Source organism: Artibeus jamaicensis, unplaced genomic scaffold (genome assembly GCF_021234435.1).
Source record: "Artibeus jamaicensis isolate MK-2021 breed Jamaican fruit bat unplaced genomic scaffold, CSHL_Jam_final contig_354, whole genome shotgun sequence".
Taxonomy (NCBI): domain Eukaryota; kingdom Metazoa; phylum Chordata; class Mammalia; order Chiroptera; family Phyllostomidae; genus Artibeus; species Artibeus jamaicensis.
Genome location: NW_026521803.1, coordinates 30,775,546 through 30,847,634, shown reverse-complemented (window position 1 = coordinate 30,847,634; position 72,089 = coordinate 30,775,546). Strand labels below are relative to the sequence as shown.

General features: G+C 41.5%; 1 protein-coding gene across 1 annotated transcript; it reads left to right on the top strand.

Annotated features, from left to right (window-relative positions):
* The first annotated feature begins 44,390 nt into the window (after positions 1–44,390).
* MEX3C (mex-3 RNA binding family member C) lies at positions 44,391–66,779 on the top strand. Its single transcript, XM_037165069.2, has 2 exons — positions 44,391–45,481; positions 63,782–66,779. The coding sequence occupies exons 1-2, from the start codon at positions 44,761–44,763 to the stop codon at positions 65,002–65,004; spliced, it is 1,944 nt and encodes a 647-aa protein (XP_037020964.2). The 5' UTR covers positions 44,391–44,760; the 3' UTR covers positions 65,005–66,779.
* Positions 66,780–72,089: the final 5,310 nt, after the last annotated feature.

The window sequence follows — 72,089 nt, the reverse complement described above, 5'->3', positions numbered from 1 at the left end:
GAACTAGTGCACACAGGCTCTCCTGGAAACCAACCCGCCGGGAGGACAGGCTCGGCGGTGCACTCCCCTGGGCGCATTCCCATGAGTTAGCATCATGGTTACAAATTGCCGTCTCTCAAATTCCTAAGAAAGGGGATGAAAGGAAAAAACAGATGAGGTGCTGCCAGACCCCACTGAGGTCGGCCCAGTCACCCCCTGCCTGCAAACAGAATTGATGCTATTGACAGAGGATGGAGCTGCAGGATAAAGGGCAGTAAGAAAATAGCTTTCCAAGGAGACGGTGAGAAGGGTGGGGCAAGTATCAGAGCCTCTAGTTAGACTGCCAGCAGATGGGCCCCTGGGATTCAGGCTCTGGCCAACAGGGCACAGTGATACGGGGTGACAGTGGGGGAGGGTGTGCCATGGGCTAGAAGCAGGGCTTCCACATTCTAGCAACAGCTTCCAAGCTAGAGAGGGAACAAGCCCGGGTAGCCAAGGTAGATTTGTTGGACTTCTGGACATTGCTGCCAATGGCCTTGATCAGATGTTTAGAGAACCAGACACTGAGGAAATATGACTGCTCATGGTTTCCTACACAATGAGCATTCTTGGCCCTTCTTCCTGACTGAATAGCCCATCGCCCACCACACAGGGTCATTTCCTCAGTTTCCCAGCTTCCCTTGCAGCTGGTGAATGAGCATATGACCTGACCCTGGCCTATGCATCATCCTAAGGTGAAGTCCGGTGAGGAGCTTCCGGGTAAGATTTGCCTCATCAATAATACCCATTCTTTACTTGACATAGGTTATGATTGAGACAGTGGATAAAGTCAGTCTTGAATCGGGCTATATGTGGGTTAGCAAGTGAATACAGTTCTGCTCTCTGGACTTTGTCCACCCGCCAGTCATCAGCAATCATTTTTTTCCAAGTCACCATTTTGTAAGACAATAGGCTCTGAGCTTCTCTGCAGAACAACATCCTAAAAATCCTCACAGGAGTTCCCAGGAGTTTCTGGAGGTCAGGAGAGCAGCCAAGTGACTCGCCTGTAGAACAGGCAGGACCCACTTTACCTCCAGAGAATGGAACAAAGGAGAAGTGCAACTCCCAGGTTCTCTGGAGTGAATGAACGCTCCTGCTGACAGTATGTTCACGGGGCCTATCTGTGAGGGAACAGGGTCAGGGACCACCGACTCCTCCCTGGGACCCCAAACTCACAGCTCCACATGTGCTTTCCACATTCAGTCATTCCCTTCAAGGACCTGGGCCCCATCCCCTAGCGATAAGCCAACACACAGACCGAGATTTTGACAAGACCCCATGTAGGACAGCCAGCCTTCTTTGTTGCCAGCATGGTGGTTAGAAGGACATTTATAAGCATGTGAGTAATTTAACTACAAAGGGTCCGTCAGTGAAAATGGTTTGTTGTGCTGTGTGGATCTTAGTGGTGGGTTAGATGGCATTCTCGCAGGCTGGCAGCCTCCCTGGCAAGAATGATGTCAGAGTACAAGTGAGCTTGAGTTTTTCTATTACGTAACTATTCCTGAGGAGTAAAAAGGCAGTCATTTGTAAACCCAATTTAACTATTATGAGTACCCCTCCCGCCTCTACTAAGAACATCCTTAGAGAAACTCTCTCTGTAAACCGTCTTCATTACACCCCAAGAACAGGAGGGAGGAAGCCATTCCCTGCAGCTGCATTAAGTCCTGTCAATTCACTGGGCATCTCCCCTCTGCTCAGCTCTAGTAAATCTGCTGAGGGAATTTCACGAGAAGTGTCTGCCTCCCATGAACTTGAAGTTTCTTTCATGACAAGACTTTCAACCTTGAAAGGTACAAGAGTACTTATAGGCAGTATACAAGGTCTGGACGGGAGACAATAAGTATGAGCATCTACCAAACCCCACTGGCCCTCAAAGCATCTCCAAGCACCAGCACCCACATCCTCAGAGGCCTAAGGTAGACCAGCCCCCACAATGAAGCTGTGCACTTTTCATTGCTCATTCTGCACCCTCAGCACAGCTTGGTCCTCCTCTGCTTCTCTTTCTAGAAGATCTACCTCCTCAATGGCCACCTCTTTCTCTCAGGTGCCCCAGTCAGAATGAATGGCTTCTCCTGCCAGCCTCTTTCACCTTAAGTCAGGAGTTCCTTACTACAGGTTCGTTGGCAGGAGAAGAGGAATCAGAGGTGAATCTCTCCAGAGCTCATTATTCTTTTTAAAATTTTATTACATAAGTAATATATATATATGTGCGTGTGTGTATATATGTGTGTGTATATTTGCAGGAAAGAGAAGGAAACAAACAAACAAAAGGAGGGAAGGAGACTAGGAAGGAAGAGATGAAAGAAAAGAAAGAAGGCAAAACTCTTAAATACTAATTAAACACAAATTTAAAATGCCGCATTTTTACTACCCAGAAAGGACAGGTGTAAACATTTTGATAAGCCTCCTTTCTAGATGTTTTTATACACACGTATAGGTAAAGATAGTAGGTATATATGCAGAAATAAATAACTCTTCCATGGGAAAAAACAAAATAATATTTACTGCACTCTGCTGTTTTACGAGCTGCTTGTTTCATTTGGCAAAGTATACTGAGCATCTTTCCATACTGAGAAATACTCTTCTGATGTCAGGCAGGTCAGTGACTCAGGCTAAGGTCCTTGCCATTTCCTCCATCCATTAGATACAGGAAAAGAAGCCACCAAAGATGAGACCAGACTCCCTTCTGAGCTGTACCCTCCTGGGAGTGGCTGATCATGCATCACCCCAAACAAGCAGCCTTGCAACCGGTGTCACAAGTGAGGGCAATCTCGGGAACTGTCCCTCTAGGCCCACAACCCCTGATTCGGTAGATGCCTCCCCCTCAGTGGGAAGGGAGGGCTACAGAGCCACAAAGATTACCAGCAGTGACAATCATACCAGCTAGCACTTCAAAACGTCATCCTATCACACACATCTGAAACTAAGAGTGCATAGCAATATGCGGTAAATGCTAATGGTGAGGTGCACTCTCTGAGTTTACTGAACTCAGAAGAGAGAACAGGGACTGTGGGCAGGAGCGGGCAGGGAAGACTTCCTGGAAAAGGTGGGATTTGCGCTGGGATTCTGAGAATGTAGAAAAACTAAACAGGCAGAGTGAGAAGAGCATCCCAGGTAGGAGGGAATGGTTCACGTCAGCTTGCTAAATGGGCATATCACTGAGAAGTGTAGGAAAGAAAGGCTACAACAGAAAATGGAGGCAGTATTTGCCTTGAAAGCTTCCTGATGTTATTCATCTCCCTGAACTCCCTCATTAGCTGATCACTGTATAAACCTTTTCAAAATAGCAAGAATCACCTTGCTAATTTGGAAGACGGATACAAGTGTCCTCACCTTGATTCTTCTTTAATCTTGTCCACATCCCCCGCTAAACATATATATCCAAGAGTAAATTGGCCATGAGAAAAAAAGATGTTGGTGAAGATTCTGGTGGCCTTCATCCACACAAGAAAGCCTTGATAATTCATTAACAAGGCTGCTGTGCCGCCCACCTCCAGGAGCTGCCATCCACACAGAATGAAAGTGAACAGCGCCCCCTAGAGTTGTGAAATGCAGCTGCTGCCCTCACAGGTGGGAAAAGTTTTAAGGCTACAGATCTGCCAGGAATTTGCTGACCCTGAGAAGAGGAATTACAAAATATGGACACTCATGCTGAAGGCCAGACCACAGTTCCGGCTAAGAGACTACACACACACACACACACACACACACACACACACACACACTTGACAATTAGGGCCATTACCCAATGCAACTTTCTTGGAGGAAGACACACATGATGTTACGGGAAATGAAGCGACCAGACACCGAGGGATTCTGGAGTACGAGGTTTATTCCTTTTTATGTGCACGGGCCCAGAGGAGTCAGTCTCCAAATTCTGAGCCCCGAACAAAAGATTCTTGGGGAATATATAGATTAGGGGTCTTCCTATCTACGTGGCAAAGCAGGATACAGAAGCAGAATGTGGTAATTAGTTCTATCTTCGGGGCAGAAGCAGAGTTCAAAGGCTAAATGTGAAAATTGGTTCTATCTGCGGGGGTGCTAGCCCTAGTCCTAGTGACTATCCGGCTATCTGCTTTATCTGCTCTTCCTAGACGGCCTTATTGTTCTCCTATGGCGCCTGGGGTCTTGGGTGAGCAAAGGTCTCCTGGGACCTCTCCCTTCATTTCCAGTCCTCACTATCCGGCTACCCACCCTCCCAGACGGCCCCATCATTCTCTCTAGGGCGCCTGGGGTCTGGGCAAATAAAGGTTAAACAGAGGTTTTTCAAAGTTTCTCATATCAGTGATATCAGAGACTTGTTTAGAGGAAGTCATTGGCATAAAAGGATCAAAACACTGGAAGCAAGGAGGACACAGTGGCTCTACTCAATTCAGCCTGCTGCTGGAAGCCACCATCAGCCAGGATCCTCAGCTCTGGGTGACTCAAGAATTTAGAGGCAATAAATCTGAGCTTTCAAATATTTCCCTGTATCTTAGTTCAGGATGCTACAGTCTGCTGCTGGTTATTGTTTATAAACAACAGAATTTTATTTCTCAACGTTTTAGAGGCTGGGAAGTCCAAGGTCAAGTGCCAGCAGATTTAGTGTCTGGTGAGGGCCCACTTCTTGGCTCGTAGATGGAAAGACATCTCCTCATTATGTCCTCACAGGGCAGAAGGGACAGGAGAGCTCTCTAGAGTGTCTTTAATAAGGACACTAACTAACCCCATTCATAAACTCTGCCCTCATGACCTAACAACCCCCAAAGGCCCCACCTCCTAACACCACTGCAACGAGGATTACGAGTCCAACGTCTGAATTTGGGGGTAACATAAACCTTCGGTGCATTGTTCCCCATCCCCCCTGGATATATGGATGTTTTGCCATCTGTTTCCTCCAAGACACTTAGAAAAAAGCATTTCCCCCTCTAACATGGCTCATGACATTTTTAGGGAGACCATGATCCACCCTGAGAATTTAAACGTAACAGAAACAGCTCCAGGCATCCCCAAAACCCTACTTGGACACAGTGACCCTGCTACTCGATGAGAAGTCTTCCTTCCTTATTAACACCTGGCACTTCACCCGTCAGGAGCTTTTGCATATTAACTATGCCTTAGTGTTCGCCCAGTAATTTACTGTAAACAGGCTTTGGTTTGAACTATGCAATGTGCAAATGGTGATTAGTTAGCATAAGAAAAACTGTAAGTGAGAATCTACAATACAGAGGTAGCTACTAAGCCCCTTAAATGTTGGTACTTAAATCCACTCCATGGGTTTGGTAAAGAGCATAAAGGATGGTAAAAATAAATTACTTCTGATATAGTTGCTATAAAAAATTATGCAGGCTCTTTGAAGACATTAATGTTAACTGAAACACACCAGAAAAAAACGGACAAACACTGTGTGATTCCACTCATATAAGGTTCCTAAAGCAGGAAATTCTTAGAGGCAGAAAGTAGAATGGGGATTGCCAGAGGCTGCGGGACTGGGGAGAATATTTCATGGGACAGAGTTTCAGTTCAGATGATGAATAAGTTCTGGAGCCGGATGGTAGTGTGATTGCACAATGTGGATGTGCTTAATGCCACTGAAGCGTTGCATTTACAAATGGTGGAGATAGCCCTGGCTGGTGTAGCTCGGTAGATTGAGTGCGGGCTGCAAATCAAAGAGTTGCTGGTTTGATTCCTGGTCAGGGCACATGCCCAGGTTGTGGGCCAGGTCCCCAGTTGGGGCCACATGAGAGGCAACCACACATTGATGTTTCTCTCCCTCTCTTTCTCCCTCCCTTCCCCCCTCTCTATAAACAAAATCTTTTTTAAAATGGTGGAAATATTATGTTATATATATTTTACCAAAATTTTATACAAGTTATCCAGGCCCTTCCATCTAACATGAACGAAGTATAAGGATCAGATAAGCTCAGGACCTACTACTACCTTTGGAGAAACCTTCAGAGAAGCCCTGTCCCCACGCTTCAGGGACACAATAAGCACCTTGTATGGATCCAATCATCTATGATGACAAGGGTGGCCAGTCTGGACTGCAGTCATCAGGAATCCTGGCATTCACCTGGGAGTAACACTGTCCTAACGTCAGTGAGAGGAGCCTCCCCTGAGCTTCCAGGGTCAGGTGACATGACGGGGTTTATGCTGGTGCACCTGGCAGAGTATTGTCCAAGATTTGCTTTCGCTGCAACATCTCACCACTAGCCAGGTTGTGGAGGGCTGCGTCCCCCCCGTGATCGCCAGACGCTGCTAGTCTCTTACCCAAGGAATCTGACAGTTGCTGAAATGGCCACATTTGCCAAAGCCACTCCCCAAGTCAGAAGAAGTTCGGGGCTTAATCACCAGCCAACAGCAAAACACAGAGTAGCTCAGGCCCCGACCTTGGCCCCAGTGAGGCAGACAGCTACACTGAGACGGGGATGGTCTGACTTTAAGAAAAGACACAGGGTGCATAAATTCCTGTCTTATCTCCATCCAGATTCAGTAAGAGAAATTGCAGCCACGCAAAAATGTTATAGGTATGTTGTAATATTATACCAACTACTGGAGAATGGGAGGAGAAAAACAAAAAGTAAAATTTATTTAATTAAGGAGTTGACCCAATATCCATCATGAAACAAATGCATGCCACAATTTAAATAAGTACATACCTCTCATTTATGTAAAGTGTTTGACTATCTCATAACTAAGCTGAAAGCTCATAAAAATTGGAGAATTGTTAATTCTCAAAATTCAGAAGTATTGTGTCAAAATACAGTACTGTACTGAACCATAAGTCCTCACTTATCATCATCAATAGGTTTTTGAAACTGCAACTGTGAGCAAAATGACAAATAACAAAACCAGTTACTTGACCGTAGACTCACTGACGCCAAAAAGAGTTACATTTCTATGGCACGAAACCATCACCAAACTTCTAAATAGAGACCATAAACTCTCCTCATATTAAATACTGAAATACACGTAAGCTACCTATACATTGAAGAAAGATTAATACAAACAAATCAGGTAACTATTTTCCAACCTGCTTATTCCAGTTCAGGGTCACAGGTGGCCAGATCCTCTCCTGGCAGCTCCCGACACAAGGCAGGACCCACCCCGGACAGGGCGCCCTTCCATCACAGGGCCAGCCCCTCCCACACTCACTCAGATGGGACAATGGAGACACGCCTTTCACCTCACACACGCACCTTTGGGATCGGAGAGGAAACCCGAGGGCCCAGAGAAAACCTACACAGACGTGGGGAGAACGTGCAAACTCCACACAGATGGTGGCACCAGCTGGAAGCAATCTTTCTCCCTCCTCAGTGTTATACGGAAGCCACGTTCAAGCGCTATGCAAGGACCAGCTGTACCCACCCTTTCACTTGAAGGAAGCCCTTCACAGCTTCTCCGTGGCATATGCAAATTGCCAGCCTCGCTACTCTTGCACTTTGGGGTCGTTGTTAAATAAAGTAAGGGTTACTTGAACACAAGCACTATGATGGCCAGGGAGCGTCTACAGCGTGGGGATGCCAGACAAAGGGATGATTCACGTGGCAGGCGGGACAAAGCCAGACGGTATGAGATTTCGTCCCACTCCTCAGGACGGTGTGCAACTTAAAACTTATGAACTGTTTATTTCTGGAATGTTCTATTTAATAGTTTCAGGCTGCAGTTGACCCCCGGTAACATAAACCATGGATAAGGGGGCCTATTGTATACAGACTCAAGTCCCAATTGTCAGGGTCTGCTTCCAGGAGAATCCAACCTAAAACAAAAGGGTAGAAGGTGAAGTGGAGAGAACATTCCAGACTGGAGAAAAAAAAAACAACGCATGCAAAGGCCCTGAAGGCACATGGAGAGTTCAAGGAATTGAAAAATGACCCCTGTTACTGATGTAAAAAAATAAGTAGCATAGACAGTAGATAGAAAATAGATAGGGGGAGGGTAAGAATAGTAGGGGAAATACAGAATCTAAAGAATTTGAGTCACGTGTTCATGAACTAAAGGGGGAAATGGTGGGGGAGGGGTATGCAGGGTGGAGGGGGGAAATAGAGCAAATGTAATGGCATAATCAATAAAAAAGTTAAAAAAAAAATGAGTAAAATGTGGTGGGGGGGGGAGGCAGTTGGGGTGGGGTGCAGATGTACCAGGAGGAGGAGGAGGGGTGGAGAATAGAGGCCTGTAAAGGAGTTTTGCCTTTGTCCTCAGCAAGGTACAAAGCCATTGCAGGGTTTCACCATGGGGACTGCTGTAATCCAACTGGTGTTTTGAAATGGTGGCTCTTGTTTTGTTGTAAACAAGACTGGAGGGGACCCTGGGGTGGGGCAAGATGTGCTTAGAGAGTTTAGATTGTCCAGGATGTGGTCCAGAATGTGGTCCAGGAGGCAGTGATGGGAATCGGGACTGAAGTTATTGACAGGGCTGGGCTTAAGCAGTGGATCTGGAGGATATTTAGGAGGCAAAGTGGACATGCCTTGGAGATGAATTAAGTCTGAAACTGAGAGAAGGGGAAGCATCAAAGACAACACCTAGGTTCTGGCTTTTATGTTTGAATAGTTAATATATTTCTAGCATAGAAGACATGCTGGAAATAGATTATTAAAGATTTTATCTTAAAGGCAAAGTAGATATAAGGGATGTTATTTCCTTGTTTCTCGGGACTAAACCTACACAGGCAGGTACGCCCGTTATTATTTTTTCACACATTAGGGTTCTGCACAAGACGACAACTGTCAGGATGGAAAAGCATAAGGCGCAAAACCCAACAGCAGCTATAATTAAAACTAGAAGCTAAAGATCATCTTATTTTAATACCAAACTGTACTGCCCCCTCCCCCAGCTTACATAACTGGAGGGTGGGGGTGTCACACGTGAACTTGGAACATGAGAGGGAACCGATTTGACAACAGAGGCCCCCGCTGATCCTGTCTTGCTTCCTCAAGCCAACCCTCTGCCACCCAGAGTTTAAACCCTGCCCAAAAGCATCTGCCTCTTAGGCCTTCCCCAGATCACGAGGAAACAGTGAAGGAAGCGGAAAGAGAATGGAAGCTTAGGAAGGGCAGACTACAAAAGTGAAAGGAAGAAATTAGATAAACTCTCCTGCTTCACACTTTAAGGCCCAAGCCAAAGAGAGAGAGAGTGAAGGGGAAAACGAAGTGATGGAAGGAGTCATGGCATTTTATGGATGCTGGGGACTTAGGCATTTGCTAGTCCAGGATTCTACAACCTCAGTGCTGTTGACCCTTTGGGGCTGCATAATTCTTCCTGGGGGAGAAGGGAAGGTGCCTGTCCTGTGCATTGCAGGATATTTAGCAAAACCCCTGGCCTCTCTAGTGACAGGCCAGGTATGTCAACCAAAAACATCTTTGGACACTACCAAATGTCTGCTGAAGGGCAAAATTGCCTTCATTAGGGGCCACAGAACTAATTTAACCACTCCATTCTACAGATGAGGAAACTGAGACCCATAGTGGGAGGAACTTTCCCTGGGGCTGCTCAGAATCAGAATGAGAATCTAGATGTCCCCCAAAAGTCCGATCATTTTATCAAAAAGGCCGTGTTGGCAGACAGAGACTTCTCTTTGCATAAACCTCACTCTGATGAAAAACAGCAAAAGGATCTTTATGCGATATTGGTAATACATCCAAAGGTAAAGAGAACCATCCCTGGATGTGAGTGGGGACTAGGCCGATGTGCCCCAAGACTCTTTGCATTGGTGAAGGCTCCATGAACTACCAGCAGTAGCAAAGGAAAAGGCATTGGACAATTATGTGAATGTTAATTTTATTTGTATGAAACTCAGAAAAAATTCTAGAATAGTACGCAAGCCAAGGAATATTACACAGCCCTTAAAAAGAAGGAAAGTCTGTCACATGCTGCAACGTGCATGAAGCTTGAAGACATTATGCTAAGTGAAGTAAGTCCCTCACCGGACAAATTCTACATGGTTTCACTTATGTGAAGTTTCTAAGCAGTCAAACTCATAAAATTAAAGAGTAGGGTGGTAGATGCCAGGGGCCGGAGGCCAAGCGGGAAACGGAGTTGCGGCGCAATGAGAGTAAGTTGCCATCGTGCATGAGGAAAATGTTCTAGAGACCCTCCGTACAATAGGGAACAATACTGCAGTAAACTTAAAAATTTGTGAGAACAGTAGAGTTTATGCTGTGTGTCTTTACCACAGTTTTTTTTTAAGAAAAGAAAACTAGTCAAAGACAGTTTGACTATTCCGTCTCCTTATTTCCTTCAGAGTGAGCTCCTATCTGCAAAGTTCCCGATGTTTGGTTGCCGAGACCTGGGAAAGGCTGGTCCCAAATCCCAGGAGTCACTTATGGCGCTCAAGTCACCACAAAGTGGCAGAATAAAAAAAGACTCTTGAATCCAGTGTCAGTTATCACCAAAGAAGCATGTTTTCAAAAACAAGTTCAAATGTCACTTTTTAAATTCTTTTTTTTTAAGTTAAAAAAAATCACAGCATGTTAATGCCCAAAGACCATGTTTGTCAAAACCTTCTCCTCAGAGATAAGGACCCTAAGATTCTAAGAAATTGCTATTTTTCCCAAGGTCATGCAGCTAGTTAATGATAAAGTCCTGCCTGAAAAGGCAGGTTTCCAGAAGCCTTGGCCAAGTCCCCCTTCACTTGACCAGACTGCATTCCTGCTACTCCGAGGACCCCAAGTCCCCTGCTTCCATTAATATGAGTTATTGAAACATCACTGTTGTCCCAGAGAGGAATGAAAGGAGACCTCGATAAGGAAACTCTGAGGAGGTGTCAAATTTAAAAAAAAAGACATGTGATGAAAAATAAATGAAAACTGCAAAATTTTTAAAAAGAAGAAAGATAATTCAAAGGACTGGAGGAGAAAAATACCAGAGAATGAGAATCAGGCCCAAAGGAGACATTCACAAAGATAAGCTTCTAGTTATTCTTGGTGCCCAGGAGTGTTTGGCTTGCTGCCAAAATTGCTTTTGACCTAAATGGAGAATAAAAACTATTTCCTTTATCTATGGAGAGTAAAAGCAAATTTCTTGTTCAGAAGCATTAGTTTGAATGAGGTGAGATAAAATTTTAGGGAACAGAGGTATTAGTAGCCATCCCTCCCATACCTGGAACATTCAAGAAATGTGTGTTATTGAAAAGACTATCTAAATTTTTAATTCGTATTGGGATAACACTGTACATGGAGTTCATTATTTCACACTTCTAAATGAATGACCTCCGTTCTCCATGACCCCTCACCCCATTCTCCTACCTGTACACACGCACTTCCTGTTTCCTTGAGCTCGTGCTTTTACACACATGCACACGGATCCTCGGCTTTGCCTCTCTCTCAGTCATTCCCCTTTGCACACACTCTGTGTTGAAATAAACCATAGAAAACCCCTGTTCTGACTCCCATGTCTATTTACTCAGTTATGTGCATTACTGAAGGTGCTCTTGGCTACAAGAAAGCACAAACCCAAATAAAAGTGGCTTTGAAGAACAAATACATTTATTTTTTCCCAGGGACAAGCAGTCCTGAGATAGCACCACAAAGCACAATAAATGCATGTTGACTTGAATTGCCCTGCAGCACCCACTCCGCAGAGGATTAAAAACATACATAAACCGCGGTCCCCAGGGTGCTTCCAGTGCAGCAGGGGACTCAAGTTCACAACCCCAGCACAAGGCAGCGTGACGCGTACCAACAGGTGGGTGCAGACCATGTGTGCACACAACTGCAAATGCTGAGAGTTCTCATGACTGCAATGAGCAAGGATGACCTCCCAAGGGACATACATGAGTGTGGGTGAGGGTTTCAAGGGTGAGAAGGATTTCAGGAGGTGGAGATGTTGACGTGAAGGAGCATTTGAGGTAGAAGAAACTGGTGAGGTGGCAGAGAGAGGGGATCTTTGAAGCATGCAAGGAAACAGGCTTGGTCGTCCAGGCTCAGAGAGTGGGGGACGTGATCATGGTCACCTCAGACCATGAATACCAGTGTCAACACAATAGGGTGAAATCTGGGAGACCATCCCCTCACATGGGCAAGGAGACCATTGAAGAGGCAGAGTATCTCAGAGAGGAAGCTGAAGTCCTGCCTGGGAAGACGGGCCCCATCAAATCTGAATTGCTAGGTTAGAAAGGAAATGGGAAAAGAAGGGGTGAAGTCATTGGCTAGAGGAGTCTAGACCCGGACAGAATGAGCTGTGGGTGTAGGTCCCATGAACAAGTCAAGGACACTGAGCTTCTCCTTTATTGGAAGCAGGAATGACTAGGAAGGGAGCTTTCAAACGTCAGGCCTGGGGAGCAAGTCCGAAGCAAGGGAGGGAAAACTTGAGTTTCTCTGTAGTTTTAACTCCTGCCTCCTTTTCCTAAGGAGTCAGCCAAAGGAGGGAGCTGTTGCTTCCCCCATGCCTGGTTTGATTAAAGAGCAGCTATTTTCTTAGTCCGGATGCAAATACTGGTAAGCCTAGAATGCTGAGCTTTCTAAACAGAGATTTATTCGCAGATTTATTATTACACAATACCTTTATATCTTCTATTACAGCAAACCCAAATGTAGGAATTCCAGAGCTGGTTGGTTGAGTGTGCTCAGTAATGTTGGGGGCTGAGGGTCAGCTTCTTTGTGACTCTTTTGGACTGCTCCCTTGGACTGCAAAGTGGTAGCAACAGCTTCAGTTACCAGGGGCTCACACTACGTCCTCCAAAACAGGAAAGATGATGGAAGGGCTGCTTTGTGTCTATCTCTCTGTTTAGAAGGAGAAAACTTTACCGAATGTGACCCTTTCCCTCCCCTGAAGACTTCCACAGGCTTCACCCCTTTGTCCAGCCCTCGCTCACAGCCTAGGCCCCAGGTGCCAGGGTGCAGAGAAAGGGCCCCTGGGACTCCCACCCTCTCTGGCTGGAGGTGGGCTCTGCCTGGCGGAAAAGGAGTATCTGGAATGAGCATGGGCCGGCAAGCAGCGGTGCCCGGCCCAGCCCTGGCAGAAGAGGGGTGTGAGGGAAGGGCAGGGACAGGCTCGGTTGAACGATGGGGCCTGCAGTGCCTTGCTAAGGAGTTCAAGTTTGCTTCACCATAGGACAAACCAGCACAAATCTCTGTGGTGACCTGGGCTGAGTCCTGGAGACAGAACTGGAGGCAAAGGTGCGAGAAGGTCAGAATGGCGGGTGAAGTGGGCTGATTAGGACATGTGGGCGACTCCTGAATGAAGCAAGAAGCTATCCCTCAACTTGGGGACATTTAACTAGATTACAATAACCAGTGTGCACATACTTGGCAAAGAGCTGAGAAACTAGATTGTGGGCCCAGCTTTCCCATTAACTGACCACTGCACCCGGGAAGGTCACTCCCTCAGTTTCCCTGAGCCTCAGTTTCCCCACCTCTAAAATGGACTAAACGCTCTCTTCATTCCTCCCTCCGCCAAAAGTCCAAGAACGGCTCTTTGTACGGAAGTTTGCTTAAGCAGATGCTGTCCATGCGCCTCACAGGGAAGGGAGCAGGGCTGATCAGCACTGCCACCAGTGGAGTGGCGCTGTGTCTTTCCTCCCAAACATCTGCACCATCATTAGTGATGTCTACGCTTCCAAATACAATGGGGCTTATTATCAGTAATGATCCTCACTGTTATTGAAGAACCCGAGAACTTTGTTTCATGTTTCATATCCAACCTTTTTTCCCCAACACATCTTTGTTCTCTTTAGAATGTAAAAGAAAAGACACTGTTGAGGGATATTTGGGGACGTAGTTCAATTGTGTGAGATTCAGTCAATCACTGCCCCTCAGTGAACATCAGCATGGATGGAGAAATAGACTGAGTTCTCTTAGTGGTCCCTAACCATGGGTGAGCCTCAAAACTCAAACAGGGCTTTTTCAAAAGGCAGATCCATGAACTCTAGTCCAGACCAAGAGAAATCTGTATGTCTGGGTGTGGATCTGGCAGTGTGTGTTTTGAAACTTCTACCCAAGAGATTCTGATGGACCTGCTAAATTTTCTGATTGATTTGGTCAACAGATCGTTATTCAGGAGCTGCTGTGGGTCAAGATTAAGACTTGTAGTACATAGAGACAAACATGTTATCTCTGTGTAGAAAGAGAAGCATGAGAACAGACACGGACTAAAGGCGGTAATCCGTCAAAGCCAGCAGCACTGACGCATCGGAGCGTACCTGAGGGGCCCACTCAGCCTGAGGTGGCAGGGAGTCTTCCACTTTGTTATGTATATGATTGTCTAACCACTATGCCATATACCCGAAACTAATATAAAATAGTATTGAATGTAAACTGCAATTGAAAAATAAAATTTAAAAAATATCCCTAGCTGGAACTGTACATTTACTTTTCTGACTTCCTAAATAGGTCATGAACAACTAAAGAACTAATTTACCCCTGTGCCATAAAGCCAGATATGGAACCCTACTGAACAGTCATAATAAAAATGGAGAACATGTACCGAGTGCTTCCTACATGCCAGGAACTGCTCAAAGTGCTTAGCATATTTTTATTAACACAATCATTCTCCAAAACAACCATAAAAGGTAGATACCACTATTATCTGCATTTTACAGATGAGAAAACTGAGGGTCCTACTAACAAACAAACAAAAATAACCTAGGTTTGAAGCCTACACTCATAATCCACCATACTAATAATGAGCTAATAAAAGTTTTTCTTGAATGAAGAAAGAAATAAATGGCATTGCATCTCAATGGAGACATTGTGTACCGGGTCTTCCTACCTTAGGGACCATGTTGAAAAAGGGTAAGTATCTTTGGGTTTTGTGTTAGAGTCTCCAGAGAAATAAACTGAGTAGGATGCATGCACAGGGAGAGATGGGTTCATTTTCAGGAATTGACTCATACGTTTGTGGAGGCTGGCAAGTCCAAACTCTGCAGACCAAGCCAGCAGGATGGAGACTCAGGGAAGAGTTAATGTTGCAGTCTGGAGTCTGAAGAAGGCTCTCTGCGGATAGGATTTCTTCCTGCTCAGAAAACTCAGTCTTTTCTCTCAAGGCCTTCAGCTGATTAGATGAGACTCATCCACATTATGGAGGGTAATCTGCTTTACCCAAAATCTCCTAATTTTAATATTAACCAGGTCTAAAAATACCTTCACAGCAATATCTAGACTGGTGTTTGACCAAACAATTGGGTATCATAACCTTGCCAATTTTACACATCAAGTTAATTATCACAGGCCTGAAGACAGACAAACCAGGGGCAAATAAAAACTGGTATATCCTACGAGATTCACTCCCTCTCCTGCACACAATAGAAATAATGGCCTATACCATTATGGTCTATACCAAATGTACAATGGTCTATAGTACATTTGAAATGTACTATACAGTGACTTGCTCTATTATTTATCCTTGATTCTATTTGTCTCATCTTTCCAACTAGACTAAAAATTCCTTTCAATAGTCAGGAATAAAACAATACAAGGAGCGTGTGTTCTAACTCTTTGTACCCCCACAGTGCTTTATCCAGAGATAAGCACATAGCATGTACCCACAATGCATCAAATAAAAGAACTAGTCTAGGAAGGATGATAGAAATAAATAAATTGAGAAATTCCTGGGGATAAATGAATCAAGAGTGTTAAGGGAGCACCATCTGACCACTGCCCCAGGACTCTTGTGTTAAATGTAAAATTAACCATCTTTATCTTCTGCCCTTCCAACAGTAAATTCCTACCTTGCTAGAACTGCTTAAGTCTTTGAGCTTTGCCAAAGGGATGGTTCTATCCAAAGCATCGGAGAGTAGATGCCCTATTGGATAGAGCAGAGAACTTGAAACTGGTTTGGGGCCCAACATTTATCAACAGAAAGAGTTACAGAGACTGTAGTACAGAGAATGTAGGGCCTCTAACCACAGGGCTTTCTAGGCCAAAGCAGCTTCCCTGGAATGGAAGGCTCTTGATAGAACATTGGAGCTCAAGGAATGGTGAACGGGAGTAGAATCCGTCTTCTCAGGCCAAGTCCAAGACTCTGTCAAGTTTCTTCTAACTCTCGGTCACATTTAGGGGCCACCCTCACTGTGCTTTCTGTCCATTTGCATTTTATATGTACCACCTTCATGCTGTAACTGTGTTTACTTGTCTGAGTCTCTCACTAAACTGTAAATGTCTGGACTACGAAGACTGCCTGGCTCCTCTTCATAGCTCCCAACACCTTCAACGTGACTGACACATTTTTTGTATTTAACATTTCATTGTGGAAGGGAGAAGACTTGGGAGGAAGAACAAAGCAGGGAACACACACACACACACAGGTGCACACGCACACAGGTGTGAGCGAAGTGGTGGTGCGACACAAAGGGCCCTGGAGACCTGGGGCCTCATTCGGACTGTCCAGTGAGATGGAAAGTGGGCAGGACATTTGAACTTCCTGGGCATCTGTCCTATCATCTGTGAAACAAGGTATTTGTAGCTTTGGGACTGTATAAGCACTCAAGAAAGAAAATGCATACTTTAGGAGTTGTGTGTGTTTTTTAATGTGCCAATGCAAAAAATACAGCTGAAACTGGAGCAAAAATTTGATTATTTCAAAGGAAAGAAGGGGGGGAGAGAAGGGAGTTACAGCGTTGTTATCTGAATGTTCAAGTTAATGGACACTTGGCTTAAAAGAACATATGATGTGAAATGATTTATTCTTGATAAGTCCCAAAACCATTGACTCTAGCTTAATTTTGGATGCATAAGTGAAAGACAATACACCTATATTTCTAAAATACTTAGCACAACAAAATAAGGAATTTGAGAACACAGAGACTACACTCTTGAGAATGCGTAAGTAGCTGTACTTCAAAGAAAGAATAAAGTCAGTACTACTTGGACTGTCCCAGAGCTTTTTTTAAAAAATGGGTGAGGGAATTCGGAATTATTTCTTGAAACAAGCACAATGTGTAAACAAAGCCAAGCAAAGATGTCATGGCAAAATTTCACACCAACCTCCCCTTTAGGACCAATTCTAAAAACCAACTATAACAAATATAATAGCAAACAAAATCAGGCAACTCAGAGAAGAAGAATATACCATGAATAAGTAAGTGGGTTTTGTTTCAGGAATGCAAGGGTATTTCACTATTAGGAAATTTAATGTATCATTTACCATTTCTGGTAATGAAAAGAGAAAATGCTCATATGATTACTTCCATGATTGCTGAAAATACATTTGCTAAAACTGTAATGCCTACTCTTAATAAATCTCTTACTAGATAAATACTTCCTTTAACTCAGTTAAACAACTATTTATTGAACATCCACAGTATGTGAGGCACGGTTCTAGGCACTTGGGATACAGCAGTGAATAAAACAGACAAAAATCTCTGCCCTCCTGAGGCTTATGTTTTAGTGGTGGAGACAGACGATAAATAATGAGCATAATGATTAAGTAAATGACTGGTATGTGACAAGGCGGCGAGTGGTATGGAAAACAAAGTAGAACAGGAGAAAGAAGGTTAGGAGCTGGGAGTTGAGGCAACAGCAACTTTAAATAGAGTGGTCAGTGCAGATCAATAAGATGGTGACCTTTGCATCAGTTTTTAAAGGAGGTGAGGGGGCAAACTATGCAGATATGGGGGGTGGGGCCAGGAGGGGGCGGGGCCGGTGTTCTGAGCAGAGAGAACCTTTCAGTGGAGTCAAAAAACAGCAAGGAAGCCAGTGTGGCTGGAGTACATTTTAGTAGAAGATGTAAGGTAGGGCATGGGCTTGAAGGGGCAACAACCACACACTCACAGAACCATGTCCAAAGCGGGGAAGGATTGTGTCTCCTGTCGTTTTTGTTTATCACGGAGGAAATTATGTCCTGACACACTATAGCAGACCTCATAACACTGTCAAATCTCCCTAAATTAATGTATCAATTTAACACAATTTCATTTTTAAAAGCCAGCATAGCTTTCTTAATGTACAAACTGACTCTCAAGTTCATGTAGGAAGAAAAAAGCAAGAATAAACATGAAAATTCCAAAGAGACGCACAAATAAGGGAAAACTTATCAGCCAGTAAAATAACTGGCCAGCCATATGAAAGAAAATAAAGTTGATCCCTACCTCTTACCTCATGCCAAAATAAAGTTTGATCAAAGAGGATTGATCAAAGAGGAAGATACTAAATGATTAGAGAGAGTAATATATAGGAAACAAAATTTTCACTGTAAAATTTGTCTTTACATCTTGTAGTGTATACATTGCATATTTAAAATTCATTAAATGCATTTAAAATGTACTCAGGTTCTTGCATAAGTAGTATAGTATACTACAGTAGAAACACCACAGACCTGAGAATCTGGTGGTGTTTTGAGTCCTGATTTGGCACTAATTAACTAGTAACCGTTGGCAGTCATTTCTTCTTCACTTCATCTCTAAAGTGTTAATGACAGACCAGACGGATTTCAGATGGTATCTTCGAACTCTAAAACTCTGTAACACTGTAAGTTTAAGCTGCTAAACTGACCCAAGTGTACTTTTGTCTGCTATACCTAATTTTGACAGTTCCCCCAATAAACAGCAGATGGTTTATCGTGGAATTTTAGCATGGAACATTACTCAGTGCGCACTGTATTCGCGCCATTGCAATTGAATAAAGACAGTATACAAAGTGCACATTAGGGCTCAGCCAGGAGTTTCTGGGCTGTTAGTCATGGAGGTGGTTGGTCCGCCCACATACCAGGCAAATAGCTAAGGAAAAGATCGCCCCGTGGGGTTGGATGCCTGGGATGGTGAGTCCTGTGACTCGTGGGGGAGGGGGGGGGGAAGGGGGTGCCAAAAGGACTCTACAGTCCACAGCCAATCAGTGGACCATGATTCAAAGGCTGAATATCTTTTGGGGGGCTTATTTAGATCTTTAATCTTTTCTGTAACTCACCTCTTGGACATTCTACAAAGTACTTCCATCAAAAAAAAGAGAGAGAAAAGAATAAAACATAAATCAGTCTACTTGTTAACTGCTTGACTAAATAATAGTGATTATTAGCTATCTTAGCCAATAAGTAAATCATTTTATGTGTTTCAAGGAATGTAATAGCTGAAAAGCATCTTAGCCATTGTCAAGTCTAAACCATGCATCTTACAAATGAGAAAAATGAGGCATGTTGATGGGTCAACATGACTTGCTTAATATATACAGAGAGTTCTGGACAAATTCAAGATAAAAATCCAAGTGTCTCAGCTCTTGGTTTGAAGCTGTTTCTGTCACTGTTGTCCTTAAATTATCTTCCAAACTATGCTGCAATGCGCTGCCAGCCACAAGTGCGTTTGGGTCGAACAATGGATTGGCTTTCTCCACTCCGTCCAGACCCTGAGAGTCTTAGACCAGGGACCTTCGGAGTAGAGACTCTGAACAGCACACTGTGTGGGGAGACTAAACAGAACATGGACATTCCAGCTGAGGTCTGTCCCCATGTCTTACCCAACCCTCCCTTCATCATCAGTCTCCAATCCCTTCCCCTGGAACACGTCATCTGGCACTTTTTAAAAAATCTTCTGTCCCTTCACTTCCACTTCCACCCCCAGCCAAAATGATTCTTAGAGCTTATAAGCTTCACTCAGACACATGCCCAATTTAATTCTACCAAGGAAACAGCTGTCAGCCAATTTCCTCGGGGGTTTGTATTTCCCTTTCTCTTAAGTAGGTCATTGCTCTAAAGAAAGTGTTAAGATGGAATGAATGAAAGTAAGCGGCTGGATTTGGCTTGTGTGAGATCTATGAAAAGTGCAGGGAGATGGGCAAGTGACAGGCAGGACCAGCCAAGGAAGTGCCCCTGTGAGCTTCACCGTGACTCAGGCCTTACAGCATTACTAGTCAGAGGCACGGTGAACATTCGAGGGCCCTTAATCACAGAGACGTGAAGTCACTGTCTTGCCTGTGTCTATGTGTGTTTCTCCTCATAGAGAAGAAGGTTCAACAGAGGACAAAAGATAAGCTCCCTGGGAAGATGCCATTTTTCAAGTTGAAAAGAGGTGCTTGGGGCTAAAAAGATGGAGGTATGTGAGCTGGGATGCAGAAGACAGTTGGATTTCTTCCAATAAAAATCAAATGATTTGTCACCCCAACCAAGCTGTCCCATCTCCTCTGAGGAGTCCATGCTGAATCCTACTGTCCACAAAATAGGCATCTCCAGTTGGAGGCAGGGTCTTGGGTAGGGGGACCTTCTGTGGAATTAGGCAGAGGGAAAGGACCAGGATGACCTTGTTGGAGAAAAGGAAGGGGAGAGTCATGAAAAAGACTGACAGGGAGTGGCCCTGGCTTATCCTTTTGCATGAGATGCCAGGAGACTTTCTGGCACAGCTAACACTCACCTTCTTCTCTTTAAACTGCCTGAAAGCCTGCCTCCTACCGAGTGCAGCCCAGCCTGCTCCATCACCACCAACACACCACCCTGCCCCATCACCGGAAAAGGTTTCGTTTGCTGTTGCTAAGACACGGCTACTCCACCTACCAGGCTGTAGGCATCTTAACTTCCAGGAGACAGAAACATACTGGAACATCATTAAATGTATAGGTTGTACCACTGTGGCCCCTAAGAATTTGACTCTTAAGATAAAAAATGAGGTAGAGTAGAAACCTGTTGATACTCAAGGTGAAGAGCTTCCTGTGGCTACTCTGCACTGTGGTTAGAGTACACGCTGTTCCATTGATTTGCTCATGAATTAAACATTTGTGGGGCACCTACTAAGAAGCAACAGACAAGAATGAGAAAAATGCCCTCTTGAATGGAGAACTTACCAAGAGAAATAACAATGTGAACCACATATATAATTCTAAATTTTATAGTAGCCATATTTACAACAGGTAAAAAGAAATAGGCAAAATTGATTCCAATAATATATTTCATCTAACTCAGTAGATCCAAAATATTATGTCAACATACAATCAATATGCTAAAATTATTAATGACATACTTCACATTCTTTTTGTACTAAGTCTTTGAAATCTGTGCATATTTTACGCTTACAGCCATTTCCTATTCAGACACTAAATTTTGAGGAGAAAGATTTTATCTGTATTTTAGATTTCATAAATTGTACAGTTGATAGATTCACATGCCCACATTGTTCCAAACATGCCTAAAAGCTTACTGCTAACTTTATTAATTAGAATGAAGTAAAATTTTAAATTTCATCACTCAGGTAAGCTATAGCCACATTTCAAGTGCTCAGTAGCCACATGTGGCTGGTGGCTCCTATGTAGGACAATGCAGCTCTAGAAGGCAAGATAAAGAATAGTCTAATGATCTCATAAACACTACGAGGCTAGAATTGTCATAAGGGATGGAGAGAATAGGTATATAGTGTTATAAGGCTGTATAATACTTGACTTTGCCTAGGGGAAGAAAAGACTTACTTGAGGAAGGGCTTTTTTAAGAATCTGAGCATTAATACAAAAAGAGAACACAGATCAGAAAAGGGGCTTTCCTGGCAAAGGCAGCAGCATGTACCAAGGTCCAGAGGCAGGAGGGTAAACAATGAGGTGTGTATTAGTCAGCATCCTGTGGGGAAGCAGATGGCCCTTTCCATCTGGGTAATTTTAGGAACGTTTACTAAAGAGACTATTTAACAAGATGTTGCCAGGGTATGGAGAAAAAAGTGCAGAACAGTGCCATGCCCTAGGCTAGCAACAGCGGGGAGACATTAACCAACACCGCCACCTCTACTACCAGCACCCCAGCTGAATGAGGCAGAGAAATAGAGCCGTTATTAGAGCCTGCAACAGGCAACTGTATGGAAAGACCCTCTGACAAGAGCTGTAATCTTCCGTTGAAGGGGTACAACCAGCCAACAGAGTGCAGCAGGGCAGCAGTAGAGGAAATAAACCGCCCAGCTTCACTTTCCTTCTGCCCTATCATTGTTTTGTATTGTACAAAGTCCCTGCGGCCATGCAAGGTACCATTCAGTGGTTTTGGTGACTAGGACATGGACATCTTTGGGGGCAGGCGTTATTCTTTCCACTATGGTGTGCCCAGAAAGTGAAAGGAGGCCACTGTGGTGGGTGTAAAGGGCAAGAGGGAGATGGGGAAAATTAGTGCAAGGAGCTACGTCTGCAAAGTTTTGTAGACTATGGTAGGGATTCTTGTCTGTATTTTGGCGAGGATTTCTAGGAAAGATAGTATCAATCTTTCTTACTGCCTTGAGACCTGAGGAGATATAGGGTCTGAAACTCTTGCTACCATCTTGCTGCTAAATAAAGTCTAGGACTAAAGGCAATGGTTGGCAAAAAAGAAAGATGGTGAGAAAAAATATATTTATGAGATCTTTTAACCCCCAACTCCAGTTGTGCCTGAAGGTTGGTCTTGCCATCCATACACATTTAACCTAGATAAGCCAATAAATTCCCTATTTGAATAAGCCAAGTAAGTGCAAATGTCATTTACAATGGAAATGATACTAAATTCTATGGGAGAGTAAACAAAATGTAACCCATGTCTAATATCTTTAGAAGAAAAATAACTTATATATCAGGATAATCAGGGTGTTGACTAAAATTCTCATTGTAATCATAGAATTTATGAACACGGGTAAGAGAATCTTGAGAGCAAAAAAATAAAATAGAAATATCAGAAGAGTTTCTATGTTCATGAACTTCAATTTAAGGTGAAATACTAAGAAATAAATAGGAATAGATGTAAAGAGAATTAAACATTATAGTCCTAGACTGTTTTAAAGTGACTTCCTATTGTGACCAGAAATCTGGTTCCAAGGTTATCTTGTTCTCCTTTGTCTTGAGTTTGTATCTTTCATGAGCCTTGAAATGGCAATTTTACAGATGCATGAATTATAATATTCATGATTTCCACAGCATTGTAAATGTACTCAGTAATTATAATTTTCATAGACACAAAAGTTACAGGCTCCTGGGATTTGCTCAGTAGAATCATTGCTATGCACCTTACAAAAGTGATTATCCCCTTTGTGGGAACTGAGGAATCTGACCTTAAATTACTTATATTCAGAAGTCAAAATTTACTGGCTTTGTCTTCTCCAAAACCATTTATTACAAACTCACCAAAATGTGGGTTTTGACTCAAGAGAGAAGAATGGACCCAGTAGAAGAAAACCCAGAAATGTGCGAAGAGTAGCCATGTACAAGACAACACACTAGGCACACTTGGAGGCTTGAGGCATAGCTCTTGTCCTCACAGACCTGGAACTTGGGGCAGAGAAGGACAAACCCACGAAGAGTTAAATATCAGTAAGAAGCAATATGTAATAAGTGATTTAAAAAGTTGCAAATTATAAGAATTTAGGTTCTAGAAGAGCAAGAATTCAGTGTGGGGTGGAATGCCTTCAGGGTAGGTACAATGAATGGGCAGAAGTGAAGGGATTTGTGGGCAGAGAGATCTGTGTAAACAAAAAATCAGAGAGGGTACCCTGGCTGGTGTAGCTCAGTGGATTGAGCACGGGCCTGTGAACCAGACAATAACGGTTCGATTCCCAGTCTGGGCATATACTGGGGTTGCAGGCTGGTTCCCTGCAGGCCAGTTCCCAGCAGGGGATGCACGAAAGGCAACCATACATTAATGTTTCTCTACCTCTGTCCTTCCCTTCCCCTCTAAAGATAAATAAATAAAATCTTAAAAAATATATATATAGTGTTGTTCCTTGTTAAAAAAATTTTTTTTAATCAGAGGGGGAAGACATCTGTAGGTAACTATTATAGGATAGTCTGGCTGAAGCAATGATTCTTTATATTTTGGGGGATAGTGAAAAGGCAGGGAGGACATGAAATGGTGACCTACAAAATGTAGGCTTTATCTTGCAGGAAATGAAATACTGAAGACCGTTGAAGATCAAGGTAATGGAAATAGACCACCCTTCTTCCTAATATCAAAGCTATCATAGCTACTGATACAAGAAACTAGACCTGATTTATATGTGAAATAATAAGCCTTTTTTTTAATGAATGCAGTGTCAAATGAAAGGTGTAGTGTGTAGACACTGGAGAGGGTGGGACTGGGTCATGGGAAACCAAGGCCTTGTCATTTATTAAGCTAGGTTTGCATTTTAGATATCTTACTATAGCTGCTATGTGGAGGATGGATTTAACAAAGATGAAACTGGGAGGAACCCAGAGGGAAGGCCATTGCAAAACCCCGGGCGAAAGCTCAAGAGGGCCTTTTACTAATAATGATGATAGAAAGGGGGAGAAGGGAATAGGTTCAAGAAATATTTAGGGCAAGGTCATGAGGACTTGGTGCTTACCACTGACTGTCAGGGGTAATGGGAAAGGAGGATTCTAGAATGACTCCCAGGTTTCTAGGTGAGCAGAACCATTAACCAGGATGCAGGAAGTACAACTTTGAGAGGGGAAGATGATGGGTTCAGTGTTGAACACTGTAAATTGAGATCCTTTGGGTGTAAGTCATGGAAACTCTCGTCAAACTACTGTGGATGACTTCATGGGTTCATAAAATCAGACGATGGAAAGATAAGTGTGGGTAGCAAAGACTTTGTGACTACGCTCTAAAATCATCAGGCTTTTCCTTTGCTGTCTGGTTTTGCCTCTTTCCCTCTCATGCTCTTCCTTTCCACTTGGCTTCTGCCTATGATTAGGGCTCATTTTCTCAAGGCACTCCAAGAGGAAAGGGACATGACCACCTACAGTTCTGAATCTAAGAAGAGCTACAAATCCCACTTTGAAAAATTCCAAGAAAAAGGCCCCAGGGGATAAAAAAATGGAATGAGATAGTCTAAGCCCCTGCTGTTATAAAGGCAGAGAAACTCGAGGTCATCTGCAGTGTCTCCACAGGGCTGACCACAATCCAGGTGCTCAATAGAAATTCAATAAATGTTTATTAAATCAAAGGACAATTAATGGGCACTTTACATGAGCAAGAGCATTTGGGTGCATGCATTTTTGCTTATTATATAGACTACAGCAAGGCAGTCGTCCATCACCCCCTCTCCAACTCATGTGCCAAAACATCACACACAGGCTGAATTTTTGAGAGAGAGAGAAGGGCCAATTCTGCAGCCATACTCCACTCCCAATGCCTGGGAGAACTCCTTCTGGCTATAGAAGCCAATGGCTAGACTACACACTTTGCCTCTCACCAAGAATTCCTCCCTACCCACCACCACCACCACCACTACTGCCATTGTCACCATTGAGATTTTGCCAGCACTCACCCTCCCCATCATTACCCACCACACCCTCAGTTAGAAGAGAAGGCCCTGATCCCTAGCAGACCACTTCTAAAGACCACAAAACAAACATTAAACTGTCACAGTAAAGGCTGGTTTTTCTTCATAATTCTATTAAGTTCCTCTGAACGCAAAGACCGAATGGGCACCTGCAACAGTTATAACATAAATAACAAAGGCTAAGCTCAGCTTCCAAACCGCACACAGTGTGTCTTCAGTAATGCAGCGCATGATATTTGTTTGCCTTTTGTGTAAACCTCAATGGTTTTATTCTGTTTTATTTAACTTCGTTTGCTTAGACTGTCAGTAACATTTATTCAGAGCTACTTCATTATGCATGGAGCCATTGTAAACACCAAGCGATGTATAAAAACAGCCAAGTTTACCCAGAGCACAATAAGCAGAGTGACAAGAGCAATCGTTACTTAACAAATCTGGATCAGACCCCTGCATCGCAATCTCCGCATCCCAGTGCCCCAGAACCTCTGTCGGATCTCAGAGGGCCCCCGCACAGATTCGTCAATGGCTATGCTCATTCTCTGTCCGACTTTATGGCAGTTTTCACTTGCTCAGCATTTCATGAAGGATCTTGCTCTCCCCGCTGCTACTGTCGCACCTCCTGTTATCTATCACCGGATTGATGTGGCCTTGGCCATAGCTGCACATTTATTTTGTTCTAACAGAACAGTGGAGTCATTCACACACACACACACACACACACACACACACACACACACACACACACGATGCACTCTATTTCTAGGCCACAGAATAACTCTACCCCTGGCCTCCATTTCATAGAGAACTCTAAATATACAGTTCTTTATTCCACTTGCTTTCTATTACCACCCTCCTGTCAATGACTCTGGCACAAGTCTATAGAAACTACCTTAGTATAATACTGTTAAAATCTCTAGGGGCTGGGCCAAAAGACCTTCTGGAAACCTTCAACCCTACCATCTCTGAGCCCCTCTTTCTACCCTGGCTATGGTCCTTGCACCAAGTTCATGTGCACCCTCTCCCCACTCATGTCTGTTATTTCCCTCTTGGGTGCTCACTCTAAGGGGTCCTGGTTTCTCTAACAGCTCAGAAGTCTTGGGCCTGGAGTTGGGGTAGAGTTGTCTGGGCCTTTAAAAGGGGCCCACACCTGCCTGGATTCTCAGCAGACGAAGAATTTAGGCCTATGACCCTGGGGCTCCCTCTACACAAGAAAATTTATGGTCAATTGATTGCACCTCAGAGTTATATTCCCAAGGAAACAACTTAAAATGAGTAGGCAGGTGCCCAAAAGAACTCATAGAAATCAGTTTGACTCTCTCGCTTTGTCTGAAGTTCTAAATAAAATCTAGAACCTACCTAACAATACACCCTGGCTTCCATGGTGTCTATGGGAAAATGAGCTCTAAGTTCCAACTGAGAACATAGCCCTGCCTCTGCCATCAGCAGGAACAGCCCACTTTCACTTTCTGCAGCCTGCCAACCCAACGGTAGGGAACCACCCAGGCCTAGAGTTATATTTTTAAGAACGGGGTGTGGGAGGGGGAAGGGTGTGATTCTAGGAGAGGAAACTAGGCTGAAGAGTTCAGAGGGGTTGGGGCTGGAGGAGCCCAGCTGCCTTCTGGGTTTTAGGGTCTTCCAGAGATGCAGGCTTCTTCCCTGAGCTTCAGCCCAGCAGACAGGCCTGGTACACACTACACCTTTGCTGCTGCAGGGAACAACAGAGTTGGGGGTTCCAGTGGAAGACAGGGTGGGGACTAAGGAAACCGTGTTGGTGGCTTTCTATGTGACGTGAAGTAAGGAGTTAAAAAAAAAACTTTAAAAACGAAACCTAGATCAGTAGTGTGATCAAGTACTGCTTTTGTTAATGAGGTCAAATCAAATTTAATGCACCATATCACAGCCTTCTGAAAAACAGCTCACAGAAACAGTGTTAGTCCCACTGGGCGTGGTCCTTTTGTAGACTTGAGAGCACGCTTGACCTTTGTCTACGTCCAATCTCCCTTATTTGCATTTTAATTAGTGGCTAGTGAGGAGTCAGGGTAAATTTACTTACAAATCAAAAAATTTCAGTGTGGCAAAAACGAGTATGAGCCTCTTTTATTTCCTGGAATCTGTTCAGAAAGGTCAAGAAAAAAAATGTTTTCCTAGGTGGTGGGGTAGGGAGAAGGGTGACAAGTTCTGTTTATTTTGATTAACCCTTGTTCAGAGGCTCAAAAGTAATTTTTAAATGACAGTAGTAATGTGAAAGTGTTTTTTTGCATTGCATGTGCGATTGGATTTAAATAAGGGTCGTTTTCTTTCATCTAAATCCACTCTCATAATCTACGTTTCAGATATTGTGGTGTCAATTACTTCCATATGTCCATATACCACACGTGAAAAGAGAGAAAAGATGATTTAGAAAGCTTACTGGACTCAGGAGAGGAACAAATGTACTCTTTTAAGTGCCAGAATCCTAGCAGTTTAGGTAATAAATTAACAGATTAAATAGTTTCATGATAACTACTTAGATTCAACAAAGCTTCCTAAAACTATTATGTGCTACACCAATGCAGCAGGGGGTGTACACACAACAGTACCCTGTGTGGTCACATCACTTGTGTAGTTTTATGTCTTTATCCAGTTTACACAAATGAAAAAGTAGAGAACTCAGACACGCAGCCAACTCCCAAACCAAGTGCCTCTTGCTATCTGAAATGAGTGAAGGCATAGGAACCAAGGTAAGCTCCAGGAAATGCTTATGATTTGAATAGACTGAAAGGTCACTTTGGATGTTGGAAATTAGGAAGAGCCCGAGTAATGTTAAACCTGGCCCTTTCAGAAAGGAAGTAACTGGCCCAATTGAAGCTGGGAGCTTGACTGAGACAACCGGAAAGTGATGAAAGGGTCCAGAGAGGACAGATTTGGGGAAGATAACCCTGTCGGTGGTGTGGTGGTTCATAGGAGAAAAATGTACCGACTATGAGTTCACTGCAGCCTTCTAAGAGTGAGGCGGCAGGGTCGGCGGTAGCACAGTGCCACGACAATGAACAGAGACAGACACAGGCATTGCAACAGAAATGCAGAGGCAACACGCGGCTCAGGAGACTAAGTAGGGGATGATTCATTTCCCTCTTAAATTTTGAACTTCATTCTTCTCTTTTCTCTAGAGTCATTTCCTCTCCATCTTTTTTTTCTGTCTTATTTTACATTTTATTTTGGAAAATTGGAAAGATAACAGAAAAACATCAAGAAGGCACTATACTCTCACCCCTCAGAGATGGTTTCAGATAACAAATGACATGTTTTTTCCCAACCTCGATGGATGCATTTAGGTGTGCTTATTAAACAGGATGGATTAGGCGACGTGCAAAAATGAGGCAGTCTGATTTTCCCCACTACTGCCTTCAAGTCTGCTGCTTCAGCCCTCCCTTCTCCGCCCTCAGCCACGATCCAGGCAGAGCCCACAGCTTTCCTGTCACTTTCAGAGAGTGGAGCCATTTCCTGAGCAGGAATCGAAAAGTCCAGTTCAATGGAGAGCAAAGCAATGCTTCTCTCTTTCCTGAACCCAGGCCTCTCTATAACTTAGGGGACTCAGAAAGAAGGAGGTGACAGTAGTCTGGGTTCTCATTCTCCTTGCCTCACCCCAATCACTCCATGGAAAAAGCCACATACTGTCAGCCAAAGGTGAAAGCAGCCCATGTCCCACTGTTGCCTTCTCTCTGCCAAATGGTTGTGGGCAGATCCAGCACCAGGCACCGGGGCTGCACCCAAACACACCTGCACCTTAAATAATCCTTTCTGAGGAATGTCTGGTGGTAATAGTGATTAGTAGGCTTCTTTTCTATTTTCCTTCCTCCCCCACCAATTTGTAGTAGATGTTGTGGGACAATGTCTTCAACTCTTTCTTGAAAATGAACGTAAAGATACTTGTTATCAATTATTCTCAGCTTTGGGCTTTGGTAAAACTTCACGACAATAGAAAAAGTCCCATTTCACATTCTAATAGATACACACACAAATAATAATTGGGACCGTATCATCGAGCCAGATAAAAGACACGTCACCAGAGAGAGGAGTGCAGTTAAGCCAAAGGAAATAGTGGGTTAGGGCACTGGGCAGACAGCAAAACAATACAGAAACAAAAACCAAATTCCACTAGAGGGTTTTTTCTTAGTACTCTCTCCTACTAGTTTGATGCTTCTTTCTCCACCCTGAAATCCATACATTTTTCTTCCAGATTTTATTATCTGCACTTGGCTCCGTCCTCACTAAATCCCTTCATCTCTCCCTCCTGAATTCACTTGGTCACTTCTACTGGCTTGGCCATAACCCAGATGGTTAATTCAGGGATCCATGTCTTTGTGTGTGATCAAATGTGCTCATTTTACCAGTTTTTCTCACCGCCAATACACACATGCTTCCCTTTATGGATTCATCCTGTGCATTATCACAAAATTAATATTCCCAAAACACCACATCCATCCTTTAACCATGTCCTCTTCCTCTTCACAAGCCCTTACAGTAGCCTCCGGGCCCCACCCATTAACTTGAAAGGAGATGACAGCTAATATGCCAACGAAAATGTTATTTCAAGCAGCTCTTACAACTCTGCTTAGTAGGTATAATCTCCATTGGATAGAAGGGAAACTGAGGTTGTATGAAATTAAATCATTTGTGTATAACATACTGTTCGTAGGTGTTGGAGCTGGGATTTAATCCCTATTCAGCCTGAATCCTTATACAAGAAACCAGCCTCCAAATAGAGTCTAAATGCCTTATCCTTTGTCAAACTTCCAAGCTTTGCTTCCTCTCCTTGCCGTAGGTCTATCTCTCACTTTCATGAAATTTATCTGCTCTCCTCCCAGTCCTACCAGCGCTACTTCCAGCCTGAAAGCCTCTCTTTTGCCTTCATTTCTCGGGGTATTTCTTACCAATACACTGACTTCCCCCTTCTTTTCCCTATTTAGAGTTCACCTCCCCTGCATTTGCCTGATTTCACTTCCTCCACAAAGACTTTCCTGATTACCTCACAAAAATATTTCCTTTCAAAATACAGAAAAGATGCTTCTCTGATATCCATTTGATTATTAGATTATTATTTTCCAGGCCTATGGGTGTTTTAACTTTTGACCATCTCGCCAACTTCTTGAAGTCAAGTCCATGATTTATATTTCCTAGTATTCTCACATGCCTAGTCCAAGGCTTTATAAGAAGAAATCAGTCAATATTTGTTGATTCATGTGCATTTTCTCCAATCTGTGGTACTAGGAGACACAATACTTAAAGAGATGTCCCCACCTCTTGGTAAAATATTAGTTCAATTTTAAGTCCCCCCTCAAATCTTTGGACTTTCCTATTAGAATCAGGGATTTTCATGAGTGAAGATAATATAATTGCAAAATTCAGAGATACATTGGGAAATTTTCACTAACATATACGTAGCTCACCTTCTACTCATCATGCAGAGGGAACTTCGTACAATATTCCAGACTTGGGAGATGTCACTGATATGCTTTAATAATAGTTCATAGCATCTGAAGAAACAACAAATCAATTTTAGATGACATTACATTAACCTTTTTAGCATTATTGTTCACTTTCTAGTAGATTTTATAATATTATTTGACATAATAAATAGAAGTTACTAAGAGGCAAATTGTTTTTAGAGAATGTGGAAGAATCATCTGAAGATTGTTTTATTTGGAGAGTTTAGAGCATCTGTTTCAACTGGCATTGCTTTGAAAATTGCCCGGAACTTTGAAGATGATAAATGTTTACGATTTGCATCCACATTGTTACTAACACAATAGCCTGCTAAATCCCTTGCTATGAATATTAACAGACTGCAGGCCATTCACATTATTTATCAAGAGGGAAACAGGCATTATTCACAAATTTTAATCGCCCCTGTGGCACCAACAGTCTGTAAAGGAAACATAAAAAAAATGTAGCCTTGGGGAAGTTTTGCGGTGCAATGACTTTAGCGCAAACCTGACGGTGGAGACCAACCAGTTCCTCTACCACAGTTACACAGGGCCCTAAATAAAATAATGGCTTCAACCCAGGTCCTCATGGACAGTTGGCATATTTTAAAACTCATTGTATCCACTGTAAATTCAATGATTCCTACACATGACCCAAAATAAAGAAGTCAGACATTAGACTGATGTGGAAAGTATGTTTCATGCTTACCCCTAAGGGGAGTTTTCCCAAACAACGTTCAAATGCTCTGCAAAAAACTAGAGGAAATGCTATCATATTCTATATACCTAGAGCAATTAACCCTCTAATATTGCAAAAGGAGCATCAAATTCGCTTCTGAAAGTTAAATTATTGTAAAATGTAATTTTAAGAAAAATTTTAATACAAACATAATCTGATAAAAAAATTAGAAAGAATGAAGAATGAAAATATTAGGGTTTTTTTCTCAACTAGGAGTCCTTCCTGTTTTCTCAAGGACCAGTACCCTGAAGGGGAATATTTAGCAGGGAGATTCACAAATGACAGTCTGAGTAGAGAAACCAGCCAATAGGATGCCTGGGAAATTAAGCTAAGACCAAGCAGGTTGCAAAACTGAAGAAGAGGACTGGCAGTACGACTCGTGAAAAAGACTAAACAAGAAAAGAGGGCTTTGGATTCAAGCCGCAACAGAGGCCATCAAAGATTATGAAACCTCAGAGTTATTTATGCAGACCTGCTCTGCCTGCAGCTCTCCCCGTTGATGGCATTACCTGGTTGCTCAGGTCAAAACTTTGCAGTCAGCTGGCACTGTCTTCAAAAATACGAGGTCTGTCTAGAAAGTATCCAGTCATGTAATCTGAAAAATGGAGACAGTTATTGAAGAAGATACAAGAAACATGGTACAGAGGACAATGACGCCTCAGTCCCCTTCAAAGTAGACACCTTGAGACCTCACACAGTTTTCCCAGTCATCGTCAACTGCCCTGTCGTAGTTTCTTGAATCCCATCAAAGTTCAGAAGTTTCTTCCCCTTCTAAGGTGATTTTAGTTTTGGGAAAAGCCAGAAGTCACAGGGTGCCAAGTCTGAGCTGTAGGGGGGCTGAGTCACCTGGGTGATTTGATGTTTCACCAAAAAACTGCATGAGATGGATGCATGAGCAGGCACGTTGTCCTGATGAAGCTAAGCTGCCAATCACCAGTTGCCCATAGCTTTGGCTTCCTGAATCATCTGAATGGTTTCCACAGAGGGATGTTCAATCTTAATGCAAAATGTGATGCAGATTCGCTGCTCTACTTGCTCAGTCATTTTGAATGTTACAGCCACACAGTACTAATGCTCACTCAATGGCATCTACCACCCCCACTGACTAGTACAGTGAAGTTGTCATTGTTCACACATGTGCATACTAGTCCACTCTCCTTAGCTTCCAGGTTACACTGATGTTGCACAAACCATTCTCATTATATTAACAATGGCTGGACTTTTTCCAGAAAGACCTCGTATGTCCTGAATCCTACAGCTCTTTATGACCCAGCTCCTATTCATGCTTCCTACAGTAAAAAATCTCAACACCTTTGAAAATATCACTTCTTTGCTTAAAACCCAGCAATGGCTTCTCATTTCACACAGGGTAAAACTAAAGACCTCAAAATGGCCTACAAAGTTCTGCAATGATCACCTCCCAACTTAGGCCTTTGCTCCAGATATAACACTCTTTCTGGACCATTCTTCCCCCAAGTTTTCACTTGACTTACTCCTTAATCTCCAACCTTTGCTCAGACCCTACATCAAGCCTCCCTGACCACCCTATTTAAAACTGTACATGCCCCAGGCTTCTGCAGTCCATACCGCCCATACCCTTCTTGTTCCTTTTTTTAAAGCACTGTCACCTTCTAACATACCATATAATTTATTTATACTTATTGGCTTTGTGTGTCCCCTTGACAGAATGTGTAAGTTCCACAGAAACAGAAACCTTTCTTTTGTTTACTAATATATTCCACATACTTAAGACAGTGCCTAGGACAGAGTAAAAGTAAAATACTTACCTGCTGAATACATGAATCCACATTTATCTGTGAAGAAACCGAGGCACAACAGGGTAAGTAATTAGTCGAGCTGAGAAGTAGCAAAGTCCCCTTTGTTTCCCATTGTCTCCAGAAGACATATTCTGTGGGTAGAACTTAGTTGAGTTCTGAGTACTCGTTAGTTGAGATGCTGAGTTCTGGACTGATGAACCTCCAAATTAGAAAAACCAACATTTCACAGTGATTCAGTTTTAAAGACAAGTAGACATTAGAAATGGAGTAAAACCCAGTAAAGAACCCCACATCACATCACCCCAAATAAGGAAAGTTGGACCTTGGCTGGGTGGCTCAGTTGGTGAGAGCATTGCCCAAAATTCTGAGCTTGTTAGTTCAAGCTCCTGTCAGGGCACATACAAGGAGCAACCAAGGAATGCATAAGTAAGTGGAGCAGCAAATCAGTGTTTCTCTCTCCCCTGTCTTTTTCTCAAATCAATAAATAAAAAAGTTTAAAGTAAATAAGGGCAGAAATTAATTAATGTAATTACTTATGTTTATTAATCACATTTCTTACATCCTTTATTATTAAACACAAGCTTAAAATGTATTCAATCATGTTGTTTGTTTGCAATGTATTATCAGATTTCCTATTTAATCTTATAAAGAGATTTTCTTTAGACTCTCTACCAACTAACATTTATTTACTTATTCCGGATTCATTTTATTATTTTTCTTTTTCCCTGTTTTCTATAATTTGTACTTCTTCACTTTTTCTAGTATCTTTTTAATCATTTTTTTCTGTTTTATATATTTTGTATAGCATGTGCTATATAGCTTATCCTTCTGTGTCAATGGGCTTAACTCTCTATTTAGCCAATTAAATTCTTTCTATCTTTCTCAACTTCTTGGTGCCTACATATCACTTTTCTTGACTGTACGTTTTTGTGATAAGTTACATTAAACATTTTAAATCTGTTGCATATAAATTTGGGGGGCAATTCTGTTCATTTTTCTCCTTTTATGTTGAATTTTTAATTTTTTTAAATTGAGATTGCCTTCCCCTTGCTGTTTATGTTTGATTACTCCATGTTTAGCAGAGATATTTACAATTAAGGTCTAAGTAAGAGGAACAAACCATCTGTGTATCTTTTATTTCTTTTCCTTGCTTTATTTCTTTGGTTAAAACTCTCAGTATTATGATGATTTAGAGTGATAAGAATGGACATCTTTGCCTTGTTCCCAGTCTTAGGGGGAAAGCATTCAGTCTTTTACCATTAAGTGTAATGTCAGCTATAGTCTTTTTTCTAAATATGCTTTATCAGGTTGTGGAAGTTCCCTTCATTTCTAATTTTCTGGGAGCTTTTACCATGAATGGATATTGGATGCTGTGATGTGCTTTTTATGCATCAATTGACAGGAAATTATAATTTGTCTTCTTTAGACTGCTGATATGGTAGATTACACAGATTGAAATACTGAAATATAATTAACACAATAAAAGTCACACTTTTTAAAGGTGTGGAATTTCACGGTTAATGTAATCGTTAGGTTTTGAACCATCACCAATGACTCAGCATACTTTCATCACCCCCAAAATAAAATCCTTCCCATTAGCAGTTACCTCCTTCCTCCACACTCCCTAGTTCCTGGCAACCATTAATCTACTTTCTGATTTTTATATATTTGCCTATTTTGGATATTTATATAAATAAAACCAAATAGTATAGGGCCTTTTACTTAGCATAATGCTTTCATCTCTGTGGTAACATATACCAGTATGTCACCCTTTCCATTGTAGTAATATATCACATTTTGTTTATTCATTCATCAGTTGATAATTTTTAGGTTGTTTCCACTTTTTGGCCATTATGAATAATGCTGGAATGAACATGAGTTTTCTATTGATGGACATTTAAATATTGTACCAACTCTAAATATAAGAAGGATATCCTACTTGATGATTTAAGATTCTTTTTACATATTGGTAGATTTGGGGGGGTTGTTTGTTTATTTTTGTATCTTGGTGAGATTTTTCTGTTGATGTTCATTAGAGATTTGGGTCTGTAGTTTTTTGTTTTCTTTCTGTTGTCATTGGTTTTGGTATCTATACTAGCCTCATAATATGATTGTGAAGTATGCCCTCTTCTATTTTTTCTGGAAAACATTGTAGAAAATTTATCTTACCATTTAACTATTTAATGTAATTCTCCAGTGAAATCATAAAATTCCGGAGATTTCTTTCATGAGTTCAATGTCTTTCATTATTTTAGAAATATTCAAATTGTCTATTTCGTCCTTGTTGAACTTTGGTATTTTCATAGTTTTTAACAAATTGATTCTTTTCTTCCAAGTTTTTGAATTTATGAACATAAAATTGTAGCATTCTCCTTTTAATGGCTGAAGGATCTGTGCTAGCTTGTTTCATTGTTGATACTGGTGATTTCTGTGTTCCCTGTTAGTCTTGCTAACGTTTTATCATTTGTGCTGGCTGGTGTGGCTCCGTGGATTGAGTGCTGGCCTGTGAACCAAAAGGTCACCAGTTCAATTCCCAGTTAGGGTACATGTCTGGGTTGTGGGCCAGGTCCCCAGTTGGGGACGTACAAGAGGCAACTGATCAATGTATCTCTTGCACATCCACGTTTCTCTCCCTCTCTTTCCCCCTCCCTACCCCTCGCTCTATAAAGATTTCCTTTAAAGGTTTATCAATTTTGTTAATTCTCTTTGAAAAAAGAATTTCTTGGATTTATTTTCTTCTCAAATGCTTTCCTATTTTTGATGTCATTTATTTCTGTTATATATTAGTTCCTGTTTTCTGCTTCTTACCGTTTATTTTGCTCTTCTTTTTCTTTTCTTTTTGAGATAGGAAATTACATCATTGATTCAAGACTTCTGGTTGACATTGGTTAATAAAATTATATAAGCTACAGGTAAAGAACTGTATAATACATCATTTGTATATTGTATTGTGTGTAAAGAACACTTTTTTCTTTTCTAATATGAGCATTTAGTGCCATGAATTACTCTCTCTACTCTGCTTTAGCTGTGTCTCACAAATTTTGATGTTGCATTTTCATTTTTATTCAGCTTAATGTATTTTATTTTCCCTTGAGACTTACTCACTTACCTATAAATTAATTGCTTGGAATTGTGTTGCTTAATTTCCAGGCATTTAGAGATTTTCTGTTCTTTTTCTGTTATTGATTTCCAGTTTGATTCTATTATGGTCAGAAAGCATACTGCATATGATTTCAATTATTCTAAATTTGTTTTACAGCTCAGGATATGGTCTATGTATGTGAATATTCCATGGGCATTTGAAAAGAATAGCACTTCTGCTCTTCCACGGAGCAGTCTATGAGTACCTGTTAGATTCTGTTGGCTGATGGTGTTATTAAGGTCTATATTTTTGCTGATTTTGTCTAGTGGTTCCATCAATTACTGAGAAAGGGATGTTGGAGGCCCCACCTATAATTGTGCATTTTTTATTTCTTCTATCAGCTTTGTCTTTTTTGTTGTTTTTTTATTTGTTTTCCACATATTTTGAAGCTCTGCTGTTTGGTACATACACATTTAGGATTTGCCGTGGCATTTTTGCAGATTGATCCTCATGTAAATAAACATTATCAGGCTCTGTGCTACGAAGTGTGATAGTTTCAGGCAGTCTGTGCTCAGAGGATACATGTGATTCTAACTAAATATTATAAATTTGTAAAAGAGGTTTTTCTGAGTTTTTTTAATAGACTATTTTTAAAAATCAGTTTTAGGCTTACGGCAAAACAGCAGAAAGTACAGGGAGCGCCTTTCTGTGCCTTGACTCCACCATGCACAGCCTCCCCCACTAGCAACATGTTACAAGTGCAAGGTACAATTGTTACAATCTATGAGGCTAAGTTAACACACCACTATCATCCAAAGCCTATAGTTTGTAGCAGGGTTCAGTCTTTGTACTGTACATTTTATGAGCAGACACATATACACGACATGTATCTATCATTACAGTTATATACGGAATAGTTTCACTGCCCTAAAATCCTCTTTGATCCACCTGTTTATCCTTCCCTCCCCCTTAATCCCTGGCAACTGCTGACCATTTTATTGTTTCCTTACAAACCAGAGACTTTTAAAAATATATTTTTATCGATTATGTCATTAATGGTGTCCCAGTATTCCCCCTTTGCCCCCTTCTACCCGGTACCCCCATTCCCTCCGGGGGGATCCCCTTAGTTCATGTCCATGAGTCATGCATGTAAGTTCTTTGGCTTCTCCATTTCCTATACTGTTTTTAACATCCCCATCCATTTTGTACCTACCAATTTATATTTTTTTATTAAGATTTTATTTATTTGTAGAATGGAAGGGAGGGAGAAAGAGAGAGAAACATCAATGTGTGGTCTCTCATGTGCCTCCCTAGTGGGGACCTGGCCTGCAACCCAGACGTGTGCCCTGACTTGAAATTAAACCAATGACCCTTTGGTTCACAGGCTGGCACTCAATCCACTAAGCCACACCAGTCAGGGCCCCATTTTTACTTCTTAATCACTGCACCTTTTTCCCCATTCTCCTCCATCCCCCTCCCAACTGATAACCCTCCAAATGATCTCTATATCTATGATTCTGTTTCTGTTCTGCTTGTTTGCTTAGTTTGTTTTTTTAGATACAGTTGTTGACAGTTGTGAATGTTGCCCTTTTAATGTTCATAGTTTTGATCTTCTTTTTCTTATGTAATTCCCTTTAACGTTTCATATAATAATGGCTTGGTGATGATGAACTGCTTTAGTTTTATGTTGTCTAGGAAGCTCTTTATCGGCCCTCCCATTCTAAATGATAGCTTTGATGAATAATCTAGGCTATAGGTCCTTGCTTTTCATCACTTTCAATATTTCTTGTCAGTCCCTTCTGGCCTGCAAAATTTATTTTGAAAAATCAGCTAACACTCCTTTGCAGGTAACTACCCGCTTTTCTCTTGCTGCTTTTATAATTCTCTCTTTATCTTTAAACTTTGGCATTTTGATGATGAAGTGTCTTGGTGTGGTCCTCTTTGCATACATCTTGTTTGGGACTCTCTGGGCTTTCTAGACTTGTATGTCTATTTCCTTTGCCAAATTATGGACGTTTTCTTTCATTATTTTTTCAAATAAATTTTCAACTTCTTGTTCTTCCTCCTCTTTCTACCACCCCTATGATATGAATGTTAGTATGTTTGGAGGCGTCCCAAAGGCTTCTTATACTATACTCATTTTTTTAATTCTTTTTTTCTTCTTGCTGTTCTGATTGAATACTTTTTTCTTCTTTATGTTCCAAATCATCAATTTAATTCTCGGCTTCATCCCCTCCACTGTTGGTTCTTTGTAGATTTTTATTTCACTTAATGTACCCTTCATTTCTGCCTGGGTCTTTTTTTGCTATTGAAGTATCCAATGAGTTTCTGGAATGTACTGATAACCAGTGTTTTGAAGTCTGCATCTGATAGGTTACTTCTCTCCATTTTTGTTTAGTTCTTTCTCTGAGTTTTGTTCTGTTCTTTCACTTGGGCCATATTTCTTTGTCTCCTCATTTTGGCAGCCTCCATGTGTTTGTTTCTGTGTATTAGGTAGAGCTGCTTTGACTCCCTGTCTTAGTATCATGTCCTATTGTAGAAAAGCACACCTGTAAGTTGTATGGGGTGAAGCCTTAGGTAATTGCCAGGGTGGGACAACCCATGTCACTGCTCTGTGTCTCTGTGTAGGAGAGGTTTTAGAAAGGGGGCAATGCCACTGCCTGGCCTCTGCAGCTTTGCCCAGGAGGAAGCTATCTCTTCCACACTGATGCCAGTCACTTCACTTTCTCCCCATATGCCACTGATGCCTTTTCAGCTGTTGCCCTGGTGCTGAATCCCAGAGGAAGTGAGTCTGTGTAAGTGTTTAAGTTCATTGTAGGCCCTTTAATAAGAGTCTTCTGAGTCCTGCAGTTTCTTCCACCACCCCAAACTCCACTGGTTTTTATAGCCATTTAACTTCCTGGCACTGGAACACTGGGCTGGGTGGTCTGGCCTAGGGCTGAGACCGCTCACTCCTGAGGTATCCCTCCTGATTTTTATCCACCACACGTGATGTGGGAGCACCCATTCTGCATTTCCATGCCTCTATATGCCTCTACATCTTTCTGCGCCTCTCGGCAGGTCTCCACCCTTCCCCACACATCTCTGCCCCTCCACCCATCTGCACGAATGTGGCTTCTTTAAATCCTTGGTTGCCAGACTTCCACACCGCTCGATTTTCTGACATTTCTGGGTGATGTTTGTTTTGTAGTCTAGTTGTAATTTTCCTGTAGTTGTGCAGAGACAAGGTGTGTTTACCTATGCCTCCATCTTGACCAGAAGATAACCAGCTACTTTTAACCAAACACATTATATTAGTTAAGATAGGTTAAGTGCTGTAATAAATGTGCTCAAAAATATATAATACTTTAACTTGATAAAAATATTTCTGTCTTACAAAAAGTCTAGAATAGGTATGTCCACGTGGGCATTCAGGCTTCTTTCGTCTTGTGGCTCTGCCATCTTTAACATGGGGCTCCTGTGGTCATCATATTCATCCACATCACAGATGGGGAGGGAATGTAGAAGAAAATGTGTAAAGAACTTTTAAGGTTTGGGAATTGGTGTACAATTGGTAAAGCACAGTCTTCTGGCTACTCCCAGTTGCAGTGTAGGCCAGGAAATGTAGTCTAGCTGTGTGCTCAGGAAGTAGATGAAAGGGGTTAGTGTAGCCACTCTGTGTCACAGGTCTCTGGAGCCAAAGGGATCGATGGACAGACTTTAGTGGGCTGATTAGGCATTCAGAAGATACATGCAAAATGTTGCCTTCATGTGCGTTCTCCTGGGGAGAGGGAAAGAAGGACTAGCCCTGATTGCTGTATTGATTAGGAAAGCAGTATAGTGTCTGAAGTCACATTTAAACTGAGGCTTTAAAATTGGTAGAGATGGTCAGGGTATGGATAGAGGAATGAAGAGTGGGACATGTAGAATGCAATGGGCTCGGCAGAGGAGAGCCATATTCCAGGCCTTGAGGCATAACCAGTGTGTGCAGAATATGAATGGCTGCCAGAAGGCCTCTGGGGCCAAGGCCAGGAGTGCAAGAGGAAGAATGGCATAAAATGAGAGGCTAAAGTGGTAGATAGGGCCCAGATACAGAAGACCTTTTATAAGTTATGTTAAGGAATCGAGATGTCATCTAAGGACAATAAAAAGGGTTTTAAGAAGGGAAGTAGAAGGAGTAAACTTAAATCAAAATTATTCCAGATGCAGAATGGAAAATAAGTTGGAAGAGAGCAAGAGTAGATGTAAGAATATTGTTTGGTGGGCTACTGTAATAGTTTATGGTCTGACTGACGAGGCCTAGACTATGGTCATGGTGGTAAAGGAGCAGAGAGGTAGACAGATTTGACAGGTAGGATCCACAGCATTTAGTCTTTATACAATACAGAGGTTAAAGGAGTCCAGAATGTCTAGCAGGTTTTGGTTAAAGGAATTTAATAGATAGTAGTGCTAATACTGAGCTAAAAAGCAAATTTTAACTGACATTTCAGTTTGGGACGTTGAGCTTATATTGAGGTTTTATTTGAACTGCCAAGTGGAGTCATTCATAAAACACCTGGATTTATAGGTCTAGATGTCAATAGAGAGATCTGGAATGACAATGAAGATCTGGGAATTGTTAACAAACTAACAGAAATCTTGAGAATAGATGAGATTTTTAGGTCAGATAACTGAAATCTTGAAAATAGATAGACTTCGAGGCCCAGAGTATAGAGTAAACAGAGAGCAGAACCAACACAGATCCTTTGATAAATACCCAAAGAGAGAGAGACACTAAGTTTGACAAGGAGACTGAGGCACACACTTGGCTGTAGAAGTGGGAAGAAGAGCAGAGGGAAGGCAAAGGAAGAGAGCGCTTTGAGGAGCAGCCAGTTAAGCTGGATAAGGATAAAAAGAGCTCGTTGGGTTCAGTACAACAGGAAGATAACTCCAGTGAAGCAGCAAGAGCCCAGTGCACTGACAAGTGCAGTAAGGACAGCAGATGGCTATTGGAACAGATGATTTGGAGCACAGAAGAAACAGTGGTGGTGGGGGGGTGGATATGTGCCATTAAAGAAGAGTTCCTGTTTGTTAATAAAGGAGAGATTTAAGTTTATGTAACAATTTTGAGCACTTGGAAAAATGATACCAGAGTGTGGAAAGTCTAGAATTCTAGGTAGGAGACTTTTTTCTTATGCAATTGGGAGCCATTTCAAATAGAATGACAAGTTTATTGTCATGCTGTAGGAAGACTTATCTTGGAGCTGGGTAGTGCTGATCCCAGGGGACATCCTACCCTAAAGAAACTTAATCCTGCCTGAAAATGAAGCAGATGGTTAGCTTTGGGTTCTAGGTGAGGCTGTCAGCGGAAGCTTTCACCACGCTTTTGTGGCAGTCTTTCTGGCTCTGCTTCAAGCTTGTTCTCTAATTATCTCAGTTTTCTTACTAGGACAAACATTTGTTCAGCTTCGTTTAGTTTGCAATTGTTCCAACCTTAATATCATTACAATCAGTTTTAAAAGGCTAGTTCTGCAGTTAGCCCAGAAGCTGATAAAAATGTAGCTAATTCTGTAGTTTTCTGTTTTAACATACCTAAAGCAACCCTCCTGCCTCAGTTATCAACCTAAGCCATAAACGACAAAATAGGAATGAAAGAGAAATCCCACTCAGGTGCAAATTATGTGTTTGTTGTGTGGCTGGAGGAGGGCAGAAGGGATGGTGTTGTTCAATGGATTTCAATGGAAGAATGCCAGTCATATATTTAAAGCAAAAACAAATCTTAAATTAGCTTCATAAACAAGATTTAATACAAGACAGTAGATACAGACCCAAAGGGAAAGGTGTGTGAGCTTCAATATCTCCTGGCTTGTTCATAAATCACAATATTGATCAAATATATGTTAATGCATGAATGTATACATTTGTATATGGAAACTTATGAAACATCCTTATGCAAGAATAAAGCATGCAGTAATTTTTACGTTATGAACACCTAAATCAAACCATTTAGCATTTTTTAAAAATCTTAGCTGAATGAATCTTATCTACATGAATCTATTCATTTCCCCTCTCAAAAGAAAAATGTGTGATGAACTATCACTACACTAAAGCTTTTGCTTTGGGTCCTCACAAAGAGAGCTTAAGACCAAGGAGAAAACATTAATTGACAGGTCTCATGAAAAGAGATGAAGAAAGGACCATCTGAGATTTCATTTGTCATTCTATTACCCATTTCCTCCTGATAACCAATGTATTCTAGAAGTTGTCACTGCACCTTTTTTTTTTTACTTTCTCCCTGATTTGCTTTGCTAGATCTACCAGACAAATAATGGTTATTCTTTAAACTGAAATATCAGACAGCAAGAGTATTTGTTTATTCAATAAGTAAATGTCTAATTATATAAGTTAGTTGCTAGCACATCAAAAAAGATTCAGTTTCTTTATAAGACACCACAAATATTATGTCCTTGGAGCAGAAATATTGTACTAAAATTAGTAAAAAAAATTACACCTAATTGGGAGGGGGTGGGGAGAACACTTTTCAGTAGAATTAGTAGCAAGATTGCTTTGTAAACCCATAATTCAAACTCTGGATCAGTGTTTTCAACCCTGAGTTTTCAGAACCTATGTAGCTTTTTAAAGACATGTATAGATCCTCACTCCACATCTACTAAATCCAGAGAATCCAGTTTCCTTCTCCTGGCTCTGCATTTATCTTTTTTAACAACCCTTCTTCACCCTGATGTACAGTCAGGGTTGAAATCAACGTTCCAGAGTCTACTGCTACAAATGAGTTGTTAGGGAAGTAACATACAGAATTTTATGAGGATCAGGACACTTAATAACAGGAATGATTTTAGTGTCAGCTAAATTTCTCTAGGCCTCTAGCTGGAGGAGTAGCATAAGTTGTAGGTAGGGTTGGGAACACGGTCATGAAGGCGCGCACGCACACACACACACAAGACACAGTTAAGTCTTCTCTTGGGCATCCTAGACAGTTGAGAAAATTGATGCTCGTCCCAAGTTCACTCTTAAGAAACAACTTCGAAGCAGCAAGACACAATAAATCCAAGGTAGAAAAAGTCCCAAATTACAACTCAAAAACCAAGAGGCTTGGAGCTGCTATAAGTTATTCAGTACTTGATACTATGGCTAGGGTGAACCGAACTGAATTGAGGTGTGTTGTGAGTGCATGTAAGTGTAAAGTACAGTTTTCAAAGACTTAGCTTGAAAAAAAACTATACGATGTCACTAATAATTTTATATTGATTGAACATTAAAATAATACTTTGAATTAGTGCATTATTATTAAAACTGCTTCTTTTTTCAATGAGGCCACTGGAAACCTTAACATTCCACCATTTGGTCGTATTATAGTACAGGATAACGCTCGTAGTTAACACTAACCTGGGGAGACTACCTCCCTGGGCAGTACCGTGGGAAGGGCATCTTGAAGGAACAAAGGATTTAATTTTTTTTAAAAGCCCCTAGAACTTAAGTTAAGCTTTTTAACGATCCCGATGTAACCAGCCGGCTTCACATGGAAAGCCCAGCCAGCTGGAGGTAAGAGCGGGCCCTGCCCCAAGGGAGGAGCGTTCACGGGTCGCGCAGGGAAGGCCCAGGAGCCACGCGGCTCAGGAAACCACCCCCGCGATTCGATAGGACACCCCACTGGCCCTCCCTTCGACTCTCATTAGGCCCTAAGATGAAAAAGGAAATCTCTTCCTAAAACTGGGAAAACAACGCCCTCAGGTCCTGTCTACGCTCCATTCCTAGGCGGCTCCCTCAGTACGATTAAAAAAAAAAAAAAACACCTACTCAGGTGGGTCACAGGCTGTTGGGGAGGGAAAGGAACCAAAAGGAAAAACCTTGGTCTCCACTTCTACTGTACGCGCCTGCGCAAAAAGCCCCTACTTACTCCCTAGTTTCATCCTTTGCTATTGCGCTCCTTCGTCCCTCCTCCTTTTCCCCGCCCCCACCTGGGGGAGCGTCACAAAGAGTGACGTGTAAATCGAACAATCAGTCCCTCTCGTGAGCCAGTAAAGAAAGGGGAGGGAGGAGAGGGGGGAGGGGAGAGGACTTAAGGAGAAGCCTTAGGGGCTAGCTCGTCCCAGTCACCCAATAGGAAGCTCCGGGGAGGGGAGGGGCGGGGCCCGTGAAGAGGGTTGGGGGGTGGGGGCTAGGGAAAGGACTTAGAAGGCTGCGGGGAAGAGAGGGCGGACTCCCAGAGATTAAAAGCGCCCAATCAGACGCGCGGGCTTCATTCTGAGAGCGGCGTGGGGCGTCGCCGCCGCCGCCGCGCGCGCCGGGGGCTGGTTAAGGCCATGAAACAAAAGAAACCCTGAGAGGGGAGCCGCTGCCACCTCCAGCAGCCCGCCCCGCTGCCGTCCCCACCCACCCACCCTAGTTACCTACCTCTACCTCCTACCCCAGCCCCTCCACCCCGCCCTCTCCGGTCTCCCGGCGGACCTGGCGCTCCGCAGCCCGGGTCGCCAGCCCTGCCACCTCCCCAGAGGAAAGGTGTTTGCGCGCTGAGCAGGGCCCGGGCCCTGTCCGCCATGGGGCTCGCCGCCCGCCTCGCCTGACCCGGCCGCCGCCGCCGCCGCCGCCATTGACAGTGCGCCGCCGCGATGCCGAGCGGCAGCTCCGCGGCCCTGGCCCTGGCGGCGGCCCCGGCCCCCCTGCCGCAGCCGCCCCCGCCGCCGCCGCTGCCGCCGCCCGCGGGAGGCCCGGAACTCGAGGGGGACGGGCTTCTGCTAAGGGAGCACCTGGCCGCGCTAGGCCTCGACGACCCCAGCCCGGCGGAGCCCGGCGCTCCAGCGCTGAGGGCCGCGGCGGCGCAGGGCCAGGCCCGGCGGGCGGCGGGGCTGTCTCCGGAGGAGCGGACTCCGCCCGGCCGCTCGGGAGCCCCAGAGCCGGCCGAGCTGGAGATAGAGGAGGACGAGGAGGGGGAGGAAGCGGAGCTGGACGGAGACCTGCTGGAGGAGGAGGAGCTGGAGGAGGCAGAGGAGGAGGATCGACCGTCGCTGCTCTTGCTGTCGCCGCCCGCGGCCGCCACCTCCCAAACACAGTCCATCCCGGCCGGGTCCCTGGGGTCGGTTCTCCTGCCCACTACCGGCTTCGAGGCCCGAGAGGCGGCCGCGGCGGCGGGGGTGCTCTACGGAGGGGACGATGCCCAGGGCATGATGGCGGCGATGCTGTCCCACGCCTACGGCCCCGGCGGCTGCGGGGCGGCGGCGGCCGGCCTGAACGGGGAGCAGACGGCCCTGCTGCGGAGGAAGAGTGTCAACACCACCGAGTGCGTCCCGGTGCCCAGCTCCGAGCATGTCGCTGAGATTGTCGGTCGCCAGGGTGAGTGCGGGGAGAGGGCTTTATCTGGGCATGGCCTCGGGCGTGGGTGGAGAGGCAAAAGAAGAACTTGGAACAAAAAAGGCGAACCTGGAGAGTTCCCGAAGTCCGCCGCGAAGAGGTCGGGGAGGAACCAAGGGTCCACGAGAGGAGATGGGTCACCTTTCGAAAACCCTCTGTGTTCCGCTCGTTTTGCATGATAAACGGTGTTAAGTTTCTCCAGCCACCCAATCCGACGGTGTTCACTTTACTCGAGCTGTATTCGTGGAACACCAGACTGGCGTGGCACCAAAAACCTCAGTGAGGTGGTAAAAGGTCGGGTCGATTGTGCATTCGGTGCTGTGCATGGAAAGGGCCGAGATTGCAAGTTTGCCCCCACAGTGCCTGTAAAAGCGCTCAGTTCCTTTTACAATAGCTTGTTCAGATGAAGAAATTGACAGAAATGGAGGCTTGTGGAAGAAAGAGTTCATTCGAGAGGATAAGGGATGTTCTAGTGGTGGGTTTCACCACCACCACCCCCGCCCCTCCGCTATTCAGAAACTTAGCTTTTGAAGTGCAGCCTAACTCTCGGTTGATCTTACTGTATTTCTTTGGTGCATTTTAACTCTCGAAAAGACGCGTTAGCTACCTTTTAGTACACTTTAGTATACACGATGAAGAAAAATTGACCAGTAAGGTAACTGAGTTAAGGAACTTTATGCATTTATACCGTTTTTGTAAATTCCTTTCCACACTTGCCAGCACACCAGTACTGCAGACAGACTCCTCCCACATTGTTCAGACAAAGGACCTATGTCTCAGATTCCAGTAGATTTGTGAAGGTGGGGGAAGGGGATGCCCAGAGTACCTCTGTATCCGACATTTTTGGGGAAGGTCCGGTGCTCTAGTGCAGCTTTCTCCCCTTTATTGAATACTACTTGCAGCTGCCTTATTTCAGTATGGGTCGGACTGGTTGATGCATGTCTTTGCTGTGAGGTTGAGAACAGTGTTGGGGTCAAATAAAGAGAAATGATGGCGCTGCTTCCTAAATGATCTCATCTTTCCCAAGTGGTCTAAAGTACACATAAATAAGAGGTCTGTTGACATGGTGGTTTCAGATATCAGAGCTGGCTCATTTCTTACCTCCTGGATTTTAACAAGAAAAGCCTATCTGAAATCTGGATAGAGGAGATAGCTTATTTCAGACCTCCTGATTGGTACTTAAAGGCACTATAGTTTGGTAAATAACTTTTGCCTGCCTTGTTTGAGTTTTTGCAGTACTTGAGATACTAATCCAGGAGAGAATTGTTTCACCTTACATAGAGTAAAATGATAACATCTCAATTTATGGGTCCAGAATGAGTTGGCCACTCATTTAAGCACATCATTTAAGGAATTCCTCATTTAAGGAATTGCTATGTATCAGGCTTGAATTTTGCCAGACATTGAGTTTATGGCAGATGAGGATCTAAGATTGGTTCAGAGTTGCTGCTTTTGAAAGCTAGTAGTCTAATAAACAGTGGAATGGCACTAAACTGATGTGCAGTTCATGGCACTAACTGTAATGTGGGACAAACAAAAGTCATGCATCTGAGAACACCAACCCTGAGCAGTCTTAGAGCATGGACAGGACTTTGTCAAACGGGGGTGGAAGGAAGCCTGAGGAACAATGAGGAAAGCTGTGGAGGAATAGTCTCCAGGTATGATTGCAAAGTTTCATTGTTTTGGGGGGTGGGAGGGTTGTTTTTGATGCTTAAGATCTATAAAGGGGAATGGAGAAGAGGGGCCGGGAAGGTGTATGTAAGGTAGAAAAAAAAGCCCTTATCACCTTACTCTAGGATGTCACTTCCTTAGCACAAGCTATAAGTGTCCTTATGGCGACGGTTTAGGGTAACAAAGGAGAATATTTACATGCCAGTTTGACTGAGGACAAGGGAATGACATCTTTTGTATATTTGGTTTAATACAAATTTTTCCTTCTCTTTACTAGACCCTTTAAAGCACTATAAAATGGTCTTTAATTGCACAAACTGTTATCTTTATACAACTCTATTACTTGAAAGTAAACTAAATTTATTCTAAGTTTTTATAGTGCACTATCTATTAAATTGCTGATAAAGTCTGTAGTTTTTATTGGTTATTAATTAATAAGGAAATGTGAATTTGTGTCTTAGAACACGGAGACAGATTGCTGACTATTCCTTTGTGCTTACTACTTTCCCAGAATTCACAGCACTCTTAGAAGTATGTCATCATCCTACCTTAAATCTTAAGAGCGGAAAGTCTTGCCCTTTGCTGTTCTGAACTATTTAACTAGTGGATCGTGGACCCCTCTGCCACCCCCATTCCTCAGCAGCACCATAATAAAGCTTGCAAAGTACTTTCACACTCCTGCAGGAGAACTGAGCAACTTCTAATATTTGCATCCTTCTATAGTGTGGTCATTTCTCTTTTCCCCCAAGTGAATAAACAGGGCCGATCATTTAATTTGTTTGCCTTAGACGAACTAAATTTTCATTCTTAAGAATTATCTATTCCTGCCACTTTATTCATTACCTGAAGTCATGTTTTCTGTTTGACATCTCTTAATTGGTTTTGGAAATAATTATGCCACAGATGGAGATATTTATGACTTCAGCTCTAAAGAAAAGAGTAGGACAAATGGAATTCTGTGTCGGTATAGACTAGCACCTCATTTTGATGGCCTCTGGCTCCAGTGTCTTTCAAGAAGACAGACCACTGCGTTTGCTAGCGGTGAAAGTTGGCAGTGTTGACCTCATATTTATACTCCCCACCCATAGTGTATGATTGTTCACAAATGTTAAATGGTCCAATATTTTTAAACTTTACATTTCCTTTTTAAACCAATACTATAAAAGAAAGCCAGAAACTAAAGAGGCTTATTGATAATCAAAGAAGGTTTAGAATATAGGAATCAAAAGTAAACCTAACAGATTTAAGACTTTTAAAAATATATAGTATTTGCAAGACACTTTCACAGTTGTAAATAGATTTAAGTCAAGGGACTTGGTTCCAGTTTGTAGTCAGTGATATCCAACCAGTTAAACTAAAAAGTGAATTAAAGTAGAACAACACCACAAGGCCTGTCCAGAAAGTATCCAGTCATGTAATCTGAAAAATGGAGACATTTATTGAAGAAGATAACAAGAAACATGGTACAGAGGACAATGACGCCTCAGCCCCCTTCAAAGTAGACACCTTGAGACCTCACACAGTTTTCCCAGTCATCATCAGCTGCCCTGTCGTAGTTTCCTGAATCCCATCAAAGTTCAGAAGTTTCTTCCCCTTCTAAGGTGATTTTAGTTTTGGGAAAAGCCAGAAGTCACAAGGTGCCAAGTCTGAGCTGTAGGGGCCTGAGTCACCTGGGTGATTTGATGTTTCACCAAAAAACTGCATGAGATGGGATGCATGAGCAGGCACGTTGTCCTGATGAAGCTGCCAATCACCAGGTGCCCATAGCTTCGGATTCCTGAAACATCTGAATGGTTTCTGCAGAGGTATGTTCAAGCTTAACACAAAACTTGATGCAGATTTGCTGCTCTACTTGATCAGTCATTTTGAATTCGACGGCCACACAGTACTCATGCTCACTCAGTCGTGTCTACCTCCCTCCCCCACTGACTAGTACAGTGAAGTCATCATTGTGCACGCATGCACATTCCAGTCCACTCCTTGGCCGCCAGTTACATCAATGTCACAAAAACTGTTATTGCTATATGTTAACAATGGCTGGACTTTTTCCTGACTGGCCTCATATATCCATTTTTAACCACATTATAAATAAATATCAGCATCATGAATTCAATTGTTTTAAGACTTATAACCCAAGGTTTACTATCACTGTTTAAGAAAATAGTGTCTTCAACTACTTTCATTAGTGGTTTTGTTATATGTGTGTTTTCTAGCTTCATAGTCTAGAAAAGTCACCTCCAGCTTTTTTATTGCACACCTTGTCAAAAGAATTTAAACTTTTACTCCCATTGTCTGATACTTATCTATGACTATTATGCATGCTGATATATCATACATTATAAAACAAAACAATTTTGAATGAGTTTCCATTGTTACAGTGGAAATTGGCGTTCTATATCTTTTTCTGCATTCCAGTGGGTTTCCTTATACCCTACTCTGGTTGTCTCTGAGCTAGACCCTTTTGGAAATGATTTTCTTAATTAAGCCACTGTCTCCAGTTTCACGGGGTGGAACCAAGTCCTAGCACAACTGAAATAAAGCATGTGCGTATTTGTCCAGGAGAAAATGAAAAAGGTTAGTTTGCTATACGCATACTCCCTATTCAAGAAAAAATACACGTTTCATGAGGAGAAAGTTTCAGAATAACGCTGAAGTCCCCTGGCCATGGCTGGGCCTCATTCCGCCAGGGAGAGGTCCCGATTCAGTCTGTTGTCAGGGTGCCTGCCTGGGCTGCGGGTCCAGTCCCAGTCAGGTGTGTGCAGGAGGCGGCCGGTCAGTGTTTCTTTCCCTCTCTTTTCCCCTTTCCTCCCCTCTTTCTGGAATCAATAAAAGAAAAAAATATTTTTTTTATAAAAGAATAATGCGAGAGCACAGTGTCTCTTGTGGGGGGGGAGGATGGGGGCATCCCGTGTGCCAGGAATGTTAGATGCTTTACTGGTGCCATTTAACCCTGCTTGGCCATTATCCCCCACCTTACAGATGGGGAGACTAAAGTTCTGAAAGGTAACCTGCTCTTTGAACTGGCATGGGTGACCTCAGAGATGAAGGTTTCACTCTGGATTGTTGCCTCAGTACTGAAGCATCCTGCTCCGGAAGGTCACTGATAGGTTGGGTCGGTTTCTGATGTAATCGTGAGTAGGGATACCATGTTTTTAGTATGCATAACGTAAAATATCACTATCCAAATTAACGTAATAAAATTTTGTTACCTCTACTACTCAAAAGTCAGTTATTCTAATATTCAGGGTCTGGGTCTAAGTAAAAATGCACTGTCATTTTTAGTTCCGAAAGTTAATTTGTGTGTGTGTACAGACTAGATTTAGAAAATTAAATGTTGCAGCTTTCCTAGGCTTTAAATTTTAAATTTAGTTGCATGATTGTATTAGCTCTGGGACCATTTGTAATGGTTCAGTTATAATTGTTTTGCAAACTGGTAGGGGGAGTCTGCTGCCTTCTCTTCCTGCCTTACTCTGCTAATGAACTATTTTGATTCACTAGGAAGGAAATGGAAAATAAAATGGTAAATCAAGGGTGTATTTCTTACCTCCAGTTACCAACAACCTAAAAATGATCCAGAGAGTCAAGTGTTTGGGACATCTTACAGTTAGAGATTTTTATTTAGAAAAATTTTCAACAATGTTTATGGGTTGGAATTCTAGGTAGCTCTTTTTACATCTTAAGTTTTCAAAGAAAGGTGGCATCAGTTATAGGCATGGTACTTAATGTTTTGTGGGTTTGCTTTTGAATCAATTTGATATTTCTACAAATTAAAGAAAATAAAAACTTTGCCTTAAATGGAATATAAAAATGTTTTAGAATGTATGTTTTAATGTAAAAATTCATATTGTATAAACTACTCCAAATTGCCCTTAACAGTCTGCTCATCTGTGGAATTTTGGAAGGAGCCAGAAATGAGAAATTAAAATTCCTAAGTTCTGATTACTCTTTGCCAATAACTCACTTTGTGATCTGGGAAAAGTCACTTAAACTCCACAGGCTTGAGATTTTTTTCCTTTAGCTAGGTATAATCAAGAGATTCTGAGTGATACACAAATCTATTGATACATATAAGTGATAAGCACAGACAACTTTTGTTAAATTAAATCTGAAATTAATTTGACCCTCTCTATCTAATGCTTGCTGTTCACCCTTTCATGGCTCCCTTAGCAGTTTCACCCATTTTATTCTTCTCGGGAGACAGAACTAGAACCATCTGATGTCTGAATCTCTTTTGTTACAGAGATTGCGCACTTGTCCAGATAGGCTGAAATTATGCTGTGATAACAGAGAACCCAAACATCTCAGTGTTAAAACAACAAAAGTTTGTTTCTTAAAAAAAAAAAGATTTTATTATTTTTATAGAGAGGGAGAGAAACATCCATCACTTGCCTCTCCCTTGACTCGGGCTGGGGGCGGGCCAGCAACCCAAGGCCAGTGCCTTGACCTGGAAGTGAGCCAGTGACATTTCCGGTTTGCAAAATGATGCCCAACCCACTGAGCCACACCTGTCAGGGCAACAAAGGTTCATTTCTTATTATTCACAAGGGCTCTGCTCATTTTAATCATTCAGGGACACAGGCCAATGGAGCAACCACCATTTCAAGTGTTGGCTGGTCTTCCCCTGTGCCAGAGGGATAAGAGACAGTAACATAGCACATGCTAGTCTTTAAATGTTAGCCTTGGCAGTAATAATTACCAAATCTGTTCATATTTCATTAATCAGAGCAAGTCATCTGGCCACACCCAACTTCAAGTGGTCTAGAAAGTGCATTACAACCCGGGCCCACAAGAGAGAGCCAGAATATTAGTGAACAGCTATGATAACTATCACAGTATTTTTAATTTTTTTTAAATTTATTTCTTTTTAGAAAGAGGGGAAGGGAGAGAGAAAGAGGGAGAGAAACATCAATGTGCGGCTGCCTCTCGTGTGCCTCCTAGAGGGGACCTGGCCCACAACCCAGGCAGTGCCCTGACTGGGAATCGAACTGGCAGCCCTTTGCTTTGTAGGCCCATACTCAATCCACTGAGCTATACCAGCCAGGGCCACAGTATTATTTTTTTAAGCTATGGGAGTGTTACAGGATATTTTGAAATGTAATTTATGCCATGTAGAATTTGTAGTTTAAAATTAAACTCAAAGTGGCCCTGGCCAGGTACTTCAGTTGGTTAAAGCGTCGTCCTCATACACCAAGGTTACAGGTTCAGTGTCTGCTCAGGGCACACACAAGAATCAACCAGTGATGCATAAGTGGGTGGAGCAACAAATGTCTGTCTGTCTGTCTCTCTCTCTTTCCACCCTCCCTTTCCCCCAATCACTGAATAAGATTATTTGAAAAAATAAGCTCAATAGGAAAAACAGATAATGTTCATCAGATAATAAATAGGAAAGCTTAAAAGCGCTGCAGTTTAAAAACTCCTTTAGGAAACTCTAGATAGATTATGGATAATCAACTTTAGAACTCCATTGATGTTTTTATTAAACTGCATCTTAATGCTTCCCAAATGATTTATATGGCTTAATTTGTGGGTTTACTTTGAACTTTTTCCCATGTTACCATTAGGTACCATATAGATATTTGTAAAGATTAAATCTTAATAGTTAAGCCTTCATAATAACTTTCTAATGCTGTATCACCAAACCCAACTGTAAAATTGATTTATGCACAGACTGATGCTGTTTGAATAGAATTCATGTTCAAGTCTTTAGTTCATGACTCATTTTGAGAATTTTAAGTTACACACCATAAAACTATAGCACCTTTCATACTAGTGTTTGGGACTTAAGAACAATTCACATGGGTATGGTTTGGTTGCCTTTGTCCGGTAAGCAAAAGCTACCATTTATTGTGTGCAGGGAAGCCTGATTTGACCATAGGTAAAGTTGTATCATGAAATAGTAAGACTGGGCCTTAAAATGATAAAATTCTTTAATGAAAACTGCTGCTGTAGTTGAAGATAAGCAGAAAGTGTTAGTATGGTTAGTTAGAGTGTGGAGGGAATTGTGCCAACAATTAGAAAATGTCCCCATAAGATTACCAGTATAAATGTTTGTACTTTGGACTGACCTTATTTCTGTTCCCCTTTCTGTACCATTCTCCTTCCCCTTCAGCTTGTTTCTGGCTCTCCACCTATACCTTGTAGTATACTGCAGGAAAGGACACTGAACTTGCAGTTAGAAAACTAGGAGATGTGCTTTCACCATTTGTTGCTTATGACCTTGAACAAATCACTTAACCTCCTGAGTGTGTTCTTCCTCCTGTGAGGGAAAAAAACCTGTTCCATCTGCTTGCTTTCCCTGGTCCCTCCTGGTCCCTCCTTTGCCCCCCCATGTGTTGTGAGGATCAAGTTTAAGAAGTTGTTATCACTATACCATTGAAAGTATATGAGGCGTAAGGTAAGGTTTATAATTTGTTTTGCTACTAGATTTATACTCTGAGCACATAACTAGTTGAAACCAAAAATTGTCAGTCAATAAGTTTTTTCACTGGTATACCACTAACTAAATTACCTACATTATATTAATGTTTACAGTGCCTTCAAATTTATTTAAAATCAACTTTTGACATGAAAGTGGTAAAGAGCTAAGGTAGTCTGGAAGAGAGTTACTTTACAGATGAATTTGATTCATTATATAGTACTCAAACAGGTATTTCTAAGGTTTCTACTAGCAGCCTCTAAAGGGCATAAACGTAATTTAAAAATCTCCGGGTAGGAAAATTGTTCTGCCTTTCATCCCTCTTCTGGTTGTTGCACCTTTAGTGAATGAAAGGCAAAATATGAACCCTTTTAAAAATTATTCAGTGCTCTTGTTACACTAAAAAGGTAAAATAAAGAGGGGATTTTAGATTTAGTTTAACCTCTATTTTTAAAAATATCTCGTACATGCAGGGAATTCTGTATTTTCACAATCAACTAGGCAAATAAGGCATGTTGAGAGTGGCATATTTAGGAATCATTAGTTAATAACTTTAGTCAATTCTGAGTTTCGGTTTTCTCTCGTCTATAAAATGAGATTAAACTAGATCATCTCATGCAGTTCTTATTTTTGTCCACAAAGAGTTCCTAAAATCACGCAAACGTATTAGGTTTCAAATTACCAGTTAATTGACTTCAACATATCTCCTCCCAATTTTGTAAGGTTTATAGTATCTTAACATGCTTTTCATAATATAAGTAAGTTTTATTTTTTAGGAGTTATATTCTTTAAATGTTTTTAACTTCCTATAGAAAATTAATTCATTTTATTTTTTAATAACAACAAATGTTTAAGTGTGTCAGGCAGTGTATCATCTTGTTTGATCTATCATTTTCACAGCGGATGAGGAAACAGATCTATGGAGATTATAAATAACTCACTTAGAGTCTCAGACTGATAGAATTGGAGACTTCAACACTCCTGTCTTCAAAAAGTGGTGGAACAAGCAGACATAAAGTCAGCAAGGATATAGAAAAGTTGAACAGCATCACCAACCAACACTATAAAAAAATGACAGACCAGTATCTGTACATGAACATGTGTAGACACCAGATCCTTTTGGTGTTTGAAGCTGATACAAGTCAGTGAGGGCAGAACTGGATCTTGGTCATTTTTGCGCCCTAATGTCAAAGTACCTAAAACAAAATAGATGCTTTCTGTTTGTTTTATTGAACTGAATTGTTGGATTGGAAGTTTACCATTTTATTATTTAATTTCCATATTGTGGTAATTGGGGTTTTCCTCTCTTGCTTTATCTCTAACCCTTTGCCTAAGGAGCCAGCCAACATCAAGTTGTTTGAACTTTTTTTTTAAAGGGCAGTGGGTGCTAATTGATTTGAGGTATTAGGTGAATACTGGTAATAACCTAAACTAAAATCACCTAAATGAAGCTGTTTGAGTGCTTTTATAGTGATACCTAAAGTGGAGACAGTGTTCTTAACAACAACAAAAAAAAAAATCAGAAAATTTTGACTAGAAGAGCTGCAGGATGCACACTTGAACCCTAGAAACGAGAGCTGCTATTTCTGTGTTGTGATTTAGGAGTACACTGCATTGCTAATCTAAATCATTTATTTAAATGTTGGATTAATAATACTGACATTGGGTCCTTTGTAAAGTTAAAGGAGCTTCTGCATAGTCTGTCTATACTGTTCTAGGTTGTAGAGGACCTTATTTTATATAAAATCATTAAGTAATGTGACCCCACCTTCCTTGATTCTAATATATCATGAAAGGTGAAATAATGTGTTTCTTGACTGCTTTTAGAGAAAAACAGTATGTCTAATGAGAGGAGTATGGAGTTCAGGCAACTTGGGTTTGAGATCTGACTTTCCAACTGGGAGATCTTGAGCAATTCAGTTAAGCTCTTTTCTGCTCTCCCTAAAGCACACTATTATAATTAAATGAGACTATAAATAGGAGAGTTTGGAAAACTGAAAAGTAATGCTACAAATTTTTGTTAGTTACAAGTTAAGCACATTATTTTACTCAGTCCTTGCAACAGCCCCGTGAGTGTCTTTAATCATAATTCCTCACCCATGAAAGAGACAGAGGTTCAATGACCTCTTAAAGTTCACAAAGCTGGTTAGTGATGGTCCATCCACAAACTGGTGTTGCCAGCCACTGCTCAACGTACCTTTTCTTAAGGAAAGAAAGAATAGATACATGTATGTGGAAAATAGTGGTACCTTAAAGAAGAGGTGACTTGGTCAAAAAATAAAGCATTGGAAAGGGCCTTGAGGTTGAATGACCTGATATATTGAAACCATGAGTAACTGGTGATAGATTTGAACCCAGTCCTGCAGATAATCACTTTTGTGCTCCTTGCTTCGTTTCCTTTAAAATGGCCCTTGGAAGACTCACTGATGGCAGTGTGGTAATGAGAGTTATACCTCTGTTTGCACCACTCTCGAGTTGGCACATCCAATCTCATGTTTTCCAAATGTCTGTGTTTGTTACTTAGAAGATGTGAGGGGTTATGGAGGGAAATACCTGAGCAGAGACAGCAGAGGAAGAAGGCGTGTGTGGGAGACAAGACAGTCTGGGAGAAGGGAGGTGGGGTTAATATTAGGCCAAGGAGTTCTTACTATCTTGAACGTAGAAAGAATTTCTCAAGGAGTTTCGCTCCCCGTCCTCATTTTTATTAGTGTGTGTGCATACGTGTGTGTACACTGATTTCCTGATAGGATTCTTTCCCCTTCGCCACAGAACTGTTTGGGGAGGGTGTCGAAGAAAAGCATACCCAAAGGCTGACTCACCGTGAAAATACATAACGCAGTTTGGTGTTTGTAAGAGCTTTTTTCCCTTATATTACTGGAGGTAGCAAAAGTGAGTTTATAGTTGTGAGTATACAAAACAGTTTATTCTCGTGTTATTTATTAATTATTGTATTTTCTATACAAACAACTATAAATCTACTTTGCTGCCCCATCATGTACTAATATGTAGCTAATTTATGAAATGAGTGAAAAATATAATGAATTTAACTTCTGGCAAACCGTATTTTCTTTGTCAGAAATCAGCAACACTTCATAAAATATTTGGGGCTTTTTCCTTTAAAACAATAAAATGAAACAAATCTCCGCACCTACAAGATAGAGTTTGAAGCCTTGTCTGACCTTGGAGATGTTCACCTGAGGAGCCTTCTCCCCTCCAGTCACTTGAAGCTCCCACAGGAGTGGCCAGGTGTAGCATCTTGACTGCCATCTTGTACTCTTGAGTCCCTGCTTTGGCACTTGAACCCCCCTCTGCTTCTTCCCACCTTTCTTTAAGCCTAAATTCAAATGCTTTTGTAGCCACCTTTCATTTACTGGAAGCAATAAAGTCGTCTCCTTTTCTGTGCTCCCACTGTATGTCTATTTTCTTTAAAACAAATATATCAATATTGCTTACATGACTGTTTCCTCTCCTGATTATGAGCTTAAATAATTCAAACCACTTTGAATTAGTGCCTGCACCTTTCTAGGGAATTTAATATTTGAATGGGTAAGTTTAAGCATTAGGCTGCCTCTTGCACACCTCTAACTGGGGACCCACCCGCCACCCAGGCATGTGCCCTTACTGGGACTGATCCATTTTCTCACAATCGGGGATGTTTTTGGACTGGAGAAGGAGTGGTTTAGTTACAAACACCTAAGCAAAGCTCTTAGAACAAGTGGAGGCCAATTTGCCACCAAATTTTTACTCAGCTCTTGCCATAAACTCTTTGTCAACACAGTACTTATATATTTCTTTACCTATATTTTGGTTTTTAGCTCAATCCCATCAGTCAATTCTAATGTCTGTGATCCCCACACTTTTTCTGGCCCCGTATGTGTAGCCACTGCCCTGCGTTGGGGTTTAAATTTTTCATGGGCCAGATAGATACTTCCCTTGGTTCAAAAGCCAGGGACTTGGAAGAAAGAGAAAATAAATGGTAATGTGTAGTAGGCAGAGTAAATTGCCTTCTCCCAAAGATGCTGACACCCTAGTCCTCCAGAAACAGAATGTATATGCGGAGTATGGACCTGGAGATGCAGAGGATATTCGAGATCATCCGGGTGGGCCCTGTGTAATTACGTGAGAAACCCTTTCCCAACTGAGTCAGAGATGTGAGGAGGGGAGAGATCTGGGCATGAGAATCTGTTACTGGGAGCACAAGTCAGTGAATTTGGGTGGCCTCTAGAAGCTGGAAATGGCCTTCAGCTGACAGCAAGGAAGTAGAGAGCTCAGTCCTGTAACTATAAACTAAATTCTGCCAATAACCTGAAGGAGCAGGGAAATAGGTCCCCAGAAGCTTCCAGTAAAAAAGGAACACAGTCGTGCCAGCATCTTGATTTTTAGCCTTGCTGAGCCCCATGTCACACTTCTAACCTACAGAATTGTAAAATAAAAAATTTGGTATGTTGAAGCCACGTGGTAACTTGTTTGGCAACACCAGAAAACTAAAGCAGGGAATAAGCAAAATTAAAGAACAGAAAAAGATTTCTGGATTGAAGTCTCCATTTTCCATCTGGCTCTCAGCACAGCTCTCTAACTACTGAGACCAGCTGGAGAAAACCTTAAAGGACTCATGGTTAGGTCAGGCCCACCAAGGTAATCTGGATAATGTTCCTATTTTTAGGTGAATTGATTTGGACCATAATTACATCAACATTGCAGACTGCAATTCTATATCTGGTTATATGTACATCATTCCACATGTTGAAAGGTTTCAAAAAGTGGCTGTAAAGATGATCCAGTGCAGAGTTCTACACTTTTCCAATTGTGACCCCACCCCCCAAGCAAAAGTACATTTTACATTGAAGCCCATTGTACACATATTTTACTGAAATATTTGAACACATTGAGGTTTTGTTTGTTTGTTTTTAACGCTCATTTCAACCCATTAAGGTGACATTGCAAACCCACCATAGTTTGAGAAACACTGAAGATACAGATACCAACCTTCCAATTCTCCTTTCAGCTCCTCTCCCAGCAGCAAAGGACCTCCCCCCTTAATTGCTGAGGCAGCTGGTGGGAGAAGCTCTCCTGACACTGCAGAGGCAAGGCAGGACCTTTGCTGTGCTGGGAGGAGAGGACCAAAATTCCAGCTGGAGCTACAGGGTTTCGAGGTGAAACACAGCCCCAGCCAGAGTGATATAGAAAGGAGAAAGGGGTTCCTCCTACACTAGGGAGGTAAATTGGAGGCTCTGTATTTGGGGAATTTACCTCCAAATCAAAATAAAATTACAATTCTGAACGATGCTGCTATTCTAGTTCTTAACCTCTACACAGGCTGGTATACACCTTGTCATATGTTTGGGGTTTTTATTTGTAGTTGTAAGAAAATAATTGTTAGTCCTTACATCTTAGAAATAAAAAATCCTTGGCCCTGGCTGGTATGGCTCAGTGGATTGAGTGCTGGCCTGCAAACCAAAGGGTCACCAGTTTGATTCCCAGTTGGGGTGCATGCCTGGGTTGCGGTCCAGGTACCCTGTAGGAGCGCATGAAAGGCAACCACACACTGATGTTTCTCCCTCCCTTCCCTTTCTTTCTTCTTCCCTTCCCCTCTCTCTAAAAATAAATAAAATCTTTTTTAAAGCTTTTTTAAAAGTTTAAAAAAATAAAGTAACTAGTTACTGCCCTGGATGGGTAGCTTAGTTAGAGCATTGTCCTAATATGAACAGTAAAATGACAACAAACTCACAACTATCAACAACTGAACCTAAAAAAAAACAAAAACAAACTAAGCAGACCGCTAGAATTAAAACAGTATCACAGAAATGAAGATCATATTCAGGATTATCAGTGGGAAGGGGGAGGAGGAGAATGGGAGAAAAGGTACAGGGAATAAGAAGCATAAATGGTAGGTACAAAATAAGGAGAGGTTAAGAATAGTGCAGGAAATGGAGAAGCCAAAGAACTTACGTGAACAACCCATGGACATGAACTAAGGGAGGGGATGTTGGTGAGAGGGGTGGTACAGGGTAGCGGGGAGTAAAGGGGAGAGAAAAAATGGGGAACTAATAGCATAATCAATAAAATATACTTTAAAAAAAAGAAGGAAAATCTCACTACTAGCCGAAAGTCTTATCGATAAGCTGTCTAATAAAATTGTCATTTTTTAATTGTTCTGACTTAATCCTATTTTTTTAATGGTGTACAAGGAAAACTTTCTCCTACCTGTCCGCTTAAGTCAGCCAGTTTTATGACTGCATAGTATTCTCCTGTGTAGCTGTATAGCCTCACATTAATATAAACCACAAGTGAGGAACATAATGCAAGGGCATTTTGTGCCCCTGCAAGTATTTGCAGAGTCCACTCTGCGAGTGGGACCATAGAGGCTGAAGGATACCTGCAGCTGTAACTCTGGTGGGGCAGCTAGAGATGAGGGGTTTTTACCCTTTCCTTCCTAGCACTGTTTGTGGTATTTGACACTCTTACAGGTGAAAAGTAATGCCTTAATTCATATGAAAATGGGAACTTGTGTGTTCAGAGCCATTTATATGTTTCTTTTTCTGTGAGCTATTTCTTTTACCTGTTTTTCTGTTGGGCTTTGGTGTCTTCATACGTAGGATGGAGTATGTGAGAGAAAAATTAGCTATTTGTGATGAGTTGTAGATGTTTTGACCTTGTTATGAGTGGCTATTGTCACACAGCAGTTTCTTTAGTGCAGTCTAAGTTATTTTATAGCTTCTGCATCCTGTGCTGCTGTGAGATTATATATTCTTTTCTTATTTTTTCAGTATCTTTGAATTTTCAAACACAATCTAAAGTACTCAACCTTTTTATCTCCACCTGAAAATTAATAAAACAAACTTTTTTCTCCTTACGTTTGTGTCACTTAGTTAGAACTCTGCCTATTCAAATTGTCCCCAACTTTAGAATGTGCATATATTCTAGAAAATCTGTGTTTCTGTAGAAGCAGTATTTTGATTAATGAAGTTTTCTTGTACTCCTAATCTGGGTTGGGTTACTGTGTTAAAGCTGTTCTATAAAATTCAGGAGAGAGAAGACATACTTCTGCTTTTGTTGGCAGTAGCTTAAAAGGAGTTGGGTTTGCTACCTTCCTGTTACCACTTTCCCCTGCTGGGTAAAGCCTAAGCACATGACCCTCTTGGGTAGCGTGTGAGGCCTTACAACCCCCATCTCGAAAGGAGTTCATGCTCAAAACGTTCATTTTCTGTCTGCCTAAACGAGCCATATGTTAAACACCTATTTGTTAGATTCAGCCATAGTCCAGATAGTGTTCTATGTGCCTTTGGGCATATTTCTTTAGTTAGTATTATGCCTACTAGGTATTAAACAGAAAGCATTCTGTTGCATTAAGATGCAACTGACCGTTGATTTATAGTCTTAGAAGTACTTATTTAGAAAAGTTTTAAAATTCAGCTTCCTAATGATGAAGATTAGTAAGGCTGGAAAAGCCAATCCTTGGGCTAATGAGTCCTCCCTCTGTCCTTAGAGAAATTGCCCCGTGTTCTCTGCGGTGCCCTCTGTCGGGAATGTGATTCTAGCAGGCTGCCTTCTTGCCTTGTCTTCTTGCCAGCGCAGAGCATAAACTCGGGTATCCCAAGCACAACAGCAACTCCCTGAATTCTGACGTGAGCACTTATCAGCTACATGCTCATATTACCCCTTTCAAAATTTCTTAGATGTCTTTCCATCAGTCACATACTGGCCAGTGGAAAGTGGTTTCAGTTTTTGGCCCCCAAGCATCACCTACTGTGCTGAGACAAATACATATGGAAGTTTTATTGCTCTGGTCTTCCAGTTGATTTTATATTATGGAGCAAAAAGCAGACATAGTGTTTTCCTATACTCAAAAGTGGCACTATTAGTTTAATCTTCTGGTAGTTCATTATAGATATAAATGTATAGCAGCACTCTTAATTTTAAAAACCTGTGTTTTACAGTAGCATATATTTGATGCATGGTAGTAATTTCTTCATAACCCCCAAACCACCCCTTCCCTTGGCTCTTGTGACCTCATCTAGGTACTACCCTACGTACTTTCCCTGCAGTTTTGCTTTTGGCCATTCCCCGCCCCCCCCAAAATCTGTTCAAATGACTATAGCCTTCAGGTTAGAATAAGCCTGACTCGTAAAGGTGTTTTCATGATAGGTACCTAGGATCCAGGATTGAGAAAGCAGCCGTTTGTAAGTTCTACTACAGTTTGTTAGAAAGAGGAACAAGATCTTCATTTGTGGTTGAGATCTCAAAGTTCCATGGTAGGGTTGAATATGCTATAATTGAAGTGTCAGAATAATAAACGCCTTTTGAAAAGGTTGGATTAGCAGTATGGGGCCAGAATATCAAAGTCTGGGAAAGCCCAGCAAAAAAATGCTTAGCTACAAAGCGGTATGTGTAAGAAAGGTCCAATATTGTTACATAGAAAAACAGTGATCTTTGTTTCAACAAATGTTGGTGTGGCCACCCCATGACAGGTACTTTACAGTCAAACCACTCCTGAGGGCGAGGAAGCCCCTTAGAGGATGAGGCATCTAAACTAAAATCTTGAGGGCTAACAGGAGTTAAAGAGTCAGAACTGCAAGGTAAAGAGGCAAGGACAGAGGAACATTCTAGTCATGGAAGCAAGGGGGCATGGATACAAATTTAATAAAGAGTGTACCCTACAGAGTTTAAGAAGTAAGAATGGGGGGGGGGATAAAGCCAGAGAGAGCTACTCGGGTCCAGGTAAAGTGTGCCCCGTTTGCCTTAAGGTAAAAGGGAGCCATTAAAGCACTTTATGCAAAGAAGTGGTCATGTGATCTGTGCTTATTTAGCGAAAGTATCATTTGATTAAAGGGAATGTAGAGAATGGGTTGAAGTGAGGCAATACTGGAGGCAAGGAGGTCTGTTGTGGAATGACTATTGTAAGTTATGCAGGTTAGAACCGGTGTCTGTAAAGACTTAACTTCAGTACTTTATCAGTGTATGGGAGGGGTGGATAAAAAAAAGGGAAAGAACTGCCCAGATTGTGATGAGTATCTTCAACAGCACTTAACTTCTTTATTTGGAGGACCTAGGAATAGCGTGATACATTCATGAGAATAAATCTAGTAAGCTTCATGTTAAGGTCTTTGAAAACTATATGCTGCGGTGGTATATTTTACATTTTAGGTTACAGTTTGAAGCCTTCTGATCTTACCCAGTTGGCACTGGTATGAGTGATTGTTCCAGAAAATTACTAGACAATCGTGTGTAGTTATACATAATGTCTTACATGTTTTATTTTAACTTAAATATACTTGAGTTGTCCTTCAATAAGACCACATCCAATGCTCATATTCCATACAATTTCCAGTGTTTCTTTTGAATTTAGCCAGAATTTTAGTGAGTGCAAAGTAAATTCTGTGTTACTTGTTTAATCCTAGGCTTGCACAGTTGTCTCACCCATACATAGTTCAGCGACACCTTTTATTCCCTTTAAGGTGCTCATCTGTGTTGAAACTTTCAAAAATAATCAACTTAATTCTCATACAAATATAATGTTTTAAATTCATATTTCACTTATGTAATCATTTAGTTCACTTGTGAATACAATTAGCATAAACAGACAAGGAGAAACACGACTGATTCTTAAAATTCAGCTGATATAAGCAAAATGAGATGACCTACTGGCCACAAACACTTTGCCATTGTCATCAATTGAGTTTTACGAGGAAAGAGTAGTGTTAAAATGATAAGACAATTAAGTGGAAACTAGTTAAAGAACATCAGTTATATGGTATAGTTGTATGAAATTTGAGGTTCTTAGACTAACAAAAAGATGGTAGATTTTCAAGTCAATAGGTTTAACCCTGACTTTGCCACTTACTATCTGTGTGAATTTGGACAAGTGGTACTGTTTTTCTGCACATTTTCCTTTGCAGTAAAAGGAGTAAAATAGTCTAGTTCTTAAGGTTATTGTGTAGATTAAGTGAGAAAATAGATGTTAGGTGTCTGACATGTGCATTGATGGTTTTTCTTTGCCACCAATACTATGCAGAGTAATAGTATAGTATTACTCTGTAGGTCAAGTTCTGAAGGTCAGACCACTCGTGGTATAGCTTGCCTGTATAGAGCACTCTAGCTGCCCAGCAGAGTTTAGTTTGAAAGGAGCGCTTTGTGATTTGTTTATCAGTATCATTGAAGTAGATGTTGATTCTTATGACATATTTTCTTTCTAACAGGCTGTAAAATTAAAGCACTGAGAGCCAAGACAAACACGTATATCAAGACACCTGTTCGTGGTGAAGAGCCCATTTTTGTTGTCACTGGGCGGAAAGAAGATGTTGCCATGGCCAAAAGAGAAATCCTCTCAGCTGCAGAGCACTTCTCCATGATTCGCGCATCTCGGAACAAAAATGGCCCTGCCCTGGGAGGGTTGTCAAGTCCTAATCTGCCCGGCCAAACCACCGTTCAAGTGAGGGTCCCATATCGTGTGGTAGGATTAGTCGTTGGGCCCAAAGGAGCAACTATTAAAAGAATTCAGCAGCAGACCCACACATACATAGTAACTCCCAGCAGAGATAAGGAGCCTGTCTTCGAAGTGACAGGGATGCCTGAGAATGTTGACCGAGCGCGAGAAGAAATAGAAATGCACATCGCCATGCGTACAGGAAACTACATTGAGCTCAATGAAGAGAATGATTTCCATTACAACGGTACCGATGTAAGCTTTGAAAGCGGCACTCTTAGCTCTGCATGGCTCTCCTCCAATCCAGTTCCTCCTAGCCGTGCAAGAATGATATCCAATTATCGAAATGATAGTTCCAGTTCTCTAGGAAGTGGTTCCACAGATTCCTACTTTGGAAGCAATAGGCTGGCTGACTTTAGTCCAACAAGCCCATTTAGCACAGGAAACTTTTGGTTTGGGGATACACTACCATCTGTAGGCTCAGAAGATCTTGCAGTTGATTCTCCTGCCTTTGACTCTTTACCAACATCCGCGCAAACTATCTGGACTCCATTTGAACCAGTTAACCCACTCTCTGGCTTTGGGAGTGATCCTTCTGGAAACATGAAGACTCAGCGTAGAGGAAGTCAGCCATCTACTCCTCGTCTGTCTCCTACATTTCCTGAGAGCATTGAACACCCACTTGCTCGGAGGGTTAGGAGCGACCCACCTAGTACAGGCAACCATGTTGGCCTTCCAATATACATCCCTGCTTTTTCTAATGGTACCAATAGTTACTCCTCTTCCAATGGTGGTTCCACCTCTAGCTCACCTCCAGAATCAAGACGAAAGCATGACTGTGTGATTTGTTTTGAGAATGAAGTTATTGCTGCCCTAGTTCCATGTGGCCACAACCTCTTCTGCATGGAATGTGCCAACAAGATCTGTGAAAAGAGAACGCCATCATGTCCAGTTTGCCAGACAGCTGTTACTCAGGCAATCCAGATTCACTCTTAACTATATATATATACATAAATACTATATCTCTATATGGACTCGTAAAGGCATGGGTATAATGGTACCCCCAGTAAACTTCCTAATGAATTCTTATGACTGTTATCAGGCTTTATTGGGATTAGGCTAAAGTTGTTAGTAAACTTATAAAAGGCTGCTATGGTAACACTAAACCTAAGTGGTCTCTTGTCTATTAGTTTGGTTTGAATTATTAATATTATCCTGTAGACCCAGAGACATAGCTTGTGTAAGAATTGCTAAAGCTGAAGTTCACCTCTATGGAGTGAAGATAATCATAGGTTGTGTGAGCCTGTGAGAAAAGTATATAGGTCTAAGATTTCAAAACAATGGGTCCCAAAGCCTAACCACATTAAGAGTTTATGGAGGGTACTTGGCATTACAGATGATTCAGACACTTCCAGGGCTGCCTTCTTTTACACTGCCAGTTTTGACAAAACAGGTTTGTTTGTGTTTTTATTTTACAACAATTTACGCCTAATTCTGCAGGATTACAAGTAACTTTTTAATGCATTGTGAATTACTGGTAATAATAGGGCTGATGGCAGTTTACTCAATCACTGGTTATAATTTGGGACAAAAAAACTGCTACATTGACCTTCATCTCGCCCAGCTGGTATGATCAGTGGATCAGGAATGCGGTTGTGTCGATGGTGAATTCCTACCCATTGCCTCCCTCAGTGAATGTGGAAATGGCCACCTGGGTTTTCGCATTTCAGGAAGGGCTTTGGGGTTCACCTGTATTGGCTAATCATTGAGGACGTGAACATTCCATTCATTAGTCTGATCAAGCTATTGATTAATTTTTAGACTCTAGATCAAAATGTGAAACATTTTATGTTCAATCCATATTTGTCTTGCACATGATAAATATATTTTTATTTTTTAGTAATTTAGGGAAGGGGTAGGGAGAGAGGGATAATAATGCCCTTGGCATAATTCACAAAAGCAGCTGTGACGACCTCCAATCAGTTTACTTCATTTCAAAACTATTTCCAATCACAAGGAAAGATTGAAGATACACTTTCACATTTCACCTGTGGATGTCTGTGACGTCATCCTCAGTATGTTCCCAAATCTGTGCTGGCATCGACAGGACAAAACATTATACTGGTGGGTTTTCTACTAATTATTTTTTTGAAGCGTTATTTTCCCAACACAAAAGAGCTTTTTTTTCTCGGTATAACAAAAATTGAAATCCTATGTGTATTGAATAGTAAATAGACAAATTTTATTTTTTATTTCCACTTGAAGAGTTACATTTCGTATAAAAGTTTACAAATAACGGTTTTTATTTTGATTTTTTCAGTATAAAAAAATTGCCTTGATGGCATATTATGATGTAATGCTAATTGCTTGTAGGATAGTTAAATGTCAGTATTGAAACCTAATCTTTAGCTGCCGTCTTGTAGATATGAACGAATGTTCACCAAGCATGTATTTTGTATTTTGTTGCATTGTACACTGCAACTAATAAGCCAAGGAATTGACATATATATTAGGTGCGTGTACTGTTTCTAAAACCACAAACTAAGAATGATAAATTATCAATATAGTTTAGTATTTGCTAATTTTACTACACTCTTTTGTTATGTATATGTAGGGAAGTCATAGGGATTATAAATTCAATTTGAGTAAAGTTTAAAACCATATATTTTATGATAAAGGGCCTTTAACTTAAGATGGCCAAAGCACTGATATTATATATTTGCTGTAAAGAGAATTATAAGAGTTTTATTTTTCTGATATTAAAAGTTACTTAATAAAGACTTGTTTCCATTAACTTAAATGTATTCTCATTGGTGTTTTTTATGTGATCGTTAGTTTAGACTGGAAGATACCTATATCCAAAATTGAGTATTTCCTTTTATTTTCTTTTACGAAGTTCTCCCTCCAGCTACTTGTGTTCTCTCTTGTGAGTATTTTTAGTGTGGTGTTAGTGCTGAATGTGTCACTTACGTTCCTATCCAAATGTAGCCTCTTCTTTAGAGTTTTAGCTAGTTTTAGATTGTCTTAGTTGCACTTTTGTGTAGCTGACCACAAGTCATTACTATTAAGTTAATTATAAATAAAATAGAAAATGACTTTGTATAGGTTATATTAACTAAAACCCTGAATTCAACTTAGACTCTAGTCTCTATCCTTTGTTGAAAATTTTTGTTTTTAATCACCAAATATATGAAACTTTTTCCCCCTTATATGTAGGTACATGTACAGGATGGGCCAGGGTAGGCTTTATAGTTGTTGATGTGGAAATAATACAGGGTAAGCAAAAGTAGGTTTACAGTTGTTCATATGGAAGAAAAGACATGCAGGTTATGATTATCACAATAACTGTATTAACTGTTTCGCGTACTCAACAATTGTAAACTACTTTTGTGCACCCTCTGTATAATACAAGAATAACAGTTCCACATACTCACAACTGTAAACCTACTTCTGCCATTCCTGTATTTAATTTGCTAGGTACCTTCTGAAAGGTTTTGTTGTTGACAAAAATACTGCTCCATTGGTGAAACCAATTTGATGAAGCTGGTTGGAGTAAATTGTTGCTAGTAAGCAAGACTAAAGATATTTCTAAGATTGTTCTAAAGAAACAGAAATTCTATTCATTCTTAATACTTAGAGGTATTTATTACACACCCAGAATAAGTCTTTTTATTGTTGGTTTTGGATAGATTCTTAGGCCATGCTAGAAGACTAGAGTATATAGATTTGATGGTGGGCAAGATCACTGCCCTAGAATTATTTTGCCAATTTAGGATTAGCCTCCAAAAATATGGAAGTTAAATTAATCCGGTGTGTTATATAGTATTCATACAACTCCAGCATAAATTGACCAATAATAATTTCTTAACTTGTACCCAATGTAAGGTCAAGATCTTTCAGAGGACCTTGAAATAATCTACTTTGAAGGCTTTCTTTGGCAGAGGAAGCCAAAACTTTGTCTGAAACTAATGTTAGCCAAGATAAACACTTAGAAAATTCTAAGTCTGGATCTGCCTTTCCTCTAGTGCCTGAGTTAATTTTCTTCCTTATGCAAGTGTTGGGGGAGGGGCTCTAAAAACCTGTGGACCTGAGTTTCCAGGGAATCAAAGCCCCACGCTGCACAATCTGGCATGTGAAAAATCAGAAGTTAGGCAACCCTCTTGCAAAGGACTCCACAATATTCCATTTTACAATCTTGTAGAATAGATGCCAATCTAGAAACATTTGGTTTGCCAACCTAGCAACTTAATTATGATATGTAATAATATGTAATTCTTTATAGATAGGGTTTTAACAAAGGAATCCCCTTGCAAAATAAGTTTTTAGCAAGAATAAAAAGGCCAGATACAATAATTAGGTTTAGGAAATTGGTGTAGGTTTGTTATTACACTTCACATTATTATTAGTGTATCTGTAAAACACACATTCTCAATCTGCTGCCTATTCTCCCCTCAAATTTCTACTGTCTCATTCCAAATTTTTTTGTAAATAGTGAGGGTTAGGGATATTTATGATACATCATGAACAGTTTTTTCATGTTAGTATACTTCCATAACATAATTTAGTGGTTGCAATAATACTGTTTTATAGCTATTTCATACCTTAACCATTTTCTGTTCTGTTAGTGATTTAAATGACTGGGCTCCATTAGCTTTGATGAAATAGGGAGGGACATTAAGAAACCTAATAAGGAGACTCCATTTAATAAAGACTAGGAATAGCTGTTCTCTTTAAACTGTTATACCTTCCTATTTGGATATCTTAGAGTAATTATTTTCCATTAAGTGTCTTCATGTGAAGTAATTGAAAATTATGAAAAAATGTTAAATTTTCCTGCCATTTGGGAGATTCTGTGCCGCCTCTGTATAAGTGTGTATCTGCTTTTACATTTTAAAGGTAGCATTTTTACAGCTGTGCAGGAGAGCTCCCATCCGGTGGAGGCGAGGTTAGATACTTCAAATAGCACACAGTTCACCGGCCAAGTCGTTGCTGGGGATTGGAAAGCAAGAGAGGGAAATGGCTGGTGAGAGCGAAGCCCTCCGGGTATTTTTTAGCGCTCTCTGGGAAAATGGAGAAGTTTATAACCTGTTTCCCAAATGAGTTCCTGCTGCTTCTGTATTTAAAATTATAAATTCGCTATCTTCCTAAGTGTGTTTAAGTACCTTTTAAATTTGCAGTCTTTGTGAGAGTGCACTTAAGTGCCTTAAGTCTTAAAATGGAGCCATGATATACACAACAAACTGAAAAAAGCTGGCTTAGTGATATGCTTGCTAGTTTAAGAAGACAGGACTGTGGTGTTACAAATCTTATTCAGATTTATAACACCCTATGAGCAACATCCTATGTGTAATTTACTGCACATATTAATACTGAGCATCAAAATGGGAAAAGGCAGTGTCACCATCTCAAGGGCTGGACAAAAAGAACCCTCCAAAGGATAGAGACAACCTACGTATGCCCCAAAGAGAGGGAGGTTCTGTCAGATTAGAAAGTTTAGCGACAGGTTAACAGTAGCCTCTTTTCAAAATGAAAATTTGGGTTTTTTTAAACGTGATCCTATAACTACAAGAATGTAGTATGATTTAAAACTGAAAAATATTAAAGCACCAAGGCTTTCTCTATTCCATGACAGTTGCCAATAGCAAAAGCAAACAGCAGAAGTTTTGACATAATCTATTCCTGCAGTTTCAGGGGAGTTACCGAGGCGTAAGAAGAGACCTGAATGGGGTAGTGGTTTTGTGCCTACTTGAGTCATAGATGTAAACGACTGAAGTGTGGAAACTAGGCATTGTACTTTAAAGATGAATCTAACACTGGAGAGCCAAGACTTCAAAAAGGACTGAGGGAATGCTTGTTAGCCTGCGGGTTTCGCTAATGCTCACCATCTGTAAATTACATAGGTTTCTAGTCTTTGAGGCTCGCCATGAGGTGGCTTTTAAAAGGATATGATAGTAGAGTTAACAAATAGCCATGCCTACTATTAAGAAATTACTGAGTAAAAACTTTCTGAAAGGAGGACTAAAACCCCAGAGGAAAATGAGGGATTAGCTAGTTAATTTCTTCCACATTGCTGGAATCTACAACAAGAACTTACAGTTTTAAGAATTATGTATGTGTGAAAATAATTGTGTATCTAAAAGCAACTCTTAAAGCTACTTAAAACAGTCTACCACCTCAGGGAAGGACCCCCACCCCACCCCAGACCTGGCTGTTGATAAAAACCAAGAATGGACTGTGAGTGGGCTCTTAGTTGTGTTTGGATTAATAGCAATTTTCCTTTGTTCTGTATACTACAGAATTTTTACTTGGGAACTTTGTTCATTCTTCAAGTCAACCAGTGGTATTGTTCAGGATGTTTCTTTTTGATTCTAGAAGTTCCAGATATCTCCAGGCCAGACATGTCTTAAGTGTGTCTTTTCTGTGCATAAATGAAGGTTCTTGGGATTTACATTCTGAAAAGCCGCCATCTCATGGTTTCCCTTTCCAAACAGGTAATTCCTAGTACTTTTTTCAAAAATAATCCTCACTTCAAAGATTGTATTTGTGGTCAAAGTTAACAGAAATGGCCCTTTTACTTTCATTACTAGTGGGCAGGCCTTATCTTAACCTATTCCAGTTCCTCAACCTTGTTCGTGAACTTGCCCGCTATCTTTTTTGTAACTTTCCCAGGACTAGCATCCTGCTCTCCCTTCTACCACCGCCCTTTGGTAAGGAGCCCCTTCCCTGTAAAAGATGGAGTCCGTCCGCCTCCAGATCTGCCTCCCTGAGGTCTTTAAACCCAAGCAGAGCACCGAAGGGGAACTGAGTGTGTCACCTTTTACAGTACATCTGACTTCTCAGTCATTTCCTGGGCTTTTTCCAGTCACTTAGTTTTGCAAAGCGCTCCTGGACCAGGCCTACAAAATTTATTTTCCAGCTTTGGATTCTATTTCAATACAAGTTCCTTTAATTTCTGGCTTCAGTAGAGGGTATCTAATCCTGCATTTTGCAGATTATGTACTTTGAGTCTTATTTTTCTTGTCTGTAAAATAGAAGTAAAAACCTACAAGGACTGCACAAAATGCCACTCAGATTGAGACCTAGAGATGCTGTGAAATAAATAATTTACTTTCCTAGGTAGCACCCCTCTAATGCTTCTTTTCCAAAACCCAGCATGACCCTAAAACACATTGAAGTACTACCGAAGAGCAATGTAAAATAGAAGTAAAAAGACCGGGTTCTAGAACACTGCCTCTAGTTGGGCCACCCAGTTCATTCAGGTGCATAATTTAATTGAACCTTTACCACAGCCTTAGTGGTGAAGGGACTATTATGTCCATTTTGCTGAGGGGGGAAACATTTCCTATTATGACCCTCTTGTTTCTACTGTATTTCCACATCTTCCCCTAAAAGCGGTTTCAGTCCATGCACTGACCTGTGAGTTTCTCAGCATTCTGAGATCACAGTTTGAACGTGTACGGTGTTGGAGGTGAAGGGTTCCCACACCAGCTCTCAGACATAGGCAGGGTGTCTTAAGAATTCAACTCAATTCTGACACTGGTTAAATAAAAAATTTAAGTTCCATGGTGGAAAGTGTTTATTGAACCATTGCTGGGGGGCCATGTCCTGGACTCGGAGTCTAGACCACCAAGCGCAGTGTCCAGTGGAAAAGTCGGCATGCCCTCTGCCCTGGAGTTGGCAAGCATTTCTATACATCAGGTGGGGGAGAAAGATGGAGGTTGCTCTGCGTGCATTTACATTATCTGTAGAGAAAGGGAGTGGGAGAAGGTGAAGTGGGGCTAACAGTTCTGGGAAAGGAGCAGAGTCCCTGAGGAAGACGAGCGTTTGCTCTTTTGGATTGGTTGTAGACAGCAATCCGGAAAACTCCTGTATAAGCAAGAAGTAAGGATTCCTGGAGTTGGGTGGTGCCTAGCTATTAGATAGTTGCAGAAGTAGCCACCTGGAAATTAATTCAGAGTTCCAACATACACTCAGGAACGTGAGCACCCTTGTGAGCTGGCCCATAGCAAATTATTGACAGGCTACCACTCCAGCCCACTGTAATTGACAGCATCTCAGAAATTTTCTCTTGTCCCTCTGCC

Bases quoted from the DNA above. Each gene is read 5' to 3' on its own strand.
- MEX3C (XM_037165069.2), top strand. From the start codon at position 44,761: ATGCCGAGCGGCAGCTCCGCGGCCCTGGCCCTGGCGGCGGCCCCGGCC. The intron at 45,482-63,781 runs GTGAGTGCGGGG...TCTTTCTAACAG, and splicing joins TGAGATTGTCGGTCGCCAGG to GCTGTAAAATTAAAGCACTG.